The following is a 72,089-nucleotide window of genomic DNA, read 5'->3' as shown; positions in this document are numbered from 1 at the left end:
CATAACCTGATAAAAATATTATAAGAAAAGAAAATTAAAGTGTTATGTCCCTCATGAACATATACACAATATCCTTAACAAAGTATTAGCGATTCCTAAAATTAAATTAACCAAGTGTAGTTTATCCCAGGAATGTCAGGTTAGTTCAGCATTTAAAAATCAATTAACAAAACTCAATACATTGACAGAATAAATGAGAAGCCCTATCTGATTATATCACCATCGTTACAGAAAAAACATTTGAAAAAAATTTAACACATATTCAAGGAAAAAAAAAACACTCAGCAAACTAAGTAGTGAAGGAAAACTCCTCAATCTTGCAAAGACATTAACTAAATTCTTACAGCTCAAATAGTACTTAATGATAAAATATTGAATGCTTTCTCTATAAGTATATCTGCTGTCATCTTTTCTATTTATCATTGTTTTAGACATCCTAGCCAATACACTAAGATGAGAAATTAATTAAATCACATAAAAAATTGGAAGAAAGGAGCAAAACTCTCTATTTTCAGATGACATGGTTGTTAGAAGGAAATCCTCAGCAATCTACAAAACATTAAATAAGTAAAATTATCAATGTCACAGGGTACATTGTCAGTATCAAAATCAATTGCATTTCTATATATTGGTAGCAGAAAATTAAAAAATAAAGTTTGAGAAGCATATTATTTACAAAAAAATCAAAAAATTAAAATACTTAGAAATAAATATAAAATGGACACCCAAGACCTTCAAAATTAAAACTGTTAAACATTGCTGGGAGAAATTGAAGACTAAATAAATGGCAAAATATCATGATTATATGATAATAATTCCCCTAAATTGATCAATAGATTCAATGCAATTTAAATAAAAATTTCAATAGGCTTTTTTATAGAAATTGACATGTTTATTCTAAATTTTATTTGGAAATGCAAGGGACCTGGAGTAACTAAATCAGACTTGAAATAAAAGAGCAAAGTTGGATGACTCACACCATCTGATTTCAAGACTTACTATAAAATCTACAGGAGTTAAGATGGTATAATATTTACATAAAGACAGCTCAGTGGAATAGAATGGAGACTATAGATATATAGTTACATGTATATAGTCAATCAATTTTTGACAAAGATGCCAAGAAAGTTTAATGGAAAATTATTTTCAAAAATTAGTGCTGGAACTGGATAAATGTATGGGAAAAAATTAACCTCAGCCTCTACTTAACACCACACACACACACACACAACACACACACACACATATTAACTCAAGACAGATCACAGACTTTAAAAAATAGTTTAAATTACAAAATTTTTAGAAAAGATAAGAAAATAGCTCCTTAGCTTTGGGATAGGCAAAAATTTCTTTAAAAAGACACAAAAATTACTAAACAAAAAGGAAGAAAAATGGTAAGTTGGAACTTCATCAAAATTTTAAAATTTTTATTCATCGAGAGACATTATTCAGAAAATGAAAAAGCAAGCCATAGACTGGGGAAAAATATTCACAAGAAAGTTATCTCATAAAGAGCTTGTATCCAGAATACATTTTTTAAAGCTCTACAAATCAGTAATAAAAATGTAACTTAAAAATAGTCAAAATGCTTCAGCAGATAGTTCACAAAAGAAGATATACAAATGGAAATAAACATGAAATTGTTCAAGATCATTAGTATTCAAGGAAGTGAAAATTAAAACCATAATGAGATACCACTTTATATTCATTACAGTGATTAAAATTATAAGACTAACAACATTATAGGTTGGTGAGGATGTGGGCAACTGGAATTATAACATATTGCAAGTGGGACTGTACAGTGGTATAACCACTTTGTAAATCACTCTGGAAGTTTCTCCACACCAACATCTACTCTTTGATGCTACAGTTCTCCTTGTAGGTATTTGCCAAAGGGAAAAATACATATGCCTACAAAAAGGTCTGTAAAAGATTGTTTACTGATTTAATCAAAATATACAAAACTTGAAATAAACTCATAGGTTTGCCAGCTAAAGGGAGATTTTTTTTAAGTGCGGTATAGTCATATATGTAACAATATGGACGAATCTCAAAAACATTTCATTTAATGAAAGAAGCTAGGCACAAAAAAACAACGCATACTGTAAGCCTCCATTTACATGAAGTTCAAGAACAAGCAAAACTAGTCTATGGTGGTAGAGGTCGGAAGAGTGATTGTCTGTGGCGGGTGAAGATTGATGAGAAAGCTGTAGGAGGGCAATTTCTGGGATGATAGAATTTTTTATCTCTTGAAGCATTTGTCACAACTCAGTGAATTACACAATTATGATCTATGTGGTTCATGAGATAAAAATTTTATCTCAATTTAAAACGTACAATGAGACTGTATTGTATTTATGCTCCACAAGAAGTCATTTTATCTTGAGCATAATATTTAAGAGGGCAAAACAACAGCCCCTGGATCCAACCATGCCTAAAACTAATGCCACCTCTAGACATCAACCAATAAATTGCCTTCTTTACTTAAGCTACTTTGTGTTGAAGTTCCATCACCTACAATCAAAAGGATTCTAACACAGAAACTGGTTCCTGAAAGTGAGGTGCTACAAGAGAAAAATTCTAAAAAGGTGGGATTGTGCAAGTCTAAATAAGGTGAGGAACAGCAGGAATTCTTCCTTGACCACATAGGAAGTTGGTAATTTTTCTTATGTGGTCACAAAGCAGCTGATTAAACTGTTACTGAATGTGTCTTAGGACTTAAATCACTTGTCTACCCTTGGATGGAACTTTAGGGGACCTAGTTTAAAAATATCAGAATGTTGGAGTCTATGGACCACTACTTACTGCCTTCAGTGCTGTCTCCCCCGTCCTCCTCCCACACATACACAAATGAAGACAAGCTAAGCTTTGGTCCAGCTGGCCCATCTGAAGGCAGAAAGGAAATGTCAGACAGCTTACTGAGAAGCCCTTTACGCTCACAGCCAATGATCCCAGATGGCTGAGAATCAGGTAATCATGTTCCTGGCAGGTTTGCAAAAGCGAAATCCTCCACCCCTAAGTATGTTAGAAGCACCAAAGGCAGGATATAGAAAAGATCTGGGGATGAGGCTGGCTGACACCCAAGGAGAAGCCAGAAAACTGGGATAAGGCTGACTTCCATGTCCTCTACACCCACTTGGGCCCCCTCCCACCTCCCATCTCACCGTCCCCATTTCCAGTGACACCATTGCAGAGAGCCAGCCAGAGGAGCAAGCCTAGGATCCAGGAGCAGGTCCATCCAGCACGGCATTTTGGAGGAAGAAGGCAAGGTAGAGCAGTGATTTGGGGATGGAGGGACTGGGCATAGTACCACTGTGTTCCCCTAAGAGACAAAACCACTAAGGCTGAACCCAGTTTCAGGTACCATGGCGACAAGTGTCTCCGTGTTGATTACCAGGCCACTGAGTTTGCAGAACTGTAACAGGCTGGCAGCCAATGAATGTCATACAGGGGACTCATATTGCCAAGGAAACTCCAGCTCCCACAAAGTAGGAGCCTGTGATTGCTCAAGCCTTAGAGCAAACCAGAGATTGCAGGAGACAGGCTGGTGAGAATCGGGGGCCTAAGGCAGTGTAGCACTCAACAGGGAAGTCATCCCCAAGTCCCCTGCCAATGGGCTGAATGGTGGTCGCCCAAAAGATATGCCTGTGTTCTAATTCCCAGAAGAAGTGAGTGTTACCTTATTTGGAGAAAAGATCTCGGCAGATGTAGTTGAGTTACATATCTTGAGATAAAGAAATCATCCTGAATTATTTGTGTAGGCCCCAAATTCAGTGTCCTGTCACCAAATGGACATGGAAGATTCTCCTAAAGAGCAAGGTGAAGAAGCTGACGGGTCAGTCAAGGCCCTCAGTCCGAGACCAAGGGCAGGAGGTCATGCTGGGGCTGTCCTGCCGTGCTCACAGTGTTTCCCTGCTGGGCTTAGGATGCCCAGGAATGCCACCCCAGCTCAGCCTCTCCTCTCCCTCCAAGGGACCAGCACCCCTCAGCAAGTCCAGCCCTAGCCCTCACCATCGCCTCACTGAGCTTGCACAGAGCTCTTAGATCAAAGCCAGGTACACTGAGGCCTGTGATTAAGCACAGATTCTTGAGTAAATCATTTATGAACATAATTTTTTAAAGTGCAGAGAATATTCCAGAAACATGTGTGTTACCGCATTCAAACTCAACTTGCTCACCACATGACAGGCCAATAAATTGGGAGATGAGGTGTTGAGGCGAGGAATAACGACTTTATTTGGAAAGCCAGCAGACCAACAAGATGGCAGACTAACGTCTTGGAGAACCATCTTCCCCAACTCAGAACACAGGCTCCTTTTATACTAAAAAGGGGAGGGGGTGTGGTTGGTTGTCGCAGACTTTTTAGTGTCAGAATCCTTTGTTCTTGCAGCTGTCCACATAGGTCAGGTCACGATGTTTCTGTAAACCTTCAGCAAAACAAATGTTGATCTCTGTTCTGCAGTTTTTATCTGTATATGAATGGGAAAGTGTTATACCCTTAAAGATTAGAACATTGAGAATAGGTTCTCCTGCCTATTTCAGACTAAAGGCAACATTCTTTTACAAAAGGTGCAGAACCAGCATGACTCAGCACAGGAGACAGAACACAGGTTAGACCCAAAGGAACAGATCTCATACAGAGTCATATTTGTTCTTTCCTGTTACATATGCACCTGATCTTTGCAGACCCTGCCTTGATTTTGTTGTGAGTACACTTACTATGGCATCTGAGTTAAGTTCTTCAGCCATAGAAAAAGCCCTGGAAAGAACGCCAGGAGACCTGGGGCCCAGTGCCTCTCTGCTAGGTCTCACTGTGCAGCTGCTGGCCATGCCCTTGCCCTCTCTGTGCCTCAGTCTCATCAAGTACCAAAAGTGCTGGTTCAGCTGCATCCTGCAGAGGTGTGTCTGGATGATCTCATGTCTATGAGCTCCATCTCTGCGTCTTCAGAAAGGTGGGAATGAAAACACAAGCTCCCAAGAAATGGGGGAAGAACCTAGTGAAAAATACAAATAAAAGAGCTTGGACAACCAGGGGGAGCTCTGATCATAAGCCACAATTGCTTCTACGGAAAGGAGAAAGGAGGGAACAGTTTGAGGATCTTGCTCCCCTCTCAAGTTGAAGCGGAGGGAGGGAGAGGACAGGTAAGAAACCACCTTTGCTTTTGCTAGTTCATGTACAAGCACTGGGGACTGCAGCTGGCCTGTGGGCCGGTTACACTTAATGAGGAAGCTGTGTGGTAGGGTAACAGCTTGGAGCCTGCATCAGAGTCACTTGAAAGGCTTTTAAAAACACTTATTGCTGGGTCCCACCCCTAGAGTTTCTGATCCACTAAGTCTGGGTGTAATAGGGAAGAACAAATCTGACTCCACATTAGATCTGTTCCTTTAGCTCTGACCCTGTGGTCTGTCTCCTGGGCTTAGTCACGCTGGTTCTGCGCCTTTTGTAAAAGAATGTTGTTTATAGCCTGAAATATACAGGATAGTCCGCTCTCAAGGCTCTAACCTTTAAGGGTATAACATTTTCCAATTCATATTGAGATAAAAAGTTGCAGGACAGAGAATAACATGTGTCTTGCTGGAGGTTTACAGGAACACCATGACCTGAGACACGTGACAGCTGCAAGAATGAAGGATTCCAACACCAAGAAGTACAACAACCAGCTATAGGCCACCCACTTTTAGCATAAAAGGAGCCTGAATTCTAACTCAGGGAAGGTGATTCTTTGGGACACTAGTCCCCCATCTTCTTGGTCTGCGAGCTTTCTAATAAAGTAGTTATTCCTTGACCCAACAACTCATCTCTTAATTTATTGGCCTGTCATGCATTGAGCACTATGAACTTGGACTCAATAACAATGCAAGTCACCCTGCTATTCTCACTGCCGCTCCACCAGCTCCCATGTCAGACATTTCTCTCCCCGACCCTGCTGCAACTTCCACATCTCCTCTGCATACTTCCAGCATGGTTTTCACATGAACTAAGCCTACCGTTGTCTGTGAGTCCATAGTTCAGTCATCTTCTCCCTGCTCTCATGACTCTGCATCACCAGAGCCAGAGTTTCTAACTGGGGAGGGAAACTCCTCCCCACAGCACAGGGAAGGGAGCGCCTGGTAGCTGAGGGTTGAAGACCAGATTCTAAATTGTCCCGACAGGTAGGAAAGAGCAGTGAGGCTGGAAATACATGAAGATAATCAATTTTGTCTCCAGCACAGATGGAGCTGTGGCCATGCAGCCTGATTTCAAGGGCTCCAGACCTGAGACAACGAGGAAGCAGACCTGGAAAGGCCTTGAAAGCCGAGAAGGATTGGGTTGCAGAGAGAGGGAGAAGTGGAGGTAAACGCAGAACACAACCATACCCAGGACTGATGGAGCAGGATGGCCTATTATCCACCAGTGACAGGCAGCCTCCAGGGAAGAGCTATGCTTTTTCTAGTGATGGGTGCTTTGCTGAGGCAGCAGAAATTATAGCTGGCTTCCTAGGCAGCTGCTGCTGGGGTCTCCCTGAGTGCAGAGCTGGCAGTCCTGCCGGGAGGGGCACAGGCAGCCCCAGTTCCTTCTGGGAGAATCAGTAGAGGACACAGGGCCATCCTGAGGCCTCATGTGCTGGATCTGCTCACTGGACCGGAGTGAGTGGGGTTATTCAGGGAGACTGCTGGGCTTGGACATCTGGATCCTTCAGAGTCCCTTCTGCAATGTGAGCCACTGAGGAAGAGCATCCCCAGGCAGACTCTCCGGCATTTGTCCTGGACACTGATGAGGACATCACCTCTTCCCCAAGACAGTGCTCCACACAACAGGCTCCAAGCTGAAACCTCAGCCCTCTGCTCAAGGACAAACACTGTTGTTCCCATTTACAAGTCATCGATGTTTTTGCTAAACAAGTACCATGACTCATTTCGAAGTATGTTACAGCATCTCTTTCTAAATACTTCCTTGAAGCTTGTGAATCACAAGCCCATAATTTGTACGTGTTCAGAATGGGGCCAGTGGTGGTCCCTGGGGCTAGGTGGTAGGCATCCTCTCCTCTCTCCTACAATGCAGTTCTCATAATAGCATCAGTCTTGATTTTATATTGGGGTCTTTTTCCACATAATTCCCCACCTGGCTCTCAGACCCTTTCTGGTCACCATGTCCATCATGAATCTGAACGTAGCTGGAACTATACATCTAGAGCTCAGGTGAGAGGTGGGGGCTCGGGACTGAAGAGACGAATCTGAGGACCATCAGCACAAAGATGACATTTAGAGCTCTGAGACCAGGCTTCACCTTGGAGGAGACTGTAAATTGAGAAATGGCCAAGGATGAGCCTTGGGATGTGCCAACATTTTAGAGGTCATGCAGAAGTAGTACAGATTTTTACCCCAGCTTTATAGAAATGGATGCAGAGACTCATGAAGGGACGGTGGTTTTCAGAAGTCAGCAGCAGCCTCCTGTTCTGAGCCCTCTCCCTGGACTATGAGATGGTGAGGGGTTGGCATGGGATACAGGCTACGGCATTGAGACTCAGCGGAGTCAACCACTCCCTCTAGGCTGAACCTGCTATGTCTGAGCCTAACTGCCCCACATTCTAGATTCTGAAATGACCCAGCTGGTGCACAGCCGTGGGAACGGTGGCCCCACTGCCCAGGCACTGCTCAGTCCCCTCCTTATGGACATCATGCTCACACAGAGTTGTAATTGGCTCTTGGAGGTTTGTTACTCCTACCAGTTTTGAGCTACTTGAGGGAGGACATGTATCTTTTTTTTAATTGAAGTTGACTTACAGTGTTGTGTTTCTGGTGTACATCACAGCGATTCAGTTATACATATATATATATATTCTTTTTTGTATTCTTTTCCATTGTAGGTTATTGCAAGATATTGAACATAGTTCCCTGCGCTATATCATAGGACCTTGTTTTTAATCTATTTTATATACAGTAGGACATTGTGTCTTAATCACAAGTTGCATTTCTTCATGCCAGGCACATAGCAGGAGCTCAGTAAATATGTGTTGAAGTGTCCTGAATCCAACAGGTATTTTATAATAACTCCAAATGGAGTATAATCTATAAAAATATTGAATCCCTCTGTTGCATAAATACATAATAAACAAATGTAGGGATTCCCGGGACCATATCGGGGCGGTCTGCAGCACAGGCAGGAACAGGCGCTGGTGATGCTGACCCCACAGAGTCTTTCCTCCCCGGGTGATATACAAGTGAGCCTAAGATGCTTCTGTACCTGGGCCCCTTACTTCTTCACAGCACACTGAGACCCTAACATTAACTCAAAAGCCCACCAGAGCCAAACTCATATTTTTATACAGCCAACTGTTTTAAACACAGTCCGAGTAAGCAGATTTGGAGCCATTTCAAGGCTGCCTGCTTTGCACAGTCTGCGAAGCTGCACTCACCCTCGGCTAACCATGAGTAAGATAAACCCCAAAGCTGTAATGACCCCAAGACCTGCTGCCCTTGGCAGCTCTCTGATCTGCCAGACCATGGAGCGACACCACCTAGACACATAAACTCCCTCCCCGCCTCCCTCCCAGGAATTCCCTTGCCCTCTTCCTCTTCCAGGTGGTGACTGTGCACCACAGCCTCTGGGTTGGCAGGGAAGGTCTCATGCTGAGAGGGACGTCCTCAGATGCAAATGTGTTTCAAGCCTAGCTTGCATCTGCTACTGCCACCTTGCGGCCATACCTTTTCCCTGTTCAGCCCTGAAGTCCCTCGATGCCCTACACCAAGGCTGCCAATTGCCCCGCCTCCCTCCCCTTACTGAGGCTGTCCACCAGGAGCTCTGCTGGGACCAGAAACCAATCCTGCGGCAGGGAGAGAGAAACTCCCATTTGCAGGAAGGTGTCTGTTTCCAGGCACTTCCCATGACTCTCCAGCACCCTAGGGATTTTCTTACTCGCACTACAGAGGAACATTGTATGATCTGTGCAGTGAACACGTTTTGAGGACCTACTATGTGCCCAGCTCTGACTTAAGGCCTTGAGGAGCCCCAGCCCAGCAGGGAAACAGACATTTAAACATGTTGGATGCTTGGATCCCAATGGGTGAAATAGGGAATAGGGTGTCTGGATGGAGTTTAGGAGTAGAAATAAGAATGTGACAAGCAGTCGTGAGGAGGAAGGACATCCCAACGTGTGTCCGGGTAGAGACTGGCAGTCTGGGAAGCGCTGAATGGTTTGGATTGGCTGGAGTCAGACACCGCATGGGAGCACCCGCGTCACAGAGAGCATCACTGGCCAGGCCAGGGGCGTGAGCTTCTGAAGGTTTCCAGCCAGAGGAATGACGGTCTGACGTGCTAAAGTCTGGGGGATGGTGTGGTGGCCACATCCTCAGGAGGCTAACTGTGGGACCCCATTCATGTGGTGATGTCATGTCCACTGTCTCTCCAAGGCCTGGCCCTCAGTGGCCTGCCCAGGCCTGGGGAGAGGACCAGGCCAGATTCTGCAGCTCTAGGATGCTCTGCAGTGCCTTCCCCCTGATTTCTGCTCAGCACACAACCAGCTGATGAGGTGGCTAAAAATAGTCCAGGCTTGGACACTCACTGCTGCTGGAGGGAGCTGAGGGGCAGGACAGAGTAGATGAGCTTGGGGACCCCCATGTCCCTGTTGTGCCAGCATGACCCAATTTTCAAGGCAGGTAATTTCCTCGGAAGGTGGCTTCCTGGCCACCAGGGACCAACGCTTGACCTACTTCTCCCCCAACCCCTCCCACGAAACGGGGATGTTTCAGTAGGGAGAGCTCCTCTCCTCCCATGATTTTATTCAAACAATTAGTTGCACATTTGCCACTGATCTGTCTTCTCAGGTCCCTGGCCTTTGGGCCAATCTTGTGCCCTTTCCTGGCTGAATACCGAGGCCAGGTCACTCAACCAGTCATGGGTCACTTTTGTGAGCTGGCCCTTCTGCAGCTAACAGCCACGTCCCCCCAACTCTGTGTAAGGAGGTAACTGGAAAAAAGGGAGGAATGAAGTAGGGTACCAGTGTAGTAATCAAGATAAACAGAGGTCATGGAGAAGCACTGTGCCCACAGCCACTGACCACCCGCCCCCAGCAAAGCTGAGGAGTAGGGGGGGTCCCAAGAGAACCCCTCTCAGATCAGACCCCCCACCTAGAGAGAGCCCAGGACCCTGCTGCCTGGCTGGGAGCAGGGTGAGACAGAAGCTTCAGGGCCCCTCAAGAGCAACAGGGTCCTAGCAAACAGTTCCGGGGGCTTGATGAAAACCCCAGAGTTTCAGATTGAATGTGGACATGGAAACCAGTGCGGACTTCTCACTTGAAGATTTCTGATGGGAAAATACTTACTGAAGCTTATAACGATTTTGAGACCAAAGGGATCTGAAAAGGACACGTTGAGAGTTCACATCCCACCCCCCACCCCAGGTCTCTGTGCTCCTTGGGCGGCAGAAAAGAGGACCCCAGCAGCTCCCAGACCTCATGTAGGGGGATCTCAGAGGCAAGAGGAGGCTGTGGGAAATCCCAGGTGGCTCCTGGCCCAGGCAGGTGAGACCCCACCCAGGAAGGCTTGGGATGTGGAGCTGCGGGACTGAAGGGAGGCACGGCCGTCCTCTCGCAGGAAGTCCCTGAGGTGGAGAGGACCAGGGCCAAGCAGACTACCTTCTTAGGAAACCCCACTCACTGCAGGCACAAAGCCCCCCGCAGCTGTGGCATCCACAAGTAGAAGGTGAAACCAGACCCGGCCAGGGCCAGGCAGCCCGTGCTGTGACAGTGGGAGACCCCGGCAGGCCCCTGTTTCAGCCTGTCTAGAAAGCGAGGTGCTGCCCAGCTCTTTGTTCTAGGCCGTCTTTTCAAGAATACCTAGCCTTGAACAGCCTCGAAAGATAAAGACAGCAGTCCTCCAAAGCAAAGGCAGGCATTCGTACCGTCCAGTAAGATAGAGCACATCTCACTCTGGAGCAGATGGCAGGCATGCGTCCTGCCCATGACAAGAGCTTCGGGCGCCCTAAGATCAGGGTCCCTCTCCTGTGATGTACCCCACTGTATCCACAGGTGTGAGCTGGCACTCTTCATATTGTCCTGTGAGAACCGGGACTAAGGGAACAGGCACCAGAGTGCTGCTACTCTCACTACTGCCATTGTTGTGAGTAACAACCTGTCCCTTATCTCTGACCCAGGAGTCTTGTGTCTTTTACAGGTATCCATCCCTCTCAAAGGGAGAGTGGGCAGATTCAGGTGAGTAGCTGCACCGAGTTTTTTGGCAAGCTGGTTATGCTCTCCCTGTGAGAGCATCCTACCCCTTAATAAATCCTCACTTTGCTTTCTTGACCACCAAGTCTCATCTTCGAATTCTTTCTGCCACAGTACATAATATCCTGTAACAGTGTCTGCATCCCTTTGCCTGCGGGCTTTCTCTAACGGCCAGAGCCTGGGGTGCTGGGGAATTAATACCCCCTGGAGGGCAGCTTTCCACCAACCAACAGCAGAACTTGGTGTCTATATACCCCAGCTCCCTTGCCCCTGGGGTGGGGTGATTCTAAGGAGTTCATTCTGCACCAGCTCCCAAAGCTCTCCAGTGGGAACAAATCCAACCACCCACAGCACTAACTTGCTTGGATAACCGAGGCTCCCTCCCCTTCCTGGTCTCACTTCCCTACTTCTTACCTGTGAGGCTTGGGCTCACCTCCTGAAGAACCAAAGCTTTATCTTAGGGTCTGTGTTTGTGGAACCCCAGCAAAGGCAATCTGTCCCTCCTGCTCAAGCCCAAACAGAAGATCAGAGATCTCATTCACCCTCGAGATCCCTCTACTTCCTTCTTCCTCCAGCTCTATGGAGAGGTCCCACTAGCAGCCCACACTCACTTTCTCTCTTGTCCCACAGGCTCTACTGGACGGACGAGGGAACTAAGACATAGAAAGATTTAATAACCACTGTCAACAACAAAAAAATGCACAACCTAAAAGCTAAGAATTATGTTTTATTCACCGGACTTTCTGAGGACTTCAAGCCCAGGAGACAGCCCCTCAGATCTCTCTAAGAGACTGCTCCAAAGAGGTAAGGGAGGAGCTGGGATATATAGGAGTTTTTGCAACAAAGACAAGTAGTCAGAACATCAAAAGATTATTGTCATTAAAGAAACCCAGGCATCTCTATGTTTTTCTACGTATGGGACGATGCAAGAGCCAGGACTTACTGAAATCACTCCTTTGATGTGAATCTCAGCTGTCTAGGGCCAGTGTCCTGTGTTCCCCATCCTGAGTTCTCTCAGGGCTCACCGTCAGGGGGTGGCTGCAATATGATGGCCTGATGGCCACAACATCCTCTGTTTACTGATTAATGGTAGGCAATACTTTTCATTCACACCAGGTAAGGTCAGAAGCAGGCTCTGTGTGTCAACCAGAGCTATCTCTACTGCACCAGGATCTGCCCCTCTCCCCTGACCACATGGGCAGAAATGTTAGTTGGAACTTCTGAAATCTGAATATATTTTTCTTTCCTTAGACAATCACCTCTCCACCAGCATCCTTTAGCTCTTGACTATTTTGACTGCAAAAAAAAAAAAAAATGCATGACCTAAAAGTTGAGAATTATGTTTTATTTAGTGGACAAAACTGAAGACATAAGCCTGGAGGAGCAGCCTCTCAGATAGCTCTGAAGGACTGCGCTGAAGAGGTAAGGGAGAAACCAAGAAATATAGGAGTTTTTGCAACAAAGACCAGGTAGTTTGAACATCAAAAGATTAAAGAAATTAATTAAAGAAAACCAGATATCTCAAATTAAGGAATTTAGCACTTTTCCATGTATGGGAAGATGTAAGAGTCTGGGCTCATTGAAATCATTCCTTTGATCTGCACCTTAACTACCTAGGGTCAGTATCCCCTCTTTCTCTAACCTGAATCCCCTCAGGGTGCACAGTTTGGGGCAGCGGCAGTGGCTGCTGGCTTGATTCTGCAACACCCTTCGTTTACTGATAAGACAGGTGACATTTTTTCATCCACAGGTATCATATGAAATCTTTCTCCCTCTGCTGACCCTGTGTGTTTCATCCCCCCACGCCCAAGAGGGTATATGGAGAGCCTCCAGGGACCCATCTCTGAAAAAGCACCTTGCCATGGAACATGCCCAGGGCTACCATGACACCTGTCCTTCCTGCCCATAATGTCAGTCCTGGCTGGCATTTGTGAGCCTAAATCAAGGCTTGGGTAAGATTCCCACCCTCTTCTATTACCCCTGGCACCTTATAAATCTCTCATCTAATTTGTTTTTAGGCTTGAGTTTCACTTTATTGTTTTCAGCCCGTTTTCATAACCTCTGAGACTCCACCGAACTCTTTCCTTTATTCTCTCTGGTGTTTATGCTCCTTCCCAACTTAATATTCTCTCTGAATTTTATTAGCATGCTGTTGATTCAAATCATTAGAAGGGCTGACAGCAAGAGCTCACAGTGAAGGCTGAGTGCTCCCGCCTCTCCCCACTCCCCACCACCCACACACACACACACCAGATACAGATGCATTAAGTGCATTGCACGCATCTCACTGCAGACTGCTCTGGGCAGCATGGGCCCACAGGACAGCTACAGCCCAGGTCAGCAGTCTCTGCATCGTGTTCCTGCTCCACCTCTGCACACATGGTTTAACCTTCTCAACCTCAGGCTTTTCAACGGTAACCACTTCTCAGCTCTGCGTGTGTGTGTGTGGAGGAAGTGGCAGGGATGGGATGAGAGAGCAAGTAGCCTGGAGCCTGGTACAGAGCAGTAACTCAACAGAAGTCCCCTCTCCCACTTCACTCCCCTCAAGCAAGAACAGGTGTGCGCTGTGGGCTTGGGCGGGTGTTTCCACTTCTGCTATGGCAGAGGCAGTGGTGAAAGAGATTACTGGGACGACATGATTTTGTGGGGTTTTGTGCTGGGGAAGTGGGTGTGGAGGCGGTGGGGCAGTACCACATCCCTCAACCTCCTTGTGGGGGTGGCAGAGCATAGGGCTTCAGTGGCAGTAAGAGGCATGACTGCACGCTCTGGGCTCAGTCCTGTGCTCGGGGCTAAGGGTACAGGGGATACGGAAAAAGTCACCTTGTCCTCAAGGAGTGGTCATTCTAATGGAGAAGCAGATGATGCATCTACAGTGATAGTTCACTGCGTTGAGTCTCACAACAGGCGTAAGAGCACAGGAGGGGAAAGCCCAGGGAACGGTACTTACCTCATCAGGTGTGGGGAGAGGAGGAGAACACCGGGAGGGCTTCCTGGAGGAGGTGACACTGGAACAGAAGCCAAGCACAAGGGTTATCCAGGCAGGGGGTGGAGTGAGGGAGAAGAAGTAAGGCCAATTCAGGGAGAGGGACCAGCAGGAATAAGGGCACGGAGGTAGCATGGGGCAGGTTGTGCAGGGAAGCATTTCCAGAGCATCCAGCATCTGACATGAGCATCCAGAGATGAGGCTGGAGAGGCTTTCAGGAGCTGGGCCACCACAGGGGGACTTCACTCTATAATCAAGCCAAGAGTTTGAGGTCAACAGTGGCCAGATCAGGATTGCCCTTTGGAAAGGAGGTGAGAGGGTGAGACCTGGCCAGGAGGCCAGTGCTGCAGGGAAAGTGAGAGACATGAGCCCCTCAGCTAGACAAGTGGGCACTGAGAAGACACAGGGATGGGCCAGAGTGTGGTTCAGAGGAAACCCAAGTCCAGTGGGCTGTGGGAAGAAGGACAGGAGCGAGATGTGAAGTCGTATCTCCACAGGGATCAGCGATTCTGGGCCAACTAGTAAATAACAGGTAAGCGCTCTGGTGTGGCAGAAGCTGGTTCTCTACCTGCTCCGCCATGCAGACCTCTTCCCAGGACAGGTGGATTGGCCTGAGCTTACAGGCCAGAGCCCCAGCACCAGCTGCCCCACTATAGCAAAAAGCAGAGCAAAGTGGGGCAGGGCCAAGCCTCCCAGAGCAGGCTTGTCTGCACTGTCATTGGTGTATTTCACTGGCATTTTCATTTGCTCTACATAGCAAGACACCTTCAGCTTCTTCAACTGGTCAGGAGTGGCTTGATCATATTAAACTCATAGGCTTGTGTCAGCAAGACTCTGGAGCCCACCCAAGGCAGGAACCCCACACGAGGGAGCTACAAAGCCCTGGCTCCACTGGTTTTTCCACTGGGGCCACCATGTAGAGAGGGGGCCCTTCATCCCCCTTACCCTGTCCTGGAGATAGGTGGCATGCCTGGCAGTCCTTTCCCCCAGAATTTGATGCCAAAAGAAGGTGATTCCTCTGCTAAGGGCATCCAGACTGGACCAGTGCTGTGAAAGTGCAGAAATAGGACCCTCTGGCCCATGGATGTTGCTCTATCTACTCCGCAGAAGAGTGAGACCCATATTTCAGACTCTACTTTCCTGGAACAGAAGGGAGCCATCCATGATTCTGTTAGAGCAGGCAGAGAGCTGGATGTGAGCACAGAAGAAGGCCATGGGCTCTGTGGCAGGAAACTATACATCTTGTAAACAAAAGGGGTCCTTGGGGCAAAACAAAGAAAAGTAGGAACATCCAGGCTGACAGGAAACTGTACACCTTGTGGCAACAGGAATCTTACAGGCAGACAAAGAAAAGTGGGAAAAGGCAGGAGTCTCCAGTGCCCAAATGTAACCTTTTGCTCATTACGCCCTCATTACAATAAAATTAGCCTTGCAGATTAGAAGTACCCATCATGCACTGATGCCATGACACTTCCAATCCAAACCAAATAAGGACAAAAATCCCTCCTCCCCATGGGAAGGTAGAGCTGGGATGGAGATCAGGGACTATGACCCAAAACCCCTCCCTCCTTAATGAATATTCTGCCCAATCATTTCACACTCCATGTAACCAGCTTGGCAAAGGAATTCAGGGCAGCTACTCACCTGAGTCAGCCCACTCTCCATCCTGAGAGTTTACTGTTGCTTAATAAATCCTCACTTTGCTTCCTTGGCCTCTGTGTCTCATCTTCAAATTTTTTCTGGGACTAGACAAGAACCTACTCTCTGATAACCATTCCAGAGATTGTAGCTCTGCTTTCTGGTACAGCCTGCAGATCCTGGGCTACAGACCCCCTAGTGACACAGAGGTCAGGGATGCAGAGCCAGGCACACTCCAGTGGTCACTTTGATCTCCAGCCAACAAAACAGCCTAAGAGCTCCAGGTTCAGAGAGCATGAGCCTCATGGTTGCCATGAGATGGTGTTGGGCTATCCAGGTTGGGCACCATCCTTTGACAGGTGTCTTGAGGCAGCTGTGCCCAGACCACCCCAACCACGCACCTCCCCAGCTTCATCTTTCCTGCCTTCCACAGGGCTCTGCACACATGTGTTTTGATTCTATGAAGACTGGAGGTGAGTGGGCCTGGGGGGTGAGGAAGAAGATATGGATGAAGACACAGATGTGGATGGGGTGGAGCTGGGAGGAACATGAAGGTGGGAAGGGGTGGAAGCTGTGAAATAAAATTCACATTTTCTGGCAAGACAAGAAACATTTAAACATAAAAAATCCTTCTCTGCCCTTTGGCCTCCTCTCTCCCTACTCTGTGAACTGTGTACCTGCGTCATGAGTCGACCAACCGCCCCCCCATCAGCAGAAACACCTCCCCAGCCACAAAGAACAACATTCTAGTATCAACATGACAGCTCCTTAAAGATAACTTTCCTCCTTGACCTTATAAGGGGTCATATGACCCACCAGGATGCTACTTAGATCTGGATTGTGTAAACTGTCAACAGTACATCATTAAACTTAATGTACGGCCCTCTGTCTCAAAAAACGTATAAAACTGTGCCTTGATTTCTAACAGGCAGAACAGTTCTTGGAGGTTTCTGAGATGCTTTTTCCAGGTTATAATCCTCAAAGTCAGCTCAAGTAAAATTTTCTATTTCTTTCTTAGATCGACTGATTAATTTTTCGTTGACAGAGCGAGACGGTGAAGGAAGATCTGCCAGAATCATTTGCCAGATCTAGAGCCAGGACCGGGTGGAGGCTTTGGGAGCAAAATCTAGGGCTGCCAAAAAAAACTCAACAGTCAAGATAAATAATATTTTAATACAATATTTTTAATCTAAATTAATGCAAAAACCCCAGTATGAACAAAATATCAGAGTTTCAAACACAGACAGGATCCATGTTCCCAATTTTTGCATTTGCCTCAGACTCCAGTGTGACCACTCCAACACAGCAGGGCAGAGTGGCCCAGACCCAAAGGGAAATGCGGAGGCAAGTGGGGGCATCCAGGGTGCCATCCGTTGTCCACTGAGACAGTCGAAAAGAAACAAAGGAGGTGGACGTGGCAACATTCGAGTGAAGAACGCAGGCAGCCCCAGGAGGGATGAGGCCAGAATGTCCCCAGTTCTGCTCCTAAGAGGGAGACTGCTTTGATTCCCCAGGTGATACACTAGGACCTCTCTGCACAGATCAGTGTGTTTAAGTCTCATAACAACCCCAGGCGTTTGGTAATTTCAATGTGCCTGTTTTACAGGTAAGAAAACTAAGGCCATGAACGTTAGGTAAAATTCCCAGAGCCACACGGCCAGCACAGGATAGATGAGGACAGAAGCCTGCCTCCTGCTCTCGGCCTCCACACCACACTGCTCTCCTGCACTCCACGGGGCTCCTCTGGGGTCAGCCTTCACAGTAGTGCACTGCTTGACACCACCTGTGTCTCGGCCACTGGCTGTTGGGCTCCTCACCTCCCAGATCCGGGCCTGATGGAGGATCAGCTTTGATTAGGATAGGGTGCAGCCATTGAAGGGGTCTGAAAAGCCAGTGCCTTCCCCTTGGACAGAGGAGCTGATGCTGGGGTGAGAGCAACTGTGTCTGAGTAGGTACAGGGACACTGAGGATGAGGGGTCCCCAGACACTTGAGCTGGGTGCAGCTGTCTTCTGTGCTGGACAGCTCCTGGCCATCACTGGCACTCAGCGAACGCTCGTGGCCCTTCCGTGAGTTAGCGCAGGGGTTCCCAATGGTGGCACTGTTGACAGTCTGGGCCAGATGCTTCACTGTTGCAGAGACTGTCCCGTGCATCATAAGATGTTTAGCCACGTCCCCGGCCTTTTCCCATTAGATGCTATAGCACCTTCTGGTTTTGACAGTCAAAGCTGTCTCCAGACATCACCAAATGTCCCCTGGAGGGCAAAATCACCCAGTGGGGAACCACTGTGCTAGTGAATCAGAGAATGAGAGGATGACTGAACAGCTCTTGGCTGTCTTAAAAGAGAAATGGGCCCAGGGTGACGCTGAGCAGGCCCAGATGAGTCACCTAGCAGCCAGGCGACCCTGGGAACATCTTTGTTAGGGAGCCAAGATGGAGGCACCGTGACTGCTTTTCCCCACTCTTCCAATGGCTTCTCCGTAGCATATTTGCAAAGTGTGACAATTTCAGTAGCAACGAATGATCGATCAGGGATCCCGCCCAGGGCTGCGTGTCCTGTCACTGTTCCAAGTGGCTGCCTGACTTACATCCAGGCCACAAACAATTCACTACTTCTCCTTAAAAGAGCAATTTCCCTCCAGTGTGATGGATGGCCTGCCACTCACCAGCCACAAACCAACCCCCCTCACCCGTCATGCAGCTGCACCACTCCAGGGCTTTACAGTAAATTAAACAACAGTCAAGAGCAGATTGTGAAGGATGTGGGGTGAGGAGAACAAATATCCAGATTCAAAGAGACAAGGCCAATCAGATTATGGCCCCAGCCTCTGCCTCCACTCCCGTGATCCAGTGCTAGCTACTGTCTAAGAAACTTAAGGACAGAGAGGTATGGCCAAGACCCTGAGCTCACCTCCTCCCACAGGCTCATCAAAATTACAGCTATTTACAGAGCAACCATCTATAAGAAAAATCAGAAGACTAGAAAAATTTTCCACAACTAATGATATAAAGAAGGAGCCACAATGAGATGGGTAGGCAGGGTGGATAAGGGGCACAGTCAAGGCCCATTCCTCCAGGATGGTAATTACATCTGCAGGGGTTCTCGCCAAGGAGTGAGGGGTCTGAGCCCCACATTGGGTTCCCCAGCCCAGGGTCCTGCACTGGGAAGGCAAGTTTGCAGAACGTCTACTTTGAAGGCCAGTGGGGCTTGCATATGGGAGTAAGAAACAGAGACTCCACTCTTGAATGGCATGTGCAAAATCTCACACACTCTGCAGAGGCAATCGTTTGAAAGGAGCCTGGGTCAAATCCACTTGCTGATTTTGGAGAGTCTCCCAAGAGGCAGGAGGCCACGGGGCTGCCCCTGGGGCCTGGATGCTGGTGGCAGCCATTCTGGGGGCTCTCACGAGGACACTGGTGCCAGCAGGTACCATTTTCTAGCCCTCCCTCTAAACTATCCGTGCTGTGGGCCCACCAGCCTCAGGACACCCAGGAGGTGCAGCCAACCATACAGGGACTTGGCCCTTCCCACCACTGAGCCAGCAGCAGACTTGGGCCCTCATGGCTGCCAAGGCCAGCTGCCCCAAGACCAGCCCTGCCCAACAACAAACCAGCGGCCACTGCATGAGGCAGGGCATGGCAGCAAACCAGACCAGGACCAGCCCTGCCTACCAGCACACCCACAGTAGTCAGCTCCACCATGACAGAAGGACCCACACAGCCCATACAGGGGCAGCCCTAGAGCGGAGGGGAGTGCACTGCTGGGCCCCACAGGACATCTCCTACATAAGACCACTTCTCCAAGATGGGCAAACATAACCAACCTACCAAATACATACAAATAAATACAGAGAATTAGGCAAAATGAGGAGACAGAGGAATATATTCCAAGCGAAGGATTAAGCCATAACCTCAAAGGATGGTGGGTGTAGCTCTAGTGGTAGAGCACATGCTTAGCATGCACAGGGTCCTGGGTTCAATCTGCAGCACCTCTTTTAAAAATAAATAAATCATTAAACCTAATTAACTCCCCCCCAAAAAAACATTTTTTTAACCTAGAAAAAATTTCAATTAATTTTTAAAAATGACATAACCTTAAAAAAAAAAAAAAGAACAAAGTGGAGATAAGCAATCTACCCAATAAAGGCTTCAAAGAAATGATCAGAAAGCTGCTTAATGAACTCAAGAGAAGAATGGATGAACACAGTGAGAATTTCAACAGAGTCAAAAATATGAAGAAGAACCAAACAGAGATGAAGAACACAATAACTGAAATAAGAAATACACTAGACCGAATCAACAGTAGATTGAATGACACAGAGGACTGGATCGGTGAACTAGAAGATACAGTGGAATATCAAATGGTCCAACATGGGGGCCCCAGGAAGAAAGAAGAAAGAGAGATGGGGCAGAAGAAATACTGAGAAAATGGCCAGTTTTTTCTAAAAATAGATGAAGACCTAAACCAGAGATCCAAGAAGGCCAAACAGTAGAAATACAAAGATGGCCTCTCCTGGACACACCACAGGCGCCGTGCCAAAGATAAAGACTAAAGAGAAAATCTTAAAAGATCCCCAGAGACAAAGGAAACTTTGCATTCAAGAGAACAACCACATTTCAAGCAGAAAAAAAAAAAATGGAAATGAGAAAACAAGGGTATAATCTCTAAAGTACCAAAAGGAATAAAAAAAGTAAACTTAAAATTTTGTATCAATGAGAAACACTTTAAAAACTCAAATTAGCTTCTATTTTTATTTTTTACCAAAAACACATTTTTCAGACAGAAAAATAAAATGAGAAAATTCTTCACTAGCAGACTTAAACTACAAAAAATGCTAATGGAAGTCCACCAGGAAAAAAGATGCCAGGTGAAAACCCAGATCAGCAGAAATAAAAAGCACCAGAAATGGTAAATGTAAGTGTAAATATAAAATAATTTTGTCCTTAGTTAATTTTTTAAATTACTGTCTGTAATTTTAGTAGTTTATAGTAAAAATATTAGAAATGCATAATAAATATGTGGGATTCATAATATATGCAGGGTAAAATACAGGGCAGTAATAGCCAAAAAGGCTGGAGGAAAGGAACATTAATGTATACGTTAAGTAGTATAATAATAAATTATGGTAGATCACGATAGATCCAAAAATTAATAATAACACAAATAAGTATAGCTAAATAACCAAAAGGAAATAAAATGGAAAAAATTTTATATGCTTGATTATTCCAAAAGAAGGCAGGAAAATGGAAACAAAAGAACAAAAGGAAATGGAACAAATATAAAATCAATAGCAAGACAATAGACTCAAATCTAACAATTTCAATAATTTCATTAAATATAAACTGACTAAGCACCTAACTTAAGGCAGGAAGGTATAGCTCAGTGGTAGAGTGCATGCTTAGCATGCATGAGGTCCAGGGTTCAATCCCCAGTACCTCCTCCAAATATAAATAAGTGAATAAACCTAATCACCTCCCTCTCATAAAACAAGCAAAAGAAAAAAGCACCCAACTTAAAAGGCACAAATTATCAAACTGGATTAATGAAAAACAATTCACCATTTATAAAAGACAAAGTTTAAGTCTAATCATCACTACAACTTGAAAGCAGGAGGTTAGAGAAATGTATGCTTTGCAGACACTGATAATAAGAAAGCTGGTGTTCAATGTCTTGTAGGAGCTCACAGTGAAAAAGAATATGGAAATGAATAGATGTATATTCATTTATGACCGAAGAATTGTGCTGTACACCAGAAATTGACACAGCATTGTAGACTTACTATAACTCAATTAAAAAAAAAGGAAAATAAAAAAAAAAAGAAGAAGAAAGCTGGTGTTACTACAATAATAACAGTAGTCTTGAAGATATTGCCAGAGATGGGGAGGAACAATACACAAAAGTAAAAGGATTAATTCCCGGCGGACCTAACAATCCCAGTGTGCATTTATCTAATAACATAGCTTCAAAATACATGAAGCAAAAATTAACAGATGAAATGGAGGCAGACAAATTCACACTTGGAGCTGGAGATCAAACACTCTTCTCTCAGTGATTTATAGAAAGGGCTGATTTTGAAAATCGGTACAATATAAATGAACAGAACAGCACAAATAACCAACTTAGTGAAACGGGCGTCTATAGAACACTGGACCCAGGCAGTTCAGGCTGCACATTTCTTTTCAGTGCACCCTGCACATTCACCAAAATAGATCGTATGCTGGAACATAAAATACATCCCAAAGGATTGAAATTTTAGAGTATGTCCTTTCATATTCTGGAATTAAATTAGAAATAAATAAACACATAAGCAATAGTTTCAAAAATTAACTAGAATGTCTCCCCAAATCTCTTGAAACTAATAGACTTCTATATAATCCATGGTTCAAGGAAAAATTAAACAGGGAATTGTAACATATTTTTACCTAAATGACAGTGAAAATACAACATTTCAAAATGTGTGAAAAGCAGCTAAAACAGGGCTTAGAGGGAAATTTATCATTTTAGCTCTGTATATTAGAAAACAAAAAAGTTTTAAATCAGCCACCATCTCAGAAGTTTGCAAAGAAAAGTTTAAGTGCATAGCAAATAGAAAAATAAAGGAATAATAAAGACAAGAGGATAAAAAAAAAAAGAACAAGTGGAGTCGAAAACAGACTAGCTATGAAGAAAATCTGCAAAGCAAAAAAAATTAATTCTTTGAAAATATTAATAAAATAACAAGAATGATTAAGAATACAAAATAATTAAGCACAAATTATTAATATCAGGAAGGAAATGAAATCAGATATGTCCTAAAGATGTTAAAAGGATAAGAATAGAATACTATGAACAGCTTTTATGTCAACAAATTCAATAACTTAGATGGTGGAAAAGTTCCTTGCCAATGTTGTAGCACATGATTTAGCATTCTCTGTTTCCTGATGTTCTTCTTACAGAACCTGGTTTCTTCTCAGACTAATTGAAATGTAATGTTAAAGATTTCTGTTTTTTTCTCTGCCTTCATCCAAGGGTTGGGAGGTACCTGGGGAGACTGGAATAAAGTGAAGCTATTAAGAAAGAAAGAAAGAGAGAAGGAGAGAACGAAAGGAAGAAGGAAGGAAGGAAAGAAAGAAGGAAAGGAAGGAAGGAAAGAAAGAAGGAAAGAAAGAAGGAAGGAAAGGAAGGAAGAAAGAAAGGAAGAGAAAGAAGAAGGAAGGAAGGGAAAAAAGAAAAGGAAAAAATCTATGAAATCTGCCTCAATTTAAAGATAAATAATAAAAAATATTTTAAAGAGAGAATGACGGAAGAAACACTAGATGCAAGGTATACAGAGACGTCTTCAGAGTTTTGCTACAGGTGAGAGCAGAGAAGTGGGACTATGACTGATGAGGTGAGTGCAGGGAAGATAACTTGTTTGCTTGCTTGTTTTTTTAAGATGCATGCTTAAAGTTGTGGTCCAGGGACGGGGCAAGCATCACCAGCGGCTTTCTGTGAGTAGACAGAGGAGGTGAGAGCTAGACAAAGTAGTGGGACTGCCTTTATTTATTGAAGGATAGCCGATTTACAACACTGTGTTAGTTTCTGGTATACAGCACAGTTATACATTTATTTTTCTTTTCATATTATGTTTTCATTATAGGCTATTACAAGATATTGAGTATAGTTCCCTGTGCTATAGTTCCCAGTAGGTCCTGGTTGTTTATCTGTTATATATATTTTAGTTAGTATCTGCTAATCTCAAACTCCTTAATGCCATTTGCAGCAACATGGATAGACCTCGAGATGATCATACTAAGTGAAGTAAGTCAGAAAGAGAAAGACAAATATCAACTGATTTCACTTATATGTGGAACTTAAAATCATCATCATCATCATCATCATCATCATCATCATCATCATCATCATCATCATCATCGTATTTACAAAATAGAAAGAGACTCACAGACATAGAAAACAAACTTATGGCTACCAAAGGGAACTGACTTTAAATAAGAGCCCAGATAGGCCACATATGGTCGGGGCAGGGAGGCAGAGAATGTGGGGCCAGGTGAGGACAGGTGGGGGTCTGTGGATGTCCTGATGGTTGCTCTTTTCTCAGTGAAGCCGGAAGCAAGGTTCTCCCCTGAGAGTGACGATGAAGGAGGCAGTAGTGGAGGTTTTCAGGGAAAGGGTGTGAAAGACAAATGTCACATGGTATTCCTTATATGTGGAATCCAACAGTCACACAGGGTAAGGCGGACAGTGGCAGTCAGCAAACCCCGCCCACCACCTGTGCTTCTGAGGCCCCGGGACTCGGAACAGTTTTCACGTTGTTCCATGGTCGGTGGGGAAAAAATCAAAAGGAAAACAATATTTTGTACTATACGAAAATAATACAAAATTCACATCTCATCTTCCACAAATAAAGTTTTCCTGGAACACAGCCACGCTTTTTCATTCAGGCATGCCTATGGCGGAGTTAAGTGGTTGCAGCAGAGACAGAACTGCCCACAAAACCTAAACTATTTACTATCTGGCTCCTCACAGCAAAAAAAAAATACGATTGCTAGGTAGAATTAAGCCTCCCCCTGAGGACCTTGGTCCTAAACGTAAAGCGAGACGTGTCAGTGTAACATGTTTTTCCTTATCTGTCATACGGCAATTATCAGGTCCCTGACTAGGTTACATTTTGGCTGTTGGTTGAATTAAATGAGATCATATGCACATGTCTAGCACCGAGTACTTATTCAACGTGGAAACCCCAGCCACCTCCGACCACCACCTCCTCCTGAGGCTAACGTGCGTGGACGATGCAAAGTGCAGGGATTACAGTGAGCTTCCTGCTCCACGTCCCCCAGGAGCAGTCTTCTGTGGCCACTTGGGTAACTGGTCAGCTATTCGCCTACACCAACCCCAATTCAAATCCATTCTGAACAATCGTTCAGGACCCCACCAGGTAGGAGTGTTCTGAAGGCACTCCCTCTACCTGGCTCCTCCCCTAACCCCACCGCGGATTTTCCTTTGCCAATGCAGCTTCGTTAAAACAAACGTGAGAAAGAGCTTAGGGGGGTTGTTGGGCAACTGTAATTTCCTGTGAATGAGGATTGCCACTGCCTTTTTGGGACATTTTAGAAATTTTAATGCAGTGGCCAAAAGAAAAAATTCATTATTTTCTTAAATCTAATTAATTTACTAAATGCCTTGTGGTTCATTGGGTTCAATCCAGTATCTGTGATCTTTCTGGGTCCATTACACTCACGGGATTCAACTTCATCTCTTCGAACGCATCAAAATCTCATCAAAATGGAAATCAAATTCAATTTTGAACTTTCTAATGAAGGTGCCTGTCTTGGCTCCCCAGCGCTCTAAAATTAATGGCCTCTCTCCCCCACCCTCTTTATTGAAGACTCTTCAGTTCTGTGGGGATGGACGGGAGGGGAGAGGAAGATGTTGGACCTGAAGCATCACCCAGGAGGGACCCGGAGAGAGAGGGATACTGTCCGCAAGGCCACTGCCAGCTCCATCTGGCTCCCCAGCAAGGCTTTTCTTTTAATGGAAGGAGGGGAAAGCACTGTCCTAGTTAAGGAAGAGTGTGAAACTGATCTTGAGTTGGCTCCTGCACATCCCCAGGGCTGCCCTACACCAGTGCCTGCTTGTGTTCCTCCCATACACTATGTGCCTTCCCTGGACCCACCCACGCCTACCCACGTGGGCCTCAGAAGTCTACAACAACTCTGGAACATAGGTATAATGATCTACATTTTTCAAATGAGAAAACTGAGGACTGAAAGAGGCAGGTAGCAACTGTCCACACTCACACAGCTGGCGAAAGACAGGGCAGGGCTGGCTGTAGCTGAACATGTGGGATGAAGAGAAGCTAAGTTTGAAAGAGACTCACGGACACAGAAAACAAACTGTGGTTCCCAGAGGGGAAGGGGGGAAGGATAGATTAGGAGATTGGGATTAACAGATACCCACTACTATATATAAAATAGATAAACAACAGTACCTACTGTATAGCACAGGGGACTATATTCAATATCTTGTAATGAGCTATAATGGAAAAGAATCTGAAAATATATATGTGTATGTATGTATATGAGTAACTGAATCGTTTAACTCTACACCTGAAACTAACATTGTAAATCAACTACATTTCAATGAAAAATAAGAATTACAAAAATAAAATTTTTTTAAAGAAAAAAGAGATGCTAAGGTCATAGCAAACATTCATTCTGGCCTGGCTTGATGCTAAGGGCTGGCCAGACACGAACTCATTCTGTCTTTAAAGCTACTGGGACCGTCAACAGCCCCAGTTTACAGGTGGGCAAATAGCTTAGAGAGGTGATGGATCTTCCCAAGGCCACAGAGCTAAACAGTGGTTAACCCGTTCAGCCCAGGGACTGTGGACTCCCAGCCCACCGTGCCCCACACCTGCCCTGTGAAGACATCCTCAGTACTAAAGTGCAAAATGGGCTCACTCCTCTTAGAATATGCAAAAAAAAGATGGGTATTTTTCAAACAGACACTTTTTTTTTAATCCGACTGCCTCGTAGCGTATCCAAACTTCCAGCCAAGGAAGAAACACTGACACCAAGTCCAAGACTAGTGGAATGTTCAGTCTTTCCAGATGGTGATTCCCAGCCTCATCCTAGGACTATGGGTCCTGCCCCAGTTCCCAGATGTTGAGAGAGGAAATTAGGTCCCCCTAGAGGAAATCAGGTCCCCCTAACTGGTCCCACTGACTCATGTCCCCAGGGGTGGGCCATCCACCAGGATCCCAACCGTGTTCCCTGGTCACTGCTTCTGAAAAGACTGCTGCCCACACCCATCTGAATTAGGTGAGGTTACGTCACTTGTTCTGAACCATCAACAGGGAGATAAAATCACAGGTGTCACCTCTGGGTGAGAGTGTTAAGAAGAAGCACACAACTGACCACATCTCTTTCCACTGGCCTCAGTGACAAAGGAACTTATGCCAAGATGGGGCTTCCATTAGCCCGGGGCCCTGAGGGACAATGAAGAGGAGACCCCTGCCCACCATCACGTGAGGAGTATTAAATTCCTGTTGTGGGAGTAAGGAGGTTGTTTACTGGTGCAGCATAACCTAGCCACATACTATAACACACAGCCCTGCAAACCCCACACACACTCCTGTAACCCACAGACACACACACTCCTACAACCCTCCCACATTTTGTTGCTGAAACATGGCGTCCATACCCCAACTACCAAATTGAGACTCAAGGACAGAGTTTTGGATGAAGTAGAAAAAGAGCTTTATTTCTTTGCCAAGCAAAGGACATCACAGTGGGCAAATGAGCTTGCTGGGAAAAGAAGGCAGGAGGTTTTATAGTAAAAGTTCAAGAGTTCAAGGGGTGGAGCTAGTTTCCATAGAGATTGTAACAAACTGTTGCAAAGTTGTCCTTTTTTTGCAAATGCAGTGGCCCCCTTCCCTCTGCTGGGTATGAAGCTCACCTCCAGCTTTGGGACTCTCTTAATATTCTTATACCTAGAACAAAGGATGTCTAGGAAGGGGGTCCATGGAAAAGAGCTCTAGAGAAGAACTTGTGCAGCTTAAAGTCAGGTTGATAAATGTTTTTAGCCTTTTAAGAAGGCTGAGGGCTGGGACCTCCTGCTATGGGCTGAGGCTTGCAGCTAGAACAACAGGATACAAGGAAACCACAAGGGGTCAAAAACAACAGCAGATACGCTCAGTTTGGGTGAGTTATCAAGATGCACAGAATACCCAACTTTCTAATGGGTCGGGGTCAAGAGCAGGGCACCAGAGGCAAAAGAAGGGCACTGAGCATGATCCTCAGATGCAGCACCATGAGGGGGATGGGTGGACCACCAAAGCCTCCCTCCTCTCCAGCCTAACCTTGGTCAGCAAGAGCATGCCCCTCCCACAGACCAGCCAGGGGTGGTCTTTACCTAGCAGACCATGCACAGCTCTTGGATCCCCTGCTTGGCTGGGCCTGGACCTCAGGGTGCAGGAGGTCCCTTCTAGCCCCATCACAGCAGAGACTGGCTCTGCCTGAGCCTCTCCCTTGAGCTGCATCTGGGGACCCTCTCATGGAGAGTAGATGGTGCCTGAGCTCCAATGTCTTACCCTGGCTGGCTTCCCCTCTCTCACCTCCCCACTGCCCTCCTCACCCTCAAGAACCCCCAGCCCCCTGCTAATCCCTGCAGGCAGCCCCCCTTCCTACTTTTCACCTCCTCCCTCCCCACAGCCTCCTTCCCCCACCCCCCCCCCACCCTTCCTTGCCTAAATCCTCCATGGCTCAGGGTCCTTGGTCATGGTTGGAAGACACCAAGACTGTATATCTTCCTGACTCACAATATTTGGCTGTTGGCTTCTACTTTTGGCTTCTACTTTAAGTTCTCAGTAGTCTCAAATTCTGTAGGAGGGGCCCCCTCAGGCTGAACCCCCAGTGGCCAGGCACCGTGCCCCAGACCTGAGCACCCAGGCATGTGTCCCTGTCCCAGGGCCCCCTCCAGCCCTTCGCACCAGGGAGGTCCACCTCCCGAGACTCACACCAAAGCACGTTTTTGTCCTGAGTAGCTCACAGTCCCACTGAGTGTTATCTTCAAGGTCCATTTCCCGTGCACGAGGAGCAGGGGACCCAGCCATACCCCACGTGGTGACCTTATAATGGAGAGAGCCAGGCCTGTACTAGACGGGGAGGCATTGCATGTGTGGTGCGTTGTGTGGTGTGCGTGTGTGTGTGCGCATGTGTGGTATGTGTGCTATGTGTGTGTGTATGTGTGCACGTGCTCTCTGGGACTATCAGGGTGGGCTGCCTTAGATGAGGAGATAACTTCTTCCTATCACTGCCCCCTGAAAATGACAGAATTGAAAGTGGGGAGGAGGGCTGAAGGGGAGAAAGAAAGGCATCCGCAGACACATCCATGAAAGGCGGGAGGAGCTTTTGTTCTTGGATCCACCATTTCTTAGCTGTGTTGCTTTGGGCAAGTTACCTAGCTTCTCGGAGCCTCTGTTTTCTCATCTGTAATATGTGATAAGCACACAGACCTCGCAGAGCCATGCTAAGGACTAAATAAGATGCTGGGGGAAGCATCAGGGACAGTGCCGGACCCAGGAGGGATCAGTCCCCACGGAGACCAGCCCTGACCCCCCACCCACCAGGAAGAGGGTAGTTAAATAAACAACCAGTCAGCTTCCCACCCAGGGAGGGAGAACACGAACTGTGGCTTGAGAACAAGGATCCACCCAGAGATGGAGAGAGCCCTGCCCAGTTCTGATTTGTGCCAGAAATTGTAAATGCAGGGTTACTATGTAAAGCACATAAGTGATTTTCAGTATAATTAAGATGGATGGCTCTAATAATCCTGCAGGGCCCAATTCTAAGCCACATTTCCAGGCGTTTACAGGGAGTTTTTGTGCACTTCACTTCAGTGAGCCCCAGGGCCCATCAAAGGAGTGCGTGGAGCACGGGTTCCCAGGTCCACTGCCTTCAGAAGCCAGCGGTTGGGTAGGGGCGGGGGGCCGCGCAAAGCCCCAGCAGAAGGTGGTCCTGGAAGTCGGTCCCTGGAAGTCAGTGCAAGAAGTCTCCCCAGACGTTGGTCCAGTAAGTCGGTACAGGAAGTCGGTCCCTGAAAATCTCCCCAGAAGTGGGTCCTGGAAGTCGGTGAAGGAAGTCAGTCCCCAGAGTCAATCCCGGAAGTCGGTCCAGCAAGTCATCCCCGGAAGTTGTCCCTGAAAGTCTCCCTGGAAGTTGGTCCGGAAGTAAGTCTGGGAAGTCATCCCTGGAAGTCATCCTGACCCTTTGTCTTTGCAGAAGCCGTGTTTCATTCCCCCTCTCAGACTTGCTGCTCTGTCATTGACGTGACCTTTTGTTGGACTGAACTATCATCCTATCCCCCTGATAAGAGTGGAGAGCTTACAAAAGAAGAAACCAAGGTCCCAGGAGGTCGTGTATCCTGTCCAAGGCCACCCAGCTCATTGAAAACAGGATCAGAGTCAGATAAAGGGGCCGAAACGTGATGAGCGTTAATCTTCCTCCACTGCTGAAGTCTCTCCTACAGCACCAGCCAGACTCCCAGCCAGTCATGGCTGGAGCTCACTGCAATAATATGAGTAATGGCAGAAGCTGGCATTATCATTGTTGTTATTGTTGTTCTTGTTGTTCTTATATGCAGGGCTCACTATGTGCCAAGCACTGTGCTTACCTCTTGATTAGCTATTTTAAATAATTCCCACGACAACGCTGTGAGACAGGGATGACTGCTATCCCTAGAGGGTGAATGACTGGCCAAGGCCACGTGGCTGGTTAGGGGCTGCGCTGAGGTCTTGCCTGACTTCCTCTGACCCTGGAGCACACCCGGAGCAGGAGACTCCGGGGGTCAGAAAGTTGTTCCTCAAAGAGCTGAGTGATGTGAAGTCAACCTATCAGAGAACCAGGTTTCCTCAAGGCCAAGGCTCTCCACTCCTCACTACAGCAGTTCTCCCCACTCTGTCCCCTTTGCGGATCCCCATACCCCCGTGCAAGGTCAAACCCCACTTCCCCCAAAAGGCAGGCTCACAGGTCTTGAAAAATCCCAGGTTTCTCCTTGGGCCTGTCTGTCCTCATGGCTGCCCAGCAAGAGGGCCACCCAGGATATAGGCAGGATACTGTCTTCACTCCATGCAGCCCCCTTACCTGCAGGCCTCTGGCTTCTCTTAGCAGTAGGGGTGCAGGCAGCAATTACCTTGAGGTCCGAGACCTCATCAATGCCTTGCCCTGCCCGTTACTAACAGGCAACTTTGGACAAGCCACTCTAACCTCTCAAAGCCTCCGTTTCTTCATCTTTAAAATGGACACAGAAGTGCCTACCAGGAAGACCAAGGGCCATGCTGGCTAAATCTTGATCACCACCCATTGCCACTCACCCTGCTGGGGTGTACGAGGGGCTGAGGCAGGGGAGTGCATGGGGAAGGGGTCTTGCTCCAAGGAGTTTGACTCTTTGACCCTACAAAGCTCTCCTGGGGCTAGAAACTTAGAGGAAAGGCCAGGAGGGGGAGAAAACAGGAAGGATGGAAAATTTAAGCTGCCGAGGTTTCATCCCTTGGAGCCTGACTGGACTGATTGGATCTGCTGGGTAAAGTCAGATGTCCCCAGCAGAAAGGACACACACCCATGCATACTGAGATACACATGAGGGGGACCAACATTTCCCAAAAAGCCTCTGTGGCTGGGAGGGCGGTGAGAACACACAGGCACAGGTGTGCAGCCAGGGTAGGATGGAAAGAGGCAGACAGCACCTGCATCATCCCTGTGCCCACCATGGGACCCCCAGAGCACGGTGGCTCCATTCACCGCTTTGCAGAAGTTCACATCAGAAAACAAATCCTATAGCTCTGCAGAATCCCAGATGCAGCTGCAGAGAGGAAGAATGAGGAGTGGGGAGGGAGAGTTGCCCTGGAAGCATGAAGTGAGAACAGGGTCTTGTAGGTGTCTGAACGCATGACCCAGCACGCAACAAGGGCAGGCCCCTGGTGTGCCCACCTCCTGGCTACCCAGCCAAGGATCAGATCCAGACCTCACAAACACACCCTGTCCTGCTCATCCACTGGGGGCCAGATCCTGTGCTCCACATCCCACATCCACTACTGTTCACTCCTCCCTCCCAGCAATACAAACAGTCCCCAGGATCGATCAGCCCCTCCCAGGCAAAAAGGAAGGCTCTCGATGCTACCATCTCTGTGGAGCGTCTAGCATGGCCCTCGGCAACCCGCGTGCGTGCACAATAAATGAGGTTTTGCAGACACGTGGAACGGTGGCACGCTGTGCATGACACAGGAGGAGGCTGGGAAAGCGCACCCCGCAGCTCGGAGCTCCCATTGTGAGGCCTCTCCTCGGTCACTAGCGACGTCTGCACCAGCGCCCCGCCCACAGGAGCCCCGCCCACAACAACGCGGCCACTCACAGCCTCCAGTGTTGAACGGGTGGCCATTTGCTCTGACCCCGGAGGAGCTGGTTTCCAGCATTCTGAGGGCATCAGTACTTGAATGATTGGTTCTCAGATGCAAATACCAACAGCAATCAGCTATTGAGCTGTGCTGTCTAGCCCTTAGGTAAGACGTGCTCGTACACCCAGCATGTGCACACATACAGATGTAGGTGTGTGTGTTTGTGCCACGTGGCTATGCAGCTCCCAACTGAAGGAAATCCCAAAGCACTGCTGTCTGGTACTTCATATTCTCTGATGCTGTTAAGAGGCTCCTTTCAGAAGCCATCCCACGGTACCCTGGCACACGAGTCTTGAGCAGGAAGATTCTGATTAATCATGTGTATCCAAAGGGATCTATGTTCTGAGCACCCTGCATGGTACACAGTACACACTTCACAATACTTAGCTGTCTTTATTTGGAAACTGGGTCCCGCTGCATCCGGGTCTTTTCGAAGACAAGGGAAAGAACCTAAGAGAAATCCAGGAACTTTATGTCCAGCACTTGACACACATATTCACAAAACCCCCAGGAGGCGGCCCTCCAATTATCCCCATTTTAAAGATGAGGAAACAGAGGCCCAGAGACAAGAGGAAACTGGTCCGAGATCATACAATAAGGAAACGTCAGAGCAAGATTTCAAACCCAGACCTGGCTCAGCAGAGATGGTTCGCACACTTCTTTCTCCTCACCTCCATATCCCCACAAGGAGGGTGGGTCACAGTGAATCCAGTTGGCCTGTCCTCCCCATCTCCTCTGCTTCTTGGATGTCAGTGGTCAATGACAGTGGCTGCAGCATCTTTCACCTGGGGACCTACGCCTGTGACACTCTGTGTGGCTGACAGGGCTTGCGTAATCAGAGTCCACTTGGAGACCCAAAACTTCATGCACAAATCCCCAGGACCGGGACCTCGCGGACAGGAGCAGGCCACCACCACTTTGGTTTCCTGCCCTGACGGAGGCCTCTAATCCCGCTTTGCAGAGCCCCCAGCTGTGTGCACCATTGGGCCGTAGGGCTGAGCCCTTCTCCTGCGGGTAAACAAGTCTGTGCATTGTGGTGTTCGCACAGAGCCTGTGTTCGCATAAACAGGCACAGCCCAGGGGTGGCTCCCCTCTGCTCCAGGAGCCTTAACTGGGAAGACTTGAGTGGCCAGGGTCCAGAGTCATCCAGGGACTTCTTTACTCACATGTTGGTATCTGGGCTGGGACAACTCAAAAAGTGGACTCAGCTGGGACTTCCCACTAGAGTGCCCACAAGTGGCTTCTTCATATTGCATGGGCTTCTCCCAGGGTGGTGTCTGGGTTCAAGAAGGACCATCCCAAGAGTGAGCATGAGCTTTCCAGCAAACAGCACCACCAGAAGCTGCACAGCCATATGTAAGACTGCCCCAGGGAGTCCCAGGGTCACCACTACTGCGAGCCACTCATGACAAGCAGGTCACTCTGTCCAGTCCAGATCAAAGGGAGAAGTAGCCAGTGGCCTTGGTGGGGGAATGGCCAGTTCCCAGTGCCCAGGAGTCTGTGGGTAGGAGATAAAGCCCCACCTTCTTTGGAAGAATACCCTGGAAAAGAAGAAGCATGATTAGTAAGATTCAGGGACTGAACACATTCTGGCAGAGAAGGGTATCAGCCAGTCTGGACAGGGAGCTCCCTTAGTCCTTCCAAGATGTCCAATGTTCTCAGCAGTGACACGTGCTCCTGACTTCAGGTGTCCACTGTGACAGCCCCAAAAGCCAGCTCATTAGAGAAAAGATGCTCTAGTCCCCTGCCTAGCCAAGGACCCTAGTCTGTCCCGAGCAAACGCCAAAACCTGAGGGACATCCCAAGTGAAGGTGGAGACATCTCATGCATGAGGGTCCTTGAGCTCTTCTCCCACTTCTCCAGGGAAAACAAATATCCCATCTAGGAACTGGAGCTTTGTTTCATCAAGACCACCTTTGACCAGCAAATGCAGCCATTGTCCATCTGTTCCTTCTACCCCAGAGTTCAGGCCTGTCTTCAAGGCTTCTGGGAGGGCCCCATCCATCTTGCCAAGAGCATCACGAGAAGGGATTTACTGTAAGGAGCCAAGAGGGGAGAGGAAGAAGCTTGCTTCCAGGGTGACTGCACATCTTCATCAGAAGGAAGCCAGTGGTATCAGACTCACCCCAGAGCCTTAGAACACAAACATTCTGCTTTGGACTTCTGGCTGAAGGAGAGGAGCCTTTCTCTCTTCTTCTGCAGGGCCATGGATGGGGGCCAAGCTCTCCTAAATGCAATTAGGAGAGTCCTGAGCTCTCAACAGGGAGCCAGGTCCCCCTACATCCAAGACAGAAAAGAAGAAGCTGAGAACGTGGTGTGTGGGGAGTGGCAGTTTGGGGGGGGGGGCTCACCTCCACAGAGAGGAGCAGGTATCCCCCGTCAGCTGCAGGAGCTGTGCTCACAGCCACCTGGGGGACGTAATCCACGGGCTCTGGCTCTGACCGCAGGACAGCCAGAGAGCCGAGACCTTGCCAAAGGAGATGACCTGAAGCAATGTTACTAGGATCGTGACCCTGTATTTCAAAGCAAGCTATTAAGGTCCAGGAGAAACACAAGTTACCCTGGATGTTAATGATATTTAAAGTCAACAACAGAAAATATGTCACAATTTGGCACGCAGCTAGTTACCTAATGGAGTACAAATGTGCCCGTCATAGGGATTGGAGGATGTGGGAATCACTGCAGGATGGAGAAGCCTGATTATGGCTTCATGAATGCAGGAGCTGAGCTCGGTGACCATCAGATGAAAAACCCGAGAGACCGGGATGTGAGGTGTGGGGTCATGGGCTCTGGTTTGGAAGGCACAGGTCTGAACTTGAACCTTCATCACGTCCCACTCTGAGTCTCAGCTCACTCCTCCTGGGAGGAGCAAAGAATTCGCACTGAGTCCTGTTCAAGGCCATGTCCACATCTAGCCCTGGGTGGCCCTCTAGGGATGTCAAGGAGATGGCCAGGTGTTCTTTGTCTTGCAGACCTTCTGACCACGGCCCCTGACCATGGAGAGAATGTCTCTGTCCCGCATGGATGGGGACGTGTCCTAGAGATTGCCGACCTCACCTCCTTGAATACCAAAGGAGCATGGCTTCAGCCTTTCCCTGAAGAAGCATTTCACTTTAAATTCCTCCCAATTCCAGTCAAACTCCTTTTGATGATCATTAAAATTACATGAGGGGCTTCATGCAATTTTAATGTTCTCTACCAACAAATTCTGCAAGAGAAATCCCCCCAGGCGTCGCCACTGATCATTCTAAGATACAACAAAGCATTTCAAGACATGAGTTTTAACCAGAAAGAAAATGAAATGAATATTTCATTTATGATAGGTCATCTAGTGAGGAACTTTTTCTAATTTTTTTCATTAAGAAAATCAAACAACTAAATCTAACCTCTTGTAAAGGCATTGACCAAGCTGATACCAACCTCCTGGATTTATCACACATTCTTTAAGTTGAGGTTCCTTGTAACAACTGGACAGGATTTACTGGTCAATAACCTCTGAGACAGTTTTGCCAACCAAGTGAGTTAATTCGGTCATGTACTTTGCGAAGATAGATGCCCTCGTAATGTTCTACTTGTCCCTAGAGCTTTCACTGCTGCTATCTTAATATCCCCACAACTCAGCACCTCAGAATCAAAAGCTTGTGTCTGGCATTTGAGAAATTTTCAGAAGATTCCAAGAAACCCCAGAAGCATAACACAAAGCCCAGCCCCTGGTATATTCCAGCCAAAATGTTAATATGCAATAAAGACTTTATGTGTTATCACTGGACAGTAAAGAATCTGGCTGGCCTTTGTCCCTGGTTCCTGGGAGGTAACCTCTAAATCCTTGGGATTTCTGAGTGATAGGAGTGTCTGTGCTCCTTAGGGTGGACCTCCTGCTGGCTTTATGCTGAAGAGACGACTCAGAATGGGGGCTGGCCAACCAGAAAGAGCAGCCATGTGATTAGAGGATTAAGACTTTGAGCCAAGAGATATCAGCCCAACCTCCAGGGAGGGGATGGGGATGGAAATTGAGTTCAGTCCCGTGGCCGACAACTCAGTCGTGCCCACGTGATGAAACCCCAGTAAAAATCCTAGACACTGAAGCTCAGGTGATACCAGGAGGGTGACTCATCCTGAGAACATGAAAGCTTTGAGTTGGGGACCCTCCCAGATGTTTCTCAATGTGTCTCTCCACTTGGTTGCTCCTGATTTGTATCCTTTATGGTAAAACTGTAATCCTGAGTGTAGTATTCCAGTGAGTTATCAAAGCTGAGGAGATAGTGGAAACCTCCATATTTGTGGCTGGTTGATCAGAAGTGAAGCTGGCATGACAATTGCCCCCATCCGAAAGGAGGTTAGCCCTTGAAGGATGGCCCCCTAACCTACGGAGTGTGCACTGACTCTGGGTAGTTAGAATCAGGACTGCATTGCATCTGTGCCTCCAACTAACTTATACTAAGGGGGTCTGGGGAGACACAGTTTCCTACCCCAAACTGGTGACTAATTGTGTGGAGAGGTCAGGGGTGGTGACACCATTTCAGATCCAAAGGGTAGATAATTGGGGCTTAGAGGTGTGGCAGGAATAATTCTGAGATGATTTCCAAGATTCCTGTCTCCTGGTCCACACCAGACACAATCGTCTCCCCTTGAGCAGAATTCAATCTCCACGCCCTTTCCTCCCTGGAGGTTGGGCTGATATCTCTTGACTCAAAGTCCCAGCACTGTGAAAACGAAGGAGTTCACTCCTGTGATTGGGTTATGATACATAACATCATGACATTAGCCTTGTGAGACCCTGAGTAGTGAACCCAGCTCAGCCAAGCCCAAACTTCCACCACAAGATGATAGATGAGTGCTGATCTAGGCTACTCAGTTTAGGGTCCTTTGTTATGCGGCAATACAAAACTAACACATCAGGGAAGTCTGCACCAGTAGGGGAAGCAGGAGGACACAAACACAAACCCTGCCAAGGTCAAAGGCAACCCAGGTGCTCATTCTTTCCTGCCAAGGGAGTCAGGGATGGTTCAAAAGAATAGCAATCAGAATGGTGGGAGATATGAAACCAGATTCTAAGATGGGCTAAGGGAGCTCTTGGACTGGAGAGATGGTGTTTGACCCCAAAAGAAGATGCTTAATTTCCGTCTTCAAACACTGGGTGAGCTGTCCCACATCAGAGATACTGGACACGCCCAAACAACCAGAAGCACAGCAAGATGGATATGATCTCAACATAAGATGCCCTCAAGATGCCCAGGAATGGAAGGTTTATTATTTAGACTCCTAATTCATTCCAAGTACCCAACACACAACTGCATTAAATGAGAAACTAGAAGAGAAATCAAGGCAAGCAAGCAGAGACTAAAACTATAGTCATGCGTTGGATTGAAAGCTCCCCCAGCCCACAGACTCCATGATTCTACGTTTAAATGCTCCTTCAAAGGATTAGAAGGTGGGAAAGAATCGAGACGGTATTGGGCCAGGGACAAAGTGACACCTGAATCCTGCCCACCTCAAAAGTTTCCCAAAGGAAGAACATAAACCAAGGAAAAGGAAGCCCGTAGCACATGGTAAGGTGTTAGCCCAAACCTCTGTTGAGAAGAGATGCGTGCATGCGGACAAGCAGACAAACTCCTGCTTCATATAAATTATACCCAGAAGCATTGCCTGAGTGCGGAAAAAGCAGGCATAATTCCCTAATGCCAAAATGTCCAAAGCCAGTGAAAAAGCCACAACTTTGCAGGCCTCGGAATCACCCTCCTCTCAGAGCCCATCTGACCCCCGCAGGCTGAATTTACCAACTGGCTGCTGCTGTTTCTTGCAAACCTTGATTCCTGTCCTCCATACGCCTCTCCCTATAAGATAGCGGTCCTCTCTGTATGTACATCTCATCCAGCTTCTACTACAAACAACATAATGTTCTCCCCTCCATTTCCTCTGTCCTTTCTTTCTGAAACTTATATTAGCTAGATGTTGGACCTGGATTTCGTGGATTGTCTAATTTTATCTTTTCTTTTCCACTTCTTATCTCTATTTTTTTTTTTGTACTTCCGTCTGGGAAGCCTCTGAAAGTTTCTCTCCCAACACATATATGTAATTTTTAAATGCCTGCTATCGTATTTTTTAATCTCTGATAACTCTTATTTTCAGATGTTTTACATAGCAGCAGCTTCTGCAATATTTTGTCTGCTTAATTAGAGCAGGGTTCCAAGTTTTCTTCTGCTCCCCACCATGTCTTTGTACCCTTCCTTTTTCCTGTGGTTTTGTTTGCTTTTGTTTTGAATTCTCGGCATGATTTTGCCTCTCGTTCACATTAGAAGCGTTCCTCGAATGCCCAGTGGCTTTCAGCTGCCCATAATTCAGTCTGAGGAACTCAGGGAAGGGCAAAGCTTACCAGCTGTGGGGTGACAAGCATCCGACTGGCTTTTTCTTCATTGAGCAGTAAGGATTTTTCTTTTTTTCAGCAAACATTGATGGCTTCTCTCCGGACTTCCACGCACCAGCCAGAACCCTGTCTACACTATCTGCCTACACGGTGGTGGGAGTAGCTACGAAGCCTCTCTGGACTGACCAAGTACAAGACAGCTGCTGGTTTATATGCACCACGAAAAAGACCTATGTTCCACCCGCTTCCCAGGGCTGACGCCTCCGTGCAGAAAGGTGACTCAGGAGCTTTACGTGGCTCGCCCTCTCTCTGTGGTGCTCTCTCCTGGCCTTCCAAACTTCAGCTTATTGAGCTATTCCACACTCGGTAAATGCTCTCAGGAGAGCCGGCATCAGGCCACAAGGCAGCACGGCCGCCTCTTTTTTTTTTTTTTTTTTTTTTTTTTTTTTAAGCACGGCCACCTCTTGAATCCTCACGAGACCCGTCCCCAGTGAGCATCAGGGAGCCCATCTGCGGAGGAGGATGTCCAGGTCCCCATTGGAAGTCTTGCGCCATGGCTGGCCCTCACCCCACCCAGCGGAATTTACTTTTGTTCCGCAAAGAGAATGTGGTTACCACGGAGACCGGGCACCAGCATTCAGTGTGGACCTGCCAGGCAGGGTGGTAAGGCCTGGAGGGAGGACCCCAAAAAGATGCTGCTTCTCCTGCTCGGCTGTGTCCTGCCCGCCGCCAGCGGAGAGAGCTGCCTCCACTGCTGGCCAGAGCTGCCTGCGCTGATCGACTACGACCTGCAGGTTCTCTGGGGCAGCCCGGGGCCACCCACAGAGCTCTCCCAAAGCCTCCACTCCCTGTTTCTGGACACCCGTGCCTTCGCTGAAGCCTCCTATCTCGGTGAGGCATGGCCAGGAGACCAGGGATCACGGCTGACCCCTCACCCAGCCTGGGGCCATAGTCCCCTGACTTCCCTTTGTCCTGCATCCCATGCTCAGGTCAGGACCACTTGGAGGAAGAAACGGGCAAATTGTTCACTCACATAGATCAAGCCATTAAGAAGTATCGAGATGGTGAGGAAGCTTAGAGTCTTAGGGCCCCAGGGCTCGAGTGGACAGAGCCTGGCCCTCCAAGGCATTCCCAGAGGACCACCGGCCTGGGCTGGGAGGTGAAGGGTGAGATCGGACCCGGCTCCATCCATGTGCTCTGTAGAGTTCCTCTTTGAAAAAACTGGTTTGAATTCCCCACCTTGAAAGAGTTACATTATTGATTCTTAAATCTACCCAGATAAACCGTCACTCCTGGAAGAGGTTCGGGTCCAGAAGCAGCTGTTTTCTGAGCGGCTGAAGGAGAGAGGCATGGAGCTGAAGGAGAAGGGTGAGAGGTGGGGCTGGCTCCTGCCCATCCTCCAGCCCTTCCCTCGCAGAGATCCCAGGAGACAGAGTCCAATCTGCAACCCCCAGGTCCCTGCCGGGAAGCCCCCATCCCCGCCTTCTCGCGGGGCCCTCAACTATACCTCCCGGCTTCATGTCCTGCTCACACCCCGACCCCTCCCGGCTCTGTCTGCCTCCCCAGCACCTCAGTCTCTCTGCCATGTCACTCCCTGGGCAGCCTGCAACGAGTCCTGTGGTGAGTGTCTCTGGGGATGAGGCCTGGGTGGGGGGCAGGGGAGGGGGCCCCCAGCCCTCATTAAGGCTCCCGCCATCCTCGCTCCCAGACATCCGCTCCACACTGGAGATCATCAACTGTGACAACTGCAGGACGCACTTCCTCACTTGCCAAGACCCCATCCTCTGCCCAGGTAAGTGGCCAACGATCGTCTGGCTCCAGACTCCCCCACCCCATTGCCCACCTCGAGGCCCACTATTGTCTCTGTCTGGACTGTCCTCCTACTCTGTCCCACCCTGAGCCCTTCTATCCTCCATCCTGTCGGGTTTCTGGATTCCACACATCCAGCTTCAGCGACGTGGAGCTGGCTGCCTCTAAGACGTCTCCCCTAGAGGTCCGTCGGGTCCTCAAGGCCGGCTTGCCTGGGGCAGTATCCACAACCATCCCCAGCCCACAAATCTGCTCTTCCCTCAGGGCCCCTCTCAGCAAATGCCCAACCCAGGCCCTTGACCTCCTGAACCAGGGGTCCCCCTCCCCCATCAGTACAGGTAATCACCTGGTCTTGCTAAAGAACTCTTCAGTGTGTTGCCATACATTCATTCTGACGTCCACACTCCTCGGGTAGCCTCATTGCTCGCCTGGATTACAGCAACATCTCCTACCTGGCCTCCCTGGCCCTCCCGGCCACCTCTTACTTAGCAATCAAAGAACTGCTTCTCAAGTAGCCTATCTACCTACAACCTGCCCTGTTATAACTTTCAGTGGCTCCCAGTTGCCCTCGGATAAAGTCCTCCCACCTCGAGAGGCCCTGCTCACCACCCCCAACCCTGGCCTCCCCAGCCACACTGAGCGGCTGACACACTGACACTCGACTCCGTCCTTCTGTCCTTGACCATCCCGTGTCTTCTGCCTGTAACAGTCTGGCCCCTTGACCATCTGAACTGAACTCCTACTTGTTTTTCCAAGTCCAGCTCAGAAGTCCCGTCTCCCAGGCTTTCTCTGACCAGCTCCCGCCCCCCTTCACTCCTCCTCCACCTGGCCCACCCTGCTTCCCTGGGGGGATCACAGCATAACCGTTCACTTGTCTCCCTCCTTGAGGGCAGGGACCCTGTCTCCTGCATCTCTGGATGTGTGCGGGCACACAGTAGGTGCCCATGCGAACGCGTGACTGAGCTGGGGGGAGAAAAGAAAGAAAGATTGTGGGCTCCTCTTGGAACTGAGATGGCCCTGCCTGCCCCCAAGCACTGACCCCCCTTCCTACCCCCAGCAGGGACCCGGAGGACCTTCACGTGGGCCCTAGGCCTCGGCATCGCTCTGCCCCTGGCCCTCTTGGCTGGAGGTGGGTGAGTGATTTCTCCAAGCCCCTGCGTCCCCCAGAAAGACACACCTGCTTCTTGACTGACCCATCTCCACCCTGTTTCCTGGTCCAGATGTTACCTTTTCTGGCTCAAGAAGAAGAAGAAGCAACAGCAGCAGAAGGCAGAAAAGGTCCTGGGGCATCCAGGACCCCCAAGGAGGGAAAGCAGGGTCTGCCCAGGGGTAGAGAGGCTGGAGTCCCCAAGTCCGGCTCCCGGGGTCCTGCTTTCAGGGCCCATTTGGATTGAGGGCCTCCAAAGGGCTGCTGACAGCCCCCAGTGTGAGCAGACACACCCGGGGCCAGGCACCCAGGACACGGTGGCCGCCAAGCCCCCGGTCCCCACCTGACCCGCCAAGTGCCCTCCACCCACAGCTGTCGTTGTCCCTCCGCAGAGCCCCCCTCCCCCCTGCCACCCTGCTCCCTGACTGCAGCAACCACCACAAGCCTCCTTGCCCTCTGCCCCTGGTCGGGTCTGGCCAGCAGCAGTTCAGAGGCAGAAGCAGGCCTGCTTCTCCTCTCTCGGCAGGGACCCAGCAAGCCGCGGGTCACCTTCAACTGAACAAAGGTCCCAGTTGCCGTCAGGAAGCTCTCTTACCTCTGGGTTCTGGTAACTTTCCCTCCCCTGACCCCTCCAACCCGGGGTGGTAACAGGTCTGAAGTTCCGAGACCTAGGAGACCGCACTCTGCCTTGGGGTTTCCCTATGCCCATGCCTTGTAAATATCCTTCATTAAAACCCTGTCTTAGTGTTCTGATGGTCCGAGCCATCCGCTTCCTGCGGGGTCCTGGGCACTGCAGCAGCTCTGCAGTCCTCCCCGCCGTGGGCTGGTGGGGACTGTCCCATCGCTCCACCTGCCTCCTGCCAAAGCTATCTTCCTCCTGATCCCCCCTGAGGCTCACACCAGCCTCACATTGCCTGCTGGGGCCCATCGCTCAGCTCCCAGAACAGGCTTCCAGTCTCCTCTTGCCCCGCTGGTCCTCCTCCTCCGAGCTGGCGGCCCGGCTGCAAGTTGGCTGACTTCAGCAGCGCCATCTGGCAGTAAGGGCGGGAGTGGGGGTACTGCAAGAGATCAAGGCGAGACAGAAACAGGACATAAACGGCAGCCAGGATGGGGAGCACCACGGCCAAGGGCAGCTGTGGGAACCCAGCTGCAGGCATCTCCAGATCACCCCTCCCGGAAGCCAGGAAGGCCTCCCTGAGATGGCATCTTCAACAGTGAGGGGCCGGGGAAGGCAGAAGGGAGTGAGGAGTGTTTTCACTGAGGGTTCAGCACAGCAGAGGAGGGAGGTATGAGAGACCTCGATGGGAAACTCCAAGAAAGTGATATGGCTGGAAGGAGGGGCCCAGATGAGAGACAGGTAAGAGGGAGGCGCATGGAGGCTCCCAAGTGCGTGTGGGTCCAAAGCAAACCTGAGAAAAGAACCCAACGAGAGACTCCAGGACAGCAGGTGGGCAGAGCGGGCCAGCAGAGACGCAGGGGAGGGTTTTGCCAGAGGCAGTCCCAAGCCGCAGGGCAATGCCAGAGGCCTGGATGGAGCCAGGGAGGGTGGTTGTGCCTGGACAGACGGTACCCCTTCCACCCTCTCCACAAATCTTCTCTGCTTACAGAGAGGGGAGGGGTCCAGAGATGTAAGGAGTTTGGGAAGAGGGGATGCTGGAGACAGACTCATAACCATTCTGAATGGCCGGCCGGAGCCCCTGCACAGCGCTCAGGAACCTCTGGGAGACCATGGTTCTCTGCACGTCTGTGAAATCCGGTTGCCATCCAGGACGTGGGAAAAGCCAAGTTCCCTGGCGGTGATAAGATTTTCCCATTTGTATTTAAATTGAGACTTAGACCACTACCTCGGAAGTATCCAGAGCAACTGTTTCTTGACGCTTGCAGTGAAAATCGGAAACCCTGGGTGTAATTTATATGAAGCAGGAGTTTGTCTGTTTGTCTGTATGCATGTATCTCTTATCAACAGATTTTTTTATTATTATTCATGGCCATATTGGCATGAAAACTAAATCCTGACTTCTGCTAGAGTAGAAAGAGTAAGGATTTTTGAGTCAGGCAAACTTTGATCACGATATAGGCTCTGAAGGGCCCCTGTTTCCAGATATGACAGAATGGCTTGGAGCAGGCCAACATTCCTACCAAGGGCAACTAAAAATAAAATACACCAAAAAGAGCAGAACAAAACAGAAAGTCTGCAAATGAAGTAAGTCAGAAAGAGAAAAACAAATACCATATGATATCACTTATTTGTGGAATCTAAAAAAAAATGAGGGGGGAGGTATAGCCCAGTGGTAGAGTGCATGCTGAGCATGCACAAGGTCCTGGGTTCAATCCCCAGGACCTCCATCAAATAAGGAAATAAACCTAATTACCCCCAAAAAAGGCCAAACCAATTTTTTTAAATGATACAAATGAACTTATTTACAAAATAGAAACAGACTCACAGACATAGAAAACAAACTTATGATTATCGGGAGGGAAAGGGGTGGGGAGAATAAATTCGGAGTTCCGAATTGGCAGATACACACCACTGTATATAAAATAGATAAACAACAAGGTCCTACTGTACAGCACAGGGAACTATATGCAATACTTTGTAATAAACTATAATGGAAAAGAATATGAAAAAATGTAAATATATATTTGTGCAACCGATTCAGTTTGCTGTACACCAGAAACTAACACAACATTGTAACCACTGTAAGATCTCACATAACCAAAAATACATTGTCCACTGACTTATCACAGCTACCCCTTTTGCCTGAAATTCGTCTTATTAGTGACAGACCTCTGGTTCGGGCCTCACAGGCAAGTGGCACTGTCCCTGGCATGCCTGGTTACCGTGCAGCAGAGGGGTAGCAACGGCAGAGGGGGCGGATGGGTGGGGAGCCCCTTCATCACACACTGGGCAGCCAGTGCTGTCTACTTCTTGGGCAGGTAGTGGCCTCATTTGGGGACCAGCGACTCTCACACCAGGCCTGCCTCCCCTGAAATCAACAAGGTGCTCCTGCACACGTGGCAACCGCCCTGCACCTTCTGCAAAGCTGCAACTTCATGCCTTTTTTTTTTTTTAACATTTTTTATTGATTTATAATCATTTTACAATGTTGTGTCAAATTCCAGTGTTCAGCACAATTTTTCAGTTATTCATGGACATATACACATTCATTGTCACATTTTTTTCTCTGTGAGTTATCATAACATTTTGTGTATATTTCCCTGTGCTATACAGTGTAGTCTATTCTACAATTTTGAAATCCCAGTCTATCCCTTCCCACCCTCCACCCCCCTGGTAACCACAAGTCTGTATTCTCTGTCTGTGAGTCTATTTCTGTCCTTTATTTACGCTTTGTTTTTGTTTGTTTGTTTGGTTTGGTTTTGTTTTTTTAGATTCCACATATGAGCAATCTCATATGGTATTTTTCTTTCTCTTTCTGGCTTACTTCACTTAGAATGACATTCTCCAGGAGCATCATGCCTTATTAGACCCCTGCCCCAGGGGGTGGTGGGGGAAACCCAAGGACCCCTTTGGTCTCCCTATTTCTAAAAATGAATGTAAATGTTTAGGATAAAGTTAAGCAAGAAACACTCTCTGGTCAGGAACTTTGTAGCTGAAACTCTAAAAAGGAAAGTAAGCCCCTCCCAGCCAGGGCCCAGCTGTTGAGAAACATCTGTTCGAACAGTCCCATGTGATCGCCAGACAGAATCCCAGCAGCCCTTCCGCCTGCACCCAGTCACCTCCTGCTGTTGGCAGATGCTGCGGGAGACTGCTCACAGCTTCCCTGCTCTAACCCAGCAGGGACCCAGGGCCCTGCAGACGCAGAGAGCACAGCGCAGCCTGGGGTTACCAGGGCTGAGGGCCCCCACACACACACCCAGGGCACTGGAGCTTGACCAACTAAAACATCTCTTCCCTCCTCCAAGACCCCCCTCCCCGGACCTCTGCCACACTCACCTCCTGTGGTCTGAAGGGTGTTCTGCCCTGACAACATACTTGGGCTGGTTCCCCAGCTGTCCCTGTGCATGGCCTCCTGGACAACTGCATGCGAGGGGGAGAGGGCTGACCCCGGAGGCAGTGTGCTGCCCAGTGCAGATGCGCAGGAGGGCACCACCACCAGCACAACAGTGAAGCTGGTGATGACAACACTTCCCCTGAGCACGCCCTTTACCTGCACCATCTCAGCCCACCCCCGCCATGCTGGGAGGCTGAAGTCACTGTTCCCTTTCAGTAGATGAGGAAGCTGAGACCCAGAGAGATCTGGGACCTTGCCTAAGGTCGCACAACTAGTCAGGACAGGAGCCAGGGCTGTGTGACTCTGGAACCCACACTCTCAGCCCCCACCGTGCTCCTAAGATGTGGTGTCCCTGGCTTGGGGGGGGTAGAACTCGTGCTGAGCCGATGTCCTGGTGTACCTGGGTCCTGGCAGATGGGCAGTGGACTGCAGACTGAGGCTGTCTGGCCGCACAGCGAGTGACTGTAGAAGTCAAAGGAAAGAAACACGTTCGGAATCCTCTGGCCCTGAGAACAAGCTGAGGAGGACGAACCTTGCACTGAGCTTCCAGAGCTGGGACTGTGGCCATCCATGCATTCTCCCCCCAGGCCGCCCGTTTCCTGCTGCTGGGGACACAGTGGCACTGGATGTCTTACTAACTAAAGACCAGATATCACGGAGAGGCCACCGCTCTTGGACAGCGGGGCGGCTTTGGCCTTACTCCAATCCCAAGGTGAGCGTGGAGCAGAAGACGGCCCTCTCCGGGCTGAGCCCCGCCCAGAGCTGGGCGCCCCACCCAGCAGAGGGATGGGGGCCATTCTCCCCACCTCATCTCCCGTACTCCTCACAGCGACCTTTCTGTTCCTTTATGGATCACCTCCCTTGTGGAAGCTGATTGGTGGGGAGAGCAGTTCTCACCAACAACTGTCCCTCATAGTCTAAGGGAACCGGTCCCCAAAGGGTAGGCCCTTCCCTGGGGTCTCTTCCTGGGTACAGTCCCCAGCTTCTTTTTACAATGCAAATCATCAATCATTTACCCATGCTTAAGGACCTGCTACCCCATCCACAGAGCCCCATTCCCACCGCCAGCAGTCTGCTGCCCCAATCCAAGATGCACACTGGGGACTCTGGTAGGAGGGGCCAGGGTGGACCTCCAGCCCTGCCCACTGAAGCTTGTGACATACCCTCTACTTCCCTGTATTCTTCTGGGTGTGAGCAAACTATCTCCCTCCCTCTCTCTCTCTTTCACACACACACACTCACACACCCCTCCCAACCACAAGGATGAACCCTCAGAGGTGGTGCAGTCTATGCAGGAAACGCCGACAGACCTGACGTCCAGTCCACCGGCAGACAGCTTTTGTGCACCACAGACCGTTGTTTTGTTTTGTTTTGTTTTTTTAATTGATTGTCAACTTCTAAAATTCAGGAGATTTTTCACACTAAAATCTGATTTTTCCTTTTATTTTTCTCCCAAAACAGAATACAAGACCTTTCCAAGCCCACATCTGCAGGCGCCCCAGCAGGAGCCCTGACCCACCCCCTCACTGGAGCCCCTGGCAGCCCTCCCCGGGCTGACCCACCCCCTCGTGCATACCTCCTGCCCGGCCCCTGGTGGCCCCTGAGTTTCTGCTCCTAACCAAAAGCAACAGGAAGTCAAAAACCATTTCCTAAATTCCCCCAAACGTGCAAGGCTGCTCCACCCAATGAGGAGTCAGTAAGCTGAATTAGGACGCAAGACGTCTCTTTCCTTTTCTACATTCCCCGTGTCGCCCGCTTTCACTCTGTGTCCGTCCAGGCCTCCAGAACCAGCCACCGCGAACTGCAGAGGCTCTTCGTGTGCCCTCGGGGCTTCGCGATCCCGGGGACGGGCTTTGAGAGCCTGACCAGAAGGGCCGGCTCAACCCCTAGGGCTCGGGACCTTCTTCCTCCCCAGTTGGCGGCAAGGAAGGGGGATAGCGATGTGTCAATCATCACCTCCGGAGGAGGAGGTGGCTGGGTCTCCCTGAGAAGTCGGCAGTGGTACCCTGCCCAGTGGAGTTAAGCTAGTTCAAGGTTTGAGGACTGCTTGCTTGCCCCACCCTACCCAGCCCCACCCAGCCCCGTCCCACCCCCGTCCCGCCCCATCCCGCCCCATCCCGGCGCTAGGCTTACCCTCAAGGATGCACCTGAGATGAGGATGCGGTGGGTGGCCCAGCTGGCTCCCAGTGCCCCCTTGGCCCTTACAGACCTGGAAGTTAACAGAGGACATTCCCCTCGCTGGTGGGCTTAGCACCTTGCGGTGCACCCAGCCTCATGCGCACGCAATCCTCACCTGCAAGCCATACCCCAGGCCCTGCGGCTCTTGCCCCGCCAGCGCTTGGACCTCCCTTTGTCTGGGCTCTCTCAGAGTTAGGGATGCTCTGTGCACCCTACTCAGGGCCGCCCCAGCTTCCAGGAACTTACCGGTTATAGGCCGCTGAGCTGTAGGGCGAACAGCGGGCTTATCCAACCCCAAAGCACATGCTCACCCAGCTTCCCCAGGCAACTAGCAGAGGACGCAGGAATATGATCCTCCCCCAGCCAGGTGGGGGCGCTGAGTAGTAATCCCAGCAGGGAAAACGATCCAGGTTCATAAACTGGGGCCCTGCTTGCATTTCCACGGCCAGGGCTTACCACCAGCCTGTCTTACACCACAGTGTGATCTACATAAAAAGTCCCACTTCTAAAACTATGTTTATCTGAGCAAACTCATTCCTCTAAGGACCTGGTCAAGAAACCACAGGCAAAGAGGAACAGACAGAACGGGGCAGGGGGCGGGGGGGATGAAGAATCTGTATTTTTCTTTTTTCCTTGTTTGTTTGTTTGAGGCAAGAGTAATTAAGTCTATTTATTTATTTATTAGTACTTGGGGTTGAAACCAGGACCTCCTGCGTGCTAAGTACACACTCTACACTGAACTACACCCTTCTCCCCCCAAGAATTTGTATTTTTCAAGGCGATTGGTAACTCCATTTTAAAGATCAGCTTTCATTGGATTAATTATCTAAGGAAAGAGAAGCCAGTAAGCCCACTTAACTTGAATTTTGTTGAAATGCATGATCTGGAATAAGATTTAATGAGGCCATTTTCTGAAGAGTATTTAAGACTATAATTTTTGTTCGAAGAACATTTGTTGAGGTCCAATAAATCTGTTGCACATGTATGCAGTTTTTAAAAAAGTAAATCTAATCTCCCCTCAGTTGCTCAAAGCTAACACTGGCAATAACTGTCTGATTGCAGCTTTTATGGTACTGTAATGGGGACAGTACCCGGAATTCATGTTAGGCATTTCATCGTTAACAACACTGCCTGTAGTTAGGAAAACTGATCAAGAGACTAGAATGTTTATTATTTCTGTAATTGAAAAGAATAAGTCCCATTCCATCTTCATTTAAGGAAAATGATCCTGTTAGGATATTTATGTGAACCCATGGCCCCATTATCATTCTCCTTTTTTACTGGCTCTGTCTTCTAAATGTGTTGGTGAGATGTTCTGGCTGGGACAGTCCTGTTCTGGAAGGCCTGGCCACTCACCCTGAGAGTCCAGGTGTCCCCCTACCATTGGCCCGAAGGATAGACAGGGTCCTGGCCTCATTGATCCAGAAGGAAAACAGATTTTTGGAGCTCGGAATTCTTCTGGAGACCCCTCACATCTGACATGGGAGCAGCTGTCCTGATAGGCCCACCCCACCTCCACACACCCCACCTCCTAGCCCGCATCCGACTCCATGGGACGCAGCTCACAGCGGGTGCCACTACCACCCATTACAGTGAGGAGTCCTCTAACAAGAGGAACAGACTTCTTTTTTAGCTTCAGTGTGAGGGAGAAAGAAAATCATTCATGTCCAAAGTTTTTAATGAAGCAGAGCATACATTTTACATCCAGTCCCAGCCACCCTCAGTAATACACTGATGAATGTTTATGCAAATCAATATTCTCCTTCCTGCATCATCTTGAATACAGGACTGATAGGCCTAGGTTTGGAGGCATCAGGCCACGGACCTGAGTAGGCAAGGATTTATGGGTTCCCAGCTGTGTGTTTCCGGCCTTCGTCCACGACCTCACTGGATCCCCACAACAGCCCTGCAGAGATTATTCACCTTCTTAGATGAGTTACCAAGCTCACAGAGGCCTAGAGGTTTACCCAATGTGTTGCCAGTGGGATTCCAACACACATCTGTCTGGTCTTCACATCCCTGCTTTTACACCATATGTCCCTGCTGTAGAGAAACACATACCCCTGCTTTGTTCTGATGGCCAATTTCATGAGAACTACTCAGGTTTTCCCAGAACTGGGAGGGTTCCCAAGACAGAGAACTTTCAGTGCTAAAACCAAGAAGGTACCAGGCAGATTGCGAGAGGTCAGTCCCCCACCAGCATCTGTTCCCTCTTCACCCTCCCCAGTGGTACCCGGAGTTCTCTGTGATTTTTTGGAATAGTTTGAGATGCTGGTGTTAACTTTTCTCTAGATGTTTGATAGAATTCGCCTGGGATGACATCTGGTCCTGGACTTTTGTTTGTTGGGACTTCTTAAATTCCTAATTCAGTTTCATTACTGCTGATTGGTTTGTTCATACTTTCTAATTCTTCCTGACTCAGTCTTGAGAGATTGTACCTTCCTAAGAATTTGTCCATTTCTTCTAGGTTGTCCATTTTATTGGTGTACAGTTGTGCACAGTAATCTGTAATGATCCTTCGTATTTCTATGGTGTCAGTTGTAACGTCTCCTTTGTCATTTCTGATTTCATTGACTTGGGCCCACTCCCCTTTTTTCTGGATGAGTCTGGCTAAAGGTTTATCAGTTTTGTTTACCTTTGCAAAGAATCAGCTTTTAGTTTCATTGATCTTTTTTGAGTCTCTGTTTCATTTTTTTCTGCTCTGATCTTTATGACTTCTTTCCTTCTACTAATTTTGGGTGTTGTTCTTTCTCTAGTTCCTTTAGATGTAAGATTAGGTTGTTTATTTGGGATTTTTCTCGTTTCCTGAGGTAGCTTGTATTGCTGTAAACTTCTCTCTTAGAACTACCTTTGCTGCATCCCATAGGTTTTGGATAATTGTGTTTTCATTTTCACTTGTCTCTAGGTATTTTTCAACTTCCTCTTTGGTTTCTTCAGTGATCCATTTGTTGTTTAGTAGCATACTGTTCAGCTTCTACATGTTCCTGTTTTTTGCAGTTTTTTTCTTGTGTTTATTTCTAGTCTCACAGTGCTGTGGTTGGAAAAGATGCTTGATATGATTTCATTTTTTTAATATAACAAGGCTTGTCTTGTGGTCTAGCATGTGATCTATCCTGGAGAATGTTCCATGTGCACTAGAAAAGAATGATGTGTATTCTGCTGCTTTAGGATGGAGTGTTCTGTATTATAATTAAGTCCATCTGATCTAATGTGATATTTAAAGCCAATGTTTCCTTATGGACATCCTATCTGGATGGTCAGTTCATTGATGTAAGTAGGGTGTTAAAGTCTGCTACTATTATTGTGTTACTGTCAGTTTCTCCCTTTATGTCCATTAATATTTGCCTTATGTATTGAGATGCTCCTGTGTTGGATGCTGTATATTTTAAATTGTTATATCGTCTTCTTGAATTGATCCCATGGTCCTTATAGTGTGTCCTTCTTTGTCTCTTATGACAGTCTATTTTAAAGTCTGTTTTGTCTGATGTAAGTATTATAGGCTATTCCAGATTTCTTTTGAATTCCTTTTGCATGGCATACCTTTTTCCATCCCTCACTTTCAGACTGTGTGTGTTTTAAGCTCTGAAGTGAGTCTTCTATGGGCAGCATATATACAGGTCTTGTTTTTGTATCCATTCAATCCATCTGTGTCTTTATGTTGGAGCATTTAGTCCGTTTACATTTAAGGTAATTATTGATATGTGTGCCCTTATTGCCATTTCGTTAAATTGTTTTGGGGTTGTTTTTGTAGGTCTCTTTTTTCCCTTTCTTCTTTTGTTCTCTTCTCTTGTGACTTGATGACTAGTTTAGTGTTATATTTGGATTCCTTTATCTTTTATGTGTGTATATCTATTATAAGTTTTATGCTTGTGGTTACTCTGAGGTATTTATATAACAATCTTCAAATATACATAATTGTTTTAGGATGGTGCTCTCTTAATTGCAAATGCATTTTTAAAACCCTGCCCTTGTACTCTGCTCCTCTCCTGATTATTGGTGTTGGTATCATATTTGACATCTAATTGTTTTGTGTACCCCTTGTCTGCTTATTGCGGAGACAGATGATTTTACTACTTTTGCCCCTGAACCTTCCTACTAGCTTTTGCATGGATCATTTCCTACCTCTACCATATGTTTGCCTTTACCACTGAGTTTTTTTCATTTTGTAATGTTCTTGTTTCTGATTGGGGCCTTTCCTTTTTAGCCTAAAGAAGTTTCTTTAACATTTGTTGTAAAACTTGTTTGGTGGTGCTGAATTCTTTTAGCTTTTGCTTATCTGTAAAATTTGTAACCTCTCCGTCAAACCTGAAAGAGAGCCTTGCTGGGTAGAGTATTCTCAACTGCAGATTTTTCCCTTTCAACACTTTAAATATATCATGCCACTCCCTTCGGGCCTGCAGAGTTTCTGCTAAAAAATCAGCTGATAGCCTTATGGGAGTCCCCTTGTGTGTTACTTGTTGCTTTTCCCTCTCTGCTTTTAATATTCCTAAAACATACCTAAACCAGTAATACAACTATAAAAAAAAAAAAAGTTAGGATGTAAAGCGCTTACATATTGCTTCCTCATCACTGACCAGTCGACATGATTACTAATGAATAATTGCCTTTTGTCAGGAATAAGACCTCTCAGCATTAGCAAAACCAAAGACACACATTTGGCTTTTTGACACTTGGAGATCTTCAGACATCTACAATACATGCCAGTAATGAATTAATAGTATTTGGAATGTAATTCAAGACTTCTTTTCCACATGGTTTTGTTTTAATCAGTGTATAATTTACATACAAGGGAGAGTATAAACATTAAGATTTTTGCGTAGTATATACCCATGAAAGCATCATTACAGCAAGATATAGAGCATTCCAACACCCCAGGAAGCTCCGTGTGCCCTTCCCAGTCAATTCCCCTACCCCCAGAAGGAACCTGCTACAGACCGAATTATGTCCCCTTAAAAGTGACATGTTGAAGCCCTAATCCCCCATGTGAGTGTATTTAGAAAGAGGACCTTTACCAAAGTAGTTTAGGGTTCGATGAGGTGGAGAGAGTGAGAACTTATGAGGGTTTAGTGCCCTTATAAGTGACACCAGTACTCACTGTCTCCCTCTCTCTCTTTGTCATGTAAGGACAGAGTAAGGCCACCATCTACAACCCAGAAAAAAAAAAGCCTTCATCAGAACCTGTCCCTGCTGGTACCCTAGTCTCAGAGTGCCAGACTCGAGAACTGTGAGAAATAAATTTTGTTGTTTAAACCATGTAATGATGGCCGCCCAAACTAAGACAGAACCTCTCTCCTGACATCAATTACCATAGGTGGGTCAGGACCTTCCCCAACCATGTGGAATTTGGCCTTAGCCAGTACGGTGGAGGAGCCAGCAGAGATGGGATATCTCATCAGACTGTCTCATCCCTGTTGGCTGGGACCTGTGACCCTTGAAGATAGAAGGCTGGAGCCCAGTGGAGAAACCAGATGGCCTTGGAAAGGACAGTTTGGGGATCTCTGTTCCCTCCTGCCTCCTTCAGAGTCTCCTCCTCTGCCATCCATCTGTTCCCACTCAAGTCCAACCAGAAGCCGACAACTTTCTTGCAGACAGGCTGGGAGATTTGCTTTATTTTTAGACAGTTTAACACTTTCTTTCTCCCATGGCCAGTCCTGTTGATATGAGAGAGTTGTGCAGAAGCAAGGCAGCTATCATACATCCTTAATTAGCTGTGAAATCAGTCCCAGAAATATGACAAGATGTATTTGGCCGGGAAATGGGATTCTAGGTCTCCACACTAGAGGTTTTTTATTTTTAATAATTCAGAGAGGAAACTGTTTCAAGGTAAGGACCCCAGTAAATTCAAATTCACTTTCTTCCTCAATTTCACAGCAGTAGAATCTTGCGAAATTCAGGGAAAGCCACTTGAAAGGGAAAAAAAATAGACCATAAAAGTCTGATAAAGGACTTTTCCTGGGTATTTCAACTTCCTTGTGGGCCAGAAGTCAACAGCATAGCCCATCCTGCAGTGCACAGAGCCCTGAGCTTGGGCTCAGGAGGGAAGGTCCAGCCCAGGCTTTTCACCAGCTAGCTGCATGGGCTTTGTCTCCTCCCCAACAGCATGAGGAGATAGGGGTCATTTGCTTCACTCACTTAACGTCCATTGAGACCCAGCTGGTGTCCAGCACAGCGTTGGCGTCTGGGGTCCTAAAGACTCCAAGATTACCTGATCATGCATCCTGCCCTTCAGGGGTTCCCAGGAGGTGGGAGGCTGACAATGACCCACACAGTGTGCAGTGCTGTGCAGAGGGGAGCCAGCAGGGGCACATGGAAGTGGTACCAACCTCAGATTGGAGATCGTGAAGAACCCCTAGGAGTGTGGCCCCTGAGCTGAGTGTTTAGAGGCAAGCAGGTTGGGAGTGAATGGGAACTCAAGCGGAGAGAGTGCAACAGCAGGGAGAGGGTGGGCGTCGAAGGTGGGATGAGAGATACAGGTGAGGGTCAGATCACGGGGACTCTCACAAAATGCTAAGGTGCTTGGAATTTGTCCTACAGGCAATACAATTCTAGAATAGCTCAAGGCAGAGGTGTCTGGAAAAGTGCAGGAGAGATGATGGAGGAGGAGTAACCAACAACAACACCTTGGTTCTGGCTTAGAAGAGAAAGAAGAGAGAAGTGAGCTGAGGAGACGGAGAGGGCTGCAGTGGAGGAGATGAGTTTAGTTCAGGGCACGGTGACCTTGTGGCTTCTGTGGGACATCCGCACAAAGGTGTCCTAGACAGAATTGAATATATAATATAAAGCTCAGAAGAGAGAGCACTGGTTACAAATACAGCTCTGGCAACAATCAGCATGAAGTGTGAAAGTGTTTTTCCAAACCACTAACAGCCAGATCAGCACCATGTCCGGTTTTGTACCCTTGGGCCACCTTCTCCCCACTTCCTCAATCATCCAAGAACTCCAAAGGCTCATTCAGACCAAAAGGGAGATAGTCTGATACAGCAGGAGCCCTGGGGGCTGGTCTGCTGCAGAGAGGACTGCTCTCCCTGCGGTGTGCCTGCCAGACTCAGTTCTGGACTGTTGCGCTAGAACAGCAGCCCCATGACAACAAAGCTGGGTGTCCAGGTCAGCACAATCCTCTAAGGCTGAAAGTGCCCCTGGCCACCCCTTGCTTCCATGCCAAGCTCAGTCCCCACAGACCCTGACCTAGACCCCTCGCCTGCTCTCCCAGCCATTCTTCTCCAAATCTGCACTATGTCCAAGCTCACCCAGACATCCGCCGCCCATGCAATGCATGCCAGCATTCCTCCCAGCAGCTTCACGCAACTAAAAGCACTCATTTCCTGCCATTCTCAAAAGGGTGCAACTGCCTCCATGGTTTATTATGGATGGGTTAGATTTATTTCTTGAATGAGCTAAGAAGCCACATAGTACAAAGTCCACATAATTCAAACTCTGCCAGCACAAAGGGGAAGCTATGAAAAAAGTCTTCCTTCCCACCACTGTCCTCCAGTTTTCCTAGCTCCCCGCCCCACAGGCAGCCAGTTCTCAGTTTCTTGTTCACAGCTCCAGGTGCATTTTCTGGCTCCACAAGCATGTAGTTAAACATATTCTGACACAAATGGCAGTGGACTGCACACTCCAGTCTGCACCTTGATTTTTTTTTAATTTAACAATATGTATTGGAGATCATTTCAAATCAGAGCATTCTTATTTCCTTCAGAATTGTGTCGTAAACTTAAATTGATATAGTTTATGTAGACACATCTCTTTTGTTGCCCATTCAGCCTGTATCCCTTGCTTTGCTATTGCCAGCAACACTGCAGTAATAACCATGTTCAAATGTCACCTCACACTTGTGTGAAAAAATCAGTAAAATAACACCCTAGAAGTGAAAAGGCTGGCTTTGTGTTACCACCTCTCACAAACCACTCAAGAGACTTGCCAGCACTTTATCCTAAGAGCAGAAAAATAAGTAAAATATATGGTCAGCTTCATCAGAGAAGGGAAAGCAAATAACAGAAAGGCAAGATTGTATTTGTGTTCAGATTCCCTAGAATAAGCAGGACTGAGATACGTGAGTTGGGGAGGTCCAAGGAATGAGTGGACATGGCAGGTTGGGCTCCCCAGGAAGCCAACCCTGAGGTGGAGTCTGAGGAGCAAGATGGTCACAGGGTAGTGCCTTTGGAATCCACACCTGTGGGAGGGAGAGGATGAAAGCAGGGGTGGATGGGGGAGATGTCATGTGATCATGCAGGCTTACACTTTCGGGCACTCACAGGTGCTCTGCACAGGGCTGAAGTAGCTGAGCCTTAACACTCCTGCTTTGATCAGTCATTACTTGTAAGCTACCCCAGGCAAGGTCACCCTGTAGCTTAGGGACTCCCTGAAGACAGCTGAAAGCTTTATGCCGGGAGCACTCAGAATCTTGGGTAACAAATCCTTCCCTGAAGGCAGATCTGGGCAGTGCTTCTTCATGTCCATCTCAGCAGAGGACAGGACATCAGGAAAGAGCAACCATTAATAGAAAAGCAGAATAGAAAGAGACTAAGAAACATTCTTTTGTAGGTAGAAATGCAGGACATCAAGGGAGCTTGTCGCTCAGTGAAAGTGGAGGTGAGGTCCTCTGCTGAGACAGACAGAAGAGGTGATAAACCATTTTAAAAAATTAAATTAAAAAATTTTTTTCAACCAACTGAATCGTGCAGAGGGCATGGCTGAGTGATCAAGTGTGTGAACGCCAGGATCTGAACTGCCAGACTCTAATCCTGACCAAACCTGGTGTGATGTTCTACATGAATCTGTCCTGCCCACCGCCTTTGGGCAACTACTCTCACCCTACCTCTTGGCTGAAAGCTGCTGTCCATGGTGCTGCTTGAAAGTCCCCACCTTCCCTCAGGACCTAGAGTCCTGCAGGTGAGTGTGAGAGGCCAGAGGGGAAGTGCACAAGGTGGAGATGGACTACAGGTTAACCCAGGGTTTAATCTCTCTGAGCTTCAGTTTCCCCATCCATAAAGTCCAGGCAATAAAACCTACCTTGCAGGGTTGTATGAGACTGAAGAAGAAAAGATACAAAGTCCCCGGCACATAGCAAGAAAGAGTAGTCACCCTTGTGTTGATATCGTTGTGGTCATGGAGAGAGGTGATGTTAGAATTTGAAAATTCAAACTTTGAGCTAAAATGGCTACAGTCAGTCATGACCTCAACTTTCTCCTTTCCTTTCATCTCTCTCTGCCTTTCTCCTATTCCTTTCTCCCTCCTCATGCACCCCTTCTCCTTGGTTTCCACTTCTTACTGAATCCATGTCTTCCTTTTCCCCCTTTCTCCCTACACCTCCCCCTACCCTTCTTCCCCGCCCCATTCATCGCTCCACAGGACCTGAATCTTAGGAACTTCCAGCAAGTCAGCTAGAGCAGTCCTTAATACCATCATTCTTCCCCCTTAACAACTTTCTCCCCAGGCTGTCACTATTTCCCCAATACCTGGCCACATCAGAGGGTCTGCTACCTACTGGCTTTCAGCCAAACCAACGGCAGGTCAGTTATATTTCTGTAGGGACTCTAAATTGAAAATACTGGGAGACTCAGAGCAATGGAACCCCACTGAGGAGCTACAGGCCCAGAAAAATCTTCTGTTTGGGCCACTTTGCCCAGTGACCACACCTGAGTAGTCAAGTGCGCATATGTGCAAATAACTGGACTTAACATTGCATCTCTGTGAGACTGAGAGCAGTTTGCAGAGACTTCAGGTTCTCAGCAAAGGTAGTCTGCTTCCCAGTGGTTCTCAAAATGTGTCCCCAGACCTACAACATCAGCATTACCTGGGAACTTGATATAAATATAAGTTCTTGGCCCCTGCCCCAGATCTTCTGAATCAGAAACTCTGGGATAGGACCCACAAATCTGAGTTTAACAGCCCTTCAGCTGATTCAAGCACACACTCAAGTATGAAGACCACTAACCTACACTGAGTCTTTGTTGGGGTGGGGGTATGTGGTGAGAGATAAAGCTGGTCCTATGGGGCCTGGCACTTAACTTCTTGGCCTCATTCCACCTACTGAGTCAACTAGTGTAACTTCTCATTGTCTCACTGGACCACTGCCACACTCTCATCAGTCTTGCTCAAATCCAGGGTCCTCAGCTGCTACATTATGCTTCTTAGGGCACAGCTGTAATCATTCACTCTACTGCTCAGACACCTTCAGTGGCTCCCCCTGTCCACAGAGCCAAGTCCAAATTCTTTAACAAGGCCATCAGATGGTCTCTCTGACCAAGAGGTATCTCCTGTTACTCCCAACTCAGACCCCATTGCTGGACACACTGTGCCCACTCATCAGAGCCCCTCTGACTGGAATGACCCATCAGAATGGTATTTCAAATGTGACCTCCTCCATGGAAGTGCATTCTCTCTTCTTCTGTGTCCACATCTCTGACCCTGCTTCTCATGTTCATCATACAGTCTTCCTGGGAAGACTGATTGTGCTTCGCTCCTTTTTTCCCAAGACCCCTAAACTCATATCCCTTTTTCCTGGCTGGACAACACCAAATCAACATCAAGAGAGAGGAGTAATCTGCTAGCTAGAGGGACTGGTAAGACGTCCCACACTGAGAATGAAAGCCTGGCGAGAATAAGAGTTTTAGAAGAAGAAATGGCTTCCCTCATAAGCCATAGAGGATTTTGTAGAAAAAACTTCAGCACTTAGTAAGCTACCCTGTTGTTGGCAAATTTTATTAAATTTATTGGCTTCAAATAGTGGCGTTATTAAGCATGTCAATGGAGCTCTACTTCTGCCTTTGCAAATTTGCTTAGTACCAGTTAAAAAGCCAGAATCTCTTTCTGAGTGACTAAGAATAACATGACTGATTCTGAATCTCCCAAATGTTTAAGGCAGCACCTCCTTTCCACTGAGAAAATATCAATTATTACTAAAAACTCCAGAATTTGGTTAAGGAGGGACAGAGAGAACAGACAGAACCAGCAGCAATCGGAAGTGTCTCACTAAAGACCACTAGGGGAAACCCATCAGCTAGTCATTATAATAGCTACCACATATAAGTTACTATATGCCAGGTACTCTCCCAGCCCTCTACACTCATTAACCCACACTTCCACTCTGATTTAAATAAACCAGCATTGACCTTAATGGCTCCAATGAACCCAACTTTAATTTTCTGGGGTGTTTTAATGACTAGATTATCATTACTGAAAGATTGAGCCATCATTCAGGCACGGATTCTTTAATTCATATACTGAGTCTGAAAATGCATATTAAAGTGCCTGCTATAGGTGCAACACAGTGTCTTTCTGAGCATAAAAAATTTAAAAATGCACAATATATGTACTTCCAAAATCCTTTTATTTTCTCCTAGGAACACAGTTTAATTACATTTCTGAACCCCCTGGGAGTTAGTCTGGAGCCATGGGACTGAACTAAGCTGAAGGGAGTGATGGCAGAGGTGGGGTGCACCACCTCTAGCCTGGCTCATATAAATCTCCACCCTACTCTCTTTCCTTCTGGGGTAACATTGCTGGCCACATTTTGGAGATGATAACAGTGAGAGAAGAAAAGCAGCCCTTGAAAGACTGTTTGGAGCATATTATTCACCAACCACCCAATAACCACATCAGAATTGAGCAATTAATACTGTTTTATGTCTTAAGCTGTTGAGATTTAGGGGATTTTTGTTACAACAGCTACCATTTCTTCACTAATAAATATGCAAGATCTCTGAGACTTGAGGCAATGAATGTTCAGTTTATGTCAACATCCTTGCTATACTCCTTAAATGCTCTGTGCCTTTGAAGCAAATTATTTAATCTATGTCAACTGTGAGTCACACATTGCAAATTGGATCTGTTGACCTAAAACAAAGGCTGCCAGATAATTTCTCCAGGAAAGATGGGCTTATTCAGAATCAGCAGAAAATTGCAATTTGAGGTCTGCAACCAGGGTGAGCCACGTGCGAGTCCCCACCTGGCATGGGAAGGAGAATGCTTTTATAGAGTGGAAAAGGAAGTTGGGAGGGCTAGGGCAAACAAAGAGTCCATGGTTTTCATTGGCTGAGTCCTTGCCAGGAAAGAAGAGGAGTCTCCCTTCTTCCTGTTGTGCTCTGTTATCATCACAGGGTGTGAAAGCTTCTACTTCTGGTCTCCCAACTCTATTCAGGAGAATTTTCTTTGTGTTAATTGCTTACATTTCCCCCCTTTGATCAAGATCTTTCTCCGAAAGTGTTGCTGATCAAGAGTAAGATTTTCCAGTTTCAGGACTGTTTTGTCCCTCAATGGGAGCAAAAAAAAAAAAAAAAAGGTAAGACTTTTGCTGGGTGTAGTGTCTCACAGCACACAGATTGAAAACCTATTGAGGTCATAGTCAAGTAACAAGGAGAGATAGGAGGGAGAAGTCTCAGATACTTTTTATCTAAAGTCCATTTATTATCAAGATTACAGACATTGGTCATCATCAGAAGCATTCTGTCATTATCAAAGCTTTGTTGGCAAACTTGTAACAGACCTGGTCTAGATATCTTGGGAAAACTGTCTCACCAGCTGCCATCTGCTTCAATTCTGAGAAATCTTCACTTTCAGGTCACAGGTGATGTGTAGGTCCAGTTGGGGTTTGGTGCTTTCTTTAGGTATGTCAAGTGACTCCAAGAGCCTATGCCTTGGAGTTTGGTGGCACAAAGGTTGGTTAGCAGGATCTGATAGGAGCCTTTCCAATGAGGTTGAAGACAGTTTTTCTAGAGGTGTATTTTTCCAACAGACAAAATGTCCTAGTTGCAAGGTGTGTGCTTAAGTAGTTAGGCCTTTGCAATACTGAATTCTCTCTTTTTATCAGTTGTGGGGCAAAGAAGTAGGAGGTAAATGAATTGGACCTTCTGTGACTATCTCAAGGGGAGAGAGCTTATGAGTTCCAAGAGGTGGATCTGGGATTTAAAAGGACCAACGGCAATGCTTTTGGTCAAGGTATTTGAAGGAACACTACAAATTTTACCAACTGAGTCTTAATAATGCCATTAGTGCATTCGACTAAACCAGGGGACTGAGGTGGTAAGCACAATGAAAGTGCTGTAAAACCAGCCAAATAGCACAGAGTTGTCAAAGCACTTCGTCGGTATATGGGTTCCTTGATCACTATGAAGTTTGAAAGAAGGATAATCTTTCCCAAAAGAACTTTAGCCACAGAAGAGGCAGTAGCCTGTCTGCAAGGGAAGGTTTCAGTCCAATGTGGAAACATACAGACTATGATTAAAACATATTTACATCCACTAGACAGAATGGATGAAGCTGTATGTAAAGCATGAAACTGTATAAAATCCACTGCCAGATCTCAAAGGGTCCACTAGGCAGTTTAAAATGTCCAGAAGCAGGATGAGCAGGCTTCCCTGGGCTGTACTTCAGACAAGGGGGAAACGTGATGTAGGCACTTTTTGCAGATTCGTTACCATTTCCCCACCAATACTGATTCAGGAAGGACATCATTTTGTCAGTAGACCAACAGTTTAATGCATGCACAGTAGTGAAATAGTAGCAAAAGTGGAAATTTTAGAGCCTCTGGTGGGGCTGGGTAGCTATTTGGTCCAAATCAGAACTTTCTCTTTTTACCAAACCCACAACTGTTGGATTTCCAATCTTGTTTTCCTTTCCTGAGGCCTATTGTTGGGCTTCTGTAGCCTGTTTCTTCTAAGTTATCATTTAGGGAAATATTCCATTGGACCATGACAAGGTTTTGGCTACTGTTGGTCCGTTTGAGAATAGCATTCCCTGAGAAAACACTAGCATGGTGACTTCCCTCAGCTTCCAGAATGTCAAGTTTAGAATGCCCCCAGAATCTTAATAATAGCTAAAGCAGCAGGTAAAACATTGCACCCAGTAATTCCTGAACATTCCTGAACATAGGGACCATTTTTTGTTATTTCTGCCAGAAGTGAGGAAGCTATGTTGCTTCCACAATATTCCAAAATCATGAGCCACTCAGAAAGCGTGTCTACCATCAGTGTAAATACTGGCAGTTTTCTCCTTGCTTAAAATACAAGTCCATGTAAAAGCATATAAGTCAGCCTGTTGGGCCAGAGTAGCCATGGTGAGATACAGCCTGAACAAATTCAAAAGGAGTTGCAAAAGCACGCCCAGCAGAATATTCGCCATTGACACCTTTTAAGTAAGAACCATCAGTGAGCCCTGAGAAGATTGTGGTACCCAGAGGAGCTTCCTGTAGATCATCCCAGGAAGACAGGAAGTGATCCACCAGCATTAAGCAGTCGTGAGGGACTTTATCAGTGACAGAAGGAAGGCGAACAGCATGGTAAACGTTATCAAAGTGTAAAAGAGCTTTGGTGGGGGGGCAGTTCACAAAATGACTTTATAGGAGTTGAGGTGGCTAATTGAGAAATGTTGAGTGTGATGAGAATTCAGGACAGTTTCCACTGCATGAGGTACAAAGTAGCTAAAGGAATCCCACAATTTTCTCAGTGGCCTTAACCAAAAAGGTAGCGGCTAAAATGGCTCTAAGCCAGGAATGTGGGATATCTTCGTGGCACGGAGTCCAGCTCTTAGCTATAATACTCTGTGGGTCAATAAGGCCCCCCTCCATGTTTTGGGGTGAGTTTCCTTCCCTTTCATATACAATAAGGGAAAAAGGAATCTGCTAATTGGGATGCCCAAGAGCAGCTGCATTTATCAAATCCTCCTTTAAGGCCTTGAAGGCTATGTCATCCAGTTGTTCCCACAAATTGGATTGGGGTTATTACTGTTGAGTAAAACATATAGAAGTTTGGCCAAAAAAGATAAATTTAGAATCTGATCACAGCAATAATCAACTAGTTTAAGAAAAATCTCACAGCTGGCACTTGGTTTCGGGTTTGAGGAAACCTGAGACACCATGAAGTCCATCTGGATCCAGGTGTAGCCCTGTCCTGACATCAGATGCCCCAAATATCAAATCTGGGTTTGGGCAAACTGCACTTCTTATTTAGTGACCAAATCTCCGTTTAAGGCTAAAAGCTTTAGCAAGTGGGAGCTGTGTTCCTATGCAGAGGCTTGAGAAGGAGAGCAAAGAAGCAAGTCACCCACATACTGCAACAAAGTAGAACCTCTAGGGAACTTTACTTCATCCAGATCAGCCTTCAGGATTGTGAGAAATAAGAAGGACCCTCAGTAAAACCTGGAGGCCCTGTCCAGGTAAATTGTTTTTCTTCCCAAGTGACAGCAAAAATGATATAGGCATGTTTAACCAACTGCAATACTAAAAACCTCACTGCATGAATCAATTACAGCAGAGAATTTACTTCCACTGGGGTTGGATGTTGGTAACGTGTGAGGGTTAGGAACAGGATGTCAAGGGATGACAGTGTTGTTTCCCATACAGGGGCCCTGGACAAGCCCCCACCCTGGGCCCCTGGGTCTTCTTGCCAGTAAGACAGAGGTGTCACAGGGACGAGTATAAGGGATAATGAGGCCTGATCCCCATAATCTTCTTTATGGGCTTTATGCCTTGAAAGGCTTTTTTACTTATAAGGTATCAGTTAAGCCTGGGAACAGGTTTTAAGGGGCCTATTTGAATTTGACAGGAGGTTGGCTGTGATTTTGTCAATATCAGTTGGAGATTTAGCCCATAAGGTAAGTAGTAGCTGATTCAATAGGGACAAACGATCAGTGTTTCCAGAATCAGTTCTAGTGCCACCAGAGACAGAGGAAATGAAAGTTGTCACAGGGCCATTCAATTCACCTGGTTGGTTGTTTTGATGACTGCTGTTAATGTCTAGAATTACTGCCCCCTTTGGGGAGAAAGAAATTCCAGCATGGCTGCTCTACAAAGTCTCCACCTAATAGACAGACAGGGGCAGAGGGACTGAGGAGAAAAGGGTGTCTATCTCCCAACAGGACTAAGCAAAAGGGGATAGGTTCGGAGACTGAAACCTCTTGGGGCTTATTAAAGACTCCCACTATTTGTACTATTTTGTATATATATTCCATTTTATATATATATTCCATATATATATACACAGATCTCTTTATCCAGCCATCTGTCAATGGACATTTAGGTTGTTTCCATGTCTTGGCTATTGTAAATAGTGCTGCTGTGAACATTGGGGTGCATGTGTCTTTTCAACCTATATCTTCCTCCAGATATGTGCCCAGGAGTGGAATTGCTGGATCGTATGTTAAGTCTATTTTTAGTTTTTTGAGGAATCTCCATACTGTCCTCCATAATGGCTGCATCAATTTACATTTCCATCACAACCTCTCCAGCGTTTACCTTTTGTGGGCTTTTTAATGATGGCCATTCTGACTGCTGTGAGGTTATATTTCATTTTGGTTTTGATTTGCATTTCAGGAATGCAGTTTTTAAGCATAAAACCACCCAGAGTCCTTGCTCAGGGGAGAGGGGAGCTCAAATATTTAGGTAACTGGGATCCCATTTCTCAGAGGTTTTCCTCTAGAGTAAAAGTATAGTTTTCAAACAGCTCAATTCAAACAGCTTGAACCTCAAACAGCTTACAGCTCAAACAGCCTGCAATCTAATACCAGCCACCTCTAAGGAAAGAGCTTGGTCTCGGAGGAACTAGGCCAAAGGCTTCTCAGCCAGTTTCCATAAAACAGCTCCTATTCCAAAGAAATGGGCCAATGGCTGAAAAACCAGCACAGTTTCAGTGAAGCAGCCCTTGTTCCCAAAGGAATGGACTGAAGGCATCTCAGCCAGCTTCAGTTGAAACAGTGTGATCTCAAAATCAGATTGAAGTGCCAAATGAGTACAAAACAAAGCCTTATCCAGAAAGAGCAAAACCTTAAAATAGATTCCCAATAAAGCCTGGAGAGATTCAAATGCAAACGGGCATGAGCTCAGATCCAGGAGAAAGAAGCACATTCGAACTCCAAGGTCGGGGAGAAAAGAAGTTACCCTAAAGGGCTAAAACGTGGTCATAGCGCCTCTTTTCTCTCCAGCTCCAGAGATATTAGGGTTTACTCTAGTACTTTTACAGACCATCAAAACGTTAACCTGAAGCAAATAGATGGTCGCATATTTCTCCAGCAAAGATGGATTTATTTGGGGTCAGCAGAGAATCGAAATTCAGGGTCTGTAAACATGATGAGCCACACACAAGTCCCTGCATAGCAAGGGCAGGAGAATGCTTTTATAGAGAGGAAAAGGAAGTTAAGAGAGCTGTCATTAACAAAGAGTCCATGGCTTTAAAATTGGCTGAGTCCTTACCAAGAAAGAAGAGGAGTCTTCTTCCTGTTGGGCTCTGCTGTTGTTGCAGGATGTGAGAGTTCTCCCTTCTAGTTCCCCAATTCTATTTAGTTCAGGTTTCTGTTTAATTTTTTTTACAGATCTAATAAAACATAAAATATTGGGTTGTAGGGAAATTTAAATATAAATACCCCCATATGTTCCTGGCTTGTAGTAGGTGCTCAATTAATGCTACTTAGTTATCTCCCCTTCAGCACTTCAAGCTCAAAATTTTCACAAATAAACGATACAGGATGAAGAAGGAAGATAACTTTATTTCCCTTCTTCCTCAGGATGGGTTGGGTTCAGGACTTTTACAGTTTGCCTCAGTTTGGCTTCACACATCTGTGTTCACAGGGGATGCTTTGTTTACCTGAATGTAGAATTGAATAGGTGTGAATTCCAAGGTAACAGCTTTGTAGGATTGACATTAGCATTTCAAAAAAAAAGCCGTCAAATGGCTGATGGAAAGTGTTTTCACACACTGCCTAATCTATTTTCACACAACTTTGCTCCAGGCAGAACGTGTTTTATCAGTTTTATCACCTGTAGAAGGAATTGAATAGTTGTGAGTTCCAAAACCAAGAAGCTTACATCATATTTTAGCATTTCAAAGAGAAATCAAAGGAGCCTTAGAAAGCACTTTCGTATTTTTCAATGTTATACCTGATTTTTTTTTTCAGGCTTCTAAGAAGTTTCTATTTCAGTCTGAAAAGAGCTGAACTGAGAAATATTGACAAACTACAGTTTCACAGCTGGGAAGGACCTCAGAGTCCAGCTGAGCCCCTTCTGCCACATGCTGATATGGTGGTACCTCAGCCTCTGTTTCGTTCCTTGGGTGATGGGGAACTCATTCTTCAGCAGGCAGCTGCCCCACTGTTGGACCACTCTGTAAGGATTTTCTTTCTTGTTAGCTAACATCTGCTTCCCTAAACATCTGCCTAGCCATCCTAGTGATACGCTTTACAGTAAGATGGAATGAGCTAAGCTCCCTGTTATGGGATGTCTGACAACCCTTCAGATATCTCGGGGCAGCTGTCACAAATTCCCTTCATCCTCACTTCAACCTACCCAGCAGCATCGTTTCTTTCTTCTGTTCCTGACATATCTTGATTGGATTCTCCCCCATCCTTCCTCTTCTTCTCATGGATTTTCACATGTCACGGCTCATCACAATAGGTGACACCCATAACAGACTACACAATGCCAGTCACAACCTCCGCTACAGATCTGGTCACTAAAATGATGCACATGACCTCCACCAGTTCCTCTCAACCCTGAAGTTGTGCCTCTGGTTTCTAGAACCCAAATGGCACACCTTTTAACTCATTACTATTGGGTTTTTTTTTTTTTTTTTGAAGTCATCATTCCATATTGTTTGAAATCTTGATTCTGTAGGGAAGGAAAAATAATTTTCCCTCCTACCTTTCTGAGGTCTTGGCTGAGACCTTCTGTAATAAAATGTAGATTAACAAGGGGAAAACAGGAAGTTTGTTAATATGTAAAACAGGTGAACATGGGAGATGCCCAGGAAAACTGACTCCTTGAGATGGCCCAAGCCACCACTTTAAAGTACCATCTTCAGCTAAAGACCAAAGAAGGATGTTGGGGAGCAGGGAAAGCCAGTAATGGGAGGTGTGGTGCCAACTGGTGCCTGCCAAGGCCCTGTGACCCCCAAACTTCCAGCCCTTAGGCATCTACCTGTTCATTCTTTCCTGACATGGGTCTGCTCTAGCAGAATGAACAGCTCTGACAAATGGCTAACCTCACCATAACTCAGGATGACTTTTCTCAGCCCACATCTCCTCCTTATTGGAGCCATAAATCCCACTACTCTGCTTGTCTCACCCATGTCTCCATTTTATTGGAGTTGTAGATCCCACTATCTTCCCATATACCATAGCCCTCTACCTCACTTACAGCCAATCAAAAAATCTGTTCCTCTATCCCTTCGTGTGCACAACCCCTTCATCAACAAAAGACCCTGCACGTTCACCCTCGGCGCTCACACAGACACCTCTCATCGGTGTGGCCCGCTGTTGCCTATAGCAGCATATCTCTTGAACTTTCCATTGTCTCTTAAACATTCTTTGTCTCTGGTAAATTCTTTTACCACCTGCAACACAAGCCCAGCATGTCCCCCAACAGGAGGGAACCAGGAAAAGCATGTAAACAAGAGTAAGGTTTGTTATACAGATTTAAGTCAGTGCCTTCCCCCTTGATGAGTTTCTTGTGATTTACAGTCATCCCTCCATTCCCAAGTATGGAGAGGGAGATATTATTACAAATGGGAGTTTGTAAGCATTAACTTATAAGCACGCAGTAACTACTCTGCCCAGATTTTGGTCTTTCCTGCATTGGATCAGTACCCTTTATGTGTTGAGAGTCAATACACTCCCACAGCCCACTGTCCACATTAACACGCATTTACTATTCCATCTCTTCATCACCATAGCTTTACTATTCCAGAAAACTCTTGCCCAGGAAGATATAAGTTGCAAATAACTTTTTTGTTCATTCCAGAAACTTCCTAAAAGACCATCAATTCTTCAATAGGAATAGCAATGGCAAATCACACCCTGACACACTTTGAAGCAGTGCCCACCAATTATTCTAAATTATCATAACATGACCCTTACCCAAACCTAACCAAGTCCCTGACTTAAGACACTCCTTAAAGCAGACTTCAAACCACAGTAAGTATTCCAACATTACCCTTTCTCCTTTGGGACACTGAGACTCAACTGTCAAGGTAGGATTTTCCCTTGCCACAGTAATCAGGCCATTTGTCTTACAAACAGATAGCGCTGGTGCCATTTCAGGGAGCCATTATTCAAGAGTAGAATGGGGAAAGTGCTGCCCATCCCAAAGGACTATTGGGAGGATCAATTTTTTTAAAAAGAGAGAGAATTTTAAGTGCTTTATTTGTGCTACAGGCTCAATAAACGCAGTATTTGCCACACAGTAGGTACCTGGAATATAATTAATTGATAAAACTGATTAATAAAAGCAAGGTATTAAGACTTTCCCTTCCTTGAGCATCAGGTTTGAGAAGAAAAAGGAGGAAGTTGGAGGGGCAGGTGCACAGAGAGAGACATGAAGAGAGAAAGTGAGAAACAGAGTTTTCATACCTTTCAGCAATGTGTCAGTGTGTAAATGCTCTAACACCACCAGAAGACACGGGTGTCTGAGGCAGTGAAAAGCAGCTGACCCTCAAAGGTTCATGCCCTACTTTTTATAGATTCTGAGATATGGCTGGAGAGAATCCCTGAGCCAGCACTGCATAACTCAGACTCATGCATCCGGATGGGGCATGTGTCTCTTTCCCACTGTGGGGGTGGAAACACAATTTTCCCACTACCCTCCTAAGTACCCTGTAAGAAAGGATTAATGAAAGAAAAACAAACAGCAGTTTATTGACATTTATACGTCATATATGTGGGGCCAACTGATATCCTTCCAAGTCCAACAACCCCCACTTCTGCCTGTGATCCCTCAGCAGACAAAGTACATTCTTTACCGGGTGTGTTTACTCTAACAAACGAATAGCCCTAGGTAATGCCTAATCTCACAAGAGCTCAGGCTGGTTCATTTCAGCACACTTTATCAGAGTCCTATACCCCACAGCCCTTCACAGACCCTAAACCTCTTACCTCACCTACAACCAATCAGAGCCTTGTGCACAAGCCAGTCAGGCACCTTGTAACCCTACCTTATAAAAGACCCCAACAACCAACCTCAGGGCTCACACAGACACCTCTCATCTCTGTGGCCCACCATTGTCAATGGCAGCATAACCTCATAAACTCCTTTCCCATTTTCCTCCTTTACCTTTGGTAAATTCTTTTACCAACCCACATCACCAGCCCATCACTGGCCTGGCCTGTGTCCCACTATAACATATACATGGAAGATATTCAGCGGAAAATGAGGTGGCTTAGAATTCAGGATTAAATATCATCTTCTCAATCAAACAAAGTGTTGTGGTTGGTGGGCAAGTTATGGGAAAGAGAACAAGAAAAGCAGGATTAAAAAGGGTAATGTTTATTTTGCAGATTCGAGTCAGTGCCTTCTCCATAGGTAAGATTCACTTGTGATTTAGAGTCAAACTTGTCCTCATACAGAGAGGGAGACACCCTTAGAAATTGAGATTTCCTTTATAAATGTAAATTTCCCTTACAAAAGGGTAACTTCTATTCACTTTTCAGAACTTCACCTGTGCCTGCAGTTTCTTAATATAATCAGCTCAAAAGAACCCTTAGGCCCCAGGAGTATATTTTGGGGTGGCACATTCTGGTCTCCTACACCGCCAATGGAAAGGGACAGGCATTAATGTGGGTCACATCCAAGACAAACTGTTTAAAAGTATGTTTTCCTTCTTTGCTTTTTCTTTCTCCTCCTGCCAGATAAATGCTGGTGAGCATGATGAATTGATCTCACTCCACCCAAGACAGCAGTGTCTCTGATTCCCAGAACTACACATTCCTGATGGTTAGGATGCACACAGCCCCCCCTCCCCAAGGCCTGCGTGAACTGCACCAGTCTGAGCGCTCTTCTGCTCTCCTATACAATCACCCTCTACTGGCTGATGATTTCCCAGGTGGGCCTGGAGAAGACTCTGCTGTCTCCCACACCAGTATATCCCATGGTTGTATGTCCTACAGGCACACCCAAGCCTCAGTCGCCACCTTTCCTGCTGTTGCAACCCCCACCTCAGGGAAGGGCATGATCATCTACACGGGCCCAGAAGCCAGAAACACTGGGAGTCTCCTCTGCCTCATCGCTGGAACTCAGTTCTGTCATGTTAACTACCCTGCCCAGATCTGGGTCATTCTGTTACCAAAGCTGTGGCCCCAGAATCATACCCCTGCCCACCCCCCTTGAATGGAAATCAATTGCTCTTACCTAAGTCTCAGGAGGCAACTACAAAGAGAAAAACAAGAACTGGTTAGAACCAAAAATAACTACAGCTACTACAATTTGGAAATGAATTCTCAGCATAAAAAGATAATTTGTGACATCAAAAATATAAAAGAGGAGGAGTAAAGGGATGGAAGCTGTATAGGCAAATACAGAGTCATCTACAGAGTCAAAGCAATCCTCATCAAAACACCAGAAGAAACAATCCTAAAATTTGTGTGGAACCACAAAAGACTCCGAGTAGCCCAAGCAATCCTGAAATGAACAAAGCTGAAGGGATGCCTCTGAACCTAGACTAAAAAGCCGTAGAAACAGAAGGAGCATGGCACTGGCAGAACAATAGACACATCAACCAATGGAATAGAATAGAGAGCCCAGGATTGCATCCTAACATATGCTGTCGACTACTGTTTGACAAGGGAGCCAAGAACACCCAATGGAGAAAGGATAGTCTCAAGAAATGGTGGTGGGAAAGCTGAAGAGACACATGCAGGACAATGAAATTGAACCCCTACCTCACATCACTCACAAAAATTAACCTGAAACGGATCGCAGACTTAAACATAAAACCTGGTATCATAAAACTGCTAGAAGAAAATGTAGGAAATAAGCTCCTTAATATTGGTCTTGGTGGTAACGTGTGTGTGTGTGTGAAACCAAGAGCACAAACACAAAGCAAAAATCAACCAGTGGAACTACATCAAATTCAAAAGCTTCTGCACAGCAAGATAAAAAACTAATTAAAAGACAACCTACAGAATGGGGAAATAATTGCAAGCCATATGCTGGATAAGGGATTCAAATGCAAAATATATAAGGAATTTATATAATTTCATAACAAAAAAACAAACAATCCAATTTTTAAATGAACAGAAGAACTAAGAATGTTTTCCAAAGAATTCATCAATATGGCCAGCAGGCACAAGAAAAGATGCTCAAACTTGCTAATCACCAGGGAAAGGCAAATCAAACCACAATGAGATATCTCTTCACTCTCATTAGAATGACCATTATCAAGAAGACAAGAGACAGCAGATGCTGGCAAGGACGTGGTGAAAAGGATACACACTGTTAGTGGGAAGGTAAATTGGTCCAACCAAAATGGAGAACCTTAAATTTTTGGAGGTACTGGCTTGCCCCCAGGCAAGGCAGAGAAAGTTCTGCCCTAGTGGCTGCCACCTTGCTGCACTCCCCAATTTAAGCCAAGCAAACATCCCAGCCGCATTCACTCTACGCCAATCTTGGCACTGGATCTAGGGTGGCCAGCATCTAGGAAAAGACTCAATCTAGGGACACAAAGGTTACTGGGGGAGCCCAGAGTGTGGTCCAGGTGGGATGGTGGCAGCAATTGTTTGCACACCCCAGAAGTAGCCCAGACTTCTGGCAGCAGTGTGGCTGCTTGAACTCCCATAACCACCACTCCATACTCCCCAGTCACAGCCAGGTGAATCCTCCAGCTCCACCCACTCCACACCACAACTTAGCACTAGATCTGGGATGACCACAGTAGGGAAAGAGACAAGATCTTGCGCTGTGTCTAAGCAGAGCCTTAGATGCCTACATGGGCAGTGCACTGGACCTCTGAAAGCACACAAGCTCCACTTGCTTCCTCACCTCCCCTCCTCTGGAGCAAAGGCCCGAGTGTGAGGAGAAGGAAAACACACACACAGTTAAAGAAAACAGAGATGGCCCAGGCCAGACCATGAGGGCTTCTGCTCCAGCAACTTGGTAGCAGACTTCATCCCTAAGAGGGCAGTAATAATCACTGAGCCAAGAAGTAAGTCCTGCCTCATACCCTGGGCAGGCTCCAGCTCCTCCATCACCAGCCACACCCTCTACCAAGGTGACAGTAGCCAGCACACCCTGACGAAAGACATAACTGGTGTCCACATCAAATCCAGCCTTCACGCCAAAGACATTGAACACATGCAGCCTACATAGGGATGCTCTCACTTAAGAACATTCCCTCAAGATCATAATAGTTTCATCTAAATTCTCAGAGACAGAGAAATTTAACTAAAGTGCCAAAAGGAACAACTCTAAATTGAAAGAGCAAGAGAAAAACCCTGAAAAAATAAACAATAAAAGAGATAATCAGTCTACCAGACAATGAATCCAAAACGCTGGTAATAAAAATGCTAACTGAATTAGGAAAGAGAATTGATCTAAGCACAGGTGGTTTTTGACAAGGAACTAGAAAATATAAAGAAGACCCAATCAAAAATAGATAATTCAGTTCCTGAGATAAAAGGCACTTTAGAAGCAATGAATAGCAGACTAAATGACCCAGAAGAATGCATAAGTGATCTGCAAGATAGAATAATGGGAAAATCACCCATCAAAACAGCAGACAGAAAGACAGATGGAAAAAAATAAAAGCAACACATGAAATCTATGTGATGACATAAAACTTGCCAAGAATGACATGAAAGGAATTCCAGATAAAGGAGAGAGAGAAAAGGGGATCAAAAATATATTGGAAAAAATTATAGCTGGAAACTTCTTAAATCTAAAGAAAGAAACAGATACCAGGTACAAGAAGCACGGGAGGTCCCAAAGAAAATGAACCCAAACAGACATGCTAAGACGTATCAAATTAAAATGGCAAAAGATAGAAATAAAGAGAAAATTCTAAAGTTAGCAAGAGAAAGAGTCACATTCAAGGGAATCCCCATAAGGCTATCAGCTGATTTGCT

The 72,089-nt window shown here is 46.8% G+C and overlaps 1 protein-coding gene across 1 annotated transcript; it reads left to right on the top strand.

The window, feature by feature from the left end:
• The first annotated feature begins 38,812 nt into the window (after positions 1-38,812).
• On the top strand, positions 38,813-40,041 carry TEX51 (testis expressed 51). Its single transcript, XM_064485404.1, has 5 exons — positions 38,813-39,011; positions 39,110-39,184; positions 39,399-39,488; positions 39,723-39,740; positions 39,829-40,041. The coding sequence occupies exons 1-5, from the start codon at positions 38,813-38,815 to the stop codon at positions 40,017-40,019; spliced, it is 573 nt and encodes a 190-aa protein (XP_064341474.1). The 3' UTR covers positions 40,020-40,041.
• Positions 40,042-72,089: the final 32,048 nt, after the last annotated feature.

The sequence above is a fragment of the Camelus dromedarius genome, chromosome 4 (genome assembly GCF_036321535.1).
Source record: "Camelus dromedarius isolate mCamDro1 chromosome 4, mCamDro1.pat, whole genome shotgun sequence".
Taxonomy (NCBI): Eukaryota; Metazoa; Chordata; class Mammalia; order Artiodactyla; family Camelidae; genus Camelus; species Camelus dromedarius.
The sequence above is the reverse complement of the archived record's forward strand: the minus strand, read 5'-3'. Positions and strand labels throughout refer to the sequence as shown.

Excerpts from the sequence above, each read along its gene's own strand:
- TEX51 (XM_064485404.1), top strand. The coding sequence starts at position 38,813 with ATGCTGCTTCTCCTGCTCGGCTGTGTCCTGCCCGCCGCCAGCGGAGAG. Across the intron at positions 39,012-39,109 it reads CGCTGAAGCCTCCTATCTCG|GTCAGGACCACTTGGAGGAA; the intron begins GTGAGGCATGGC and ends TCCCATGCTCAG. Across the intron at positions 39,185-39,398 it reads CATTAAGAAGTATCGAGATG|ATAAACCGTCACTCCTGGAA; the intron begins GTGAGGAAGCTT and ends AAATCTACCCAG.